The sequence below is a fragment of the Triticum aestivum genome, chromosome 1B (assembly GCF_018294505.1).
Source record: "Triticum aestivum cultivar Chinese Spring chromosome 1B, IWGSC CS RefSeq v2.1, whole genome shotgun sequence".
Classification (NCBI taxonomy): domain Eukaryota; kingdom Viridiplantae; phylum Streptophyta; class Magnoliopsida; order Poales; family Poaceae; genus Triticum; species Triticum aestivum.
This window is the reverse complement of record NC_057795.1, coordinates 676,673,208-676,744,193: the sequence shown is the minus strand read 5'-3', so window position 1 is coordinate 676,744,193 and position 70,986 is coordinate 676,673,208. Positions and strand designations below refer to the sequence as shown.

At 47.1% G+C, this 70,986-nt stretch overlaps 3 protein-coding genes across 6 annotated transcripts; 1 reads left to right on the top strand and 2 right to left on the bottom strand.

Annotated features, from left to right (window-relative positions):
• Positions 1-21,347: 21,347 nt before the first annotated feature.
• Positions 21,348-25,237, bottom strand: LOC123148238 (ATP-dependent DNA helicase DDX11). Of its 3 annotated transcripts, none has more exons than XM_044567622.1 (9): positions 25,034-25,236; positions 24,403-24,945; positions 24,235-24,317; positions 23,686-24,039; positions 22,969-23,223; positions 22,648-22,890; positions 22,343-22,564; positions 21,692-22,256; positions 21,348-21,615 (listed from the first exon to the last, which is right to left on the bottom strand). In XM_044567622.1, the coding sequence occupies exons 1-9, from the start codon at positions 25,179-25,181 to the stop codon at positions 21,410-21,412; spliced, it is 2,619 nt and encodes an 872-aa protein (XP_044423557.1). In that variant the 5' UTR covers positions 25,182-25,236; the 3' UTR covers positions 21,348-21,409. The 3 variants fall into 3 exon arrangements, with proteins under 3 accessions (XP_044423557.1, XP_044423572.1, XP_044423565.1); XM_044567637.1 differs by having other exon boundaries at positions 24,403-24,965; positions 25,034-25,093; XM_044567630.1 differs by lacking the exon at positions 22,969-23,223 and having other exon boundaries at positions 25,034-25,237.
• Positions 25,238-31,159: 5,922 nt separating this feature from the next.
• LOC123148228 (glucose-1-phosphate adenylyltransferase large subunit, chloroplastic/amyloplastic-like) lies at positions 31,160-36,182 on the top strand. The gene is made up of 16 exons (XM_044567610.1): positions 31,160-31,417; positions 32,481-32,719; positions 32,809-32,928; positions 33,437-33,607; positions 33,717-33,806; positions 33,886-33,972; positions 34,056-34,111; positions 34,213-34,306; positions 34,409-34,521; positions 34,589-34,661; positions 34,790-34,870; positions 35,007-35,093; positions 35,179-35,283; positions 35,385-35,491; positions 35,587-35,647; positions 35,747-36,182. Exons 2-16 carry the CDS (start codon positions 32,498-32,500, stop codon positions 35,846-35,848), a joined length of 1,569 nt encoding a protein of 522 aa, XP_044423545.1. The 5' UTR covers positions 31,160-31,417; positions 32,481-32,497; the 3' UTR covers positions 35,849-36,182.
• A 2,007-nt stretch (positions 36,183-38,189) lies between these two features.
• Positions 38,190-47,053, bottom strand: LOC123148215 (auxilin-like protein 1). Of its 2 annotated transcripts, XM_044567600.1 has the most exons (9): positions 46,582-47,053; positions 41,017-43,511; positions 39,767-40,923; positions 39,558-39,633; positions 39,309-39,379; positions 39,157-39,222; positions 38,983-39,072; positions 38,694-38,870; positions 38,190-38,546 (listed from the first exon to the last, which is right to left on the bottom strand). In XM_044567600.1, the coding sequence occupies exons 1-9, from the start codon at positions 46,962-46,964 to the stop codon at positions 38,511-38,513; spliced, it is 4,551 nt and encodes a 1,516-aa protein (XP_044423535.1). In that variant the 5' UTR covers positions 46,965-47,053; the 3' UTR covers positions 38,190-38,510. The 2 variants fall into 2 exon arrangements, with proteins under 2 accessions (XP_044423535.1, XP_044423527.1); XM_044567592.1 differs by having other exon boundaries at positions 39,767-43,511; positions 46,582-47,049.
• Positions 47,054-70,986: the final 23,933 nt, after the last annotated feature.

Genomic DNA, 70,986 nt, shown 5'->3' with positions numbered 1-70,986 from the left:
GACTCAATCTGATAAGATAACTTCAAAGGGGAAACTCAATTCATCACAAGAGAGTAGAGGGGGAGAAACATCATAAGATCCAACTACAATAGCAAAGCTCGGGATACATCAAGATCGTGCCATAGAGAGAACACGAGAGAGAACCCGAGAGAGAGAGAGAGAGAGATCAAACACATAGCTACTGGTACATACCCTCAGCCCTGAGGGTGGACTACTCCCTCCTCGTCATGGAGACCGCCGGGATGATGAAGATGGCCACCGGTGAGGGATCCCCCCTCCGGCAGGGTGCCGGAACGGACTCCCGAGAGGTTTTTGGTGGCTACAGAGGTTTGCGGCGGCGGAACTCTCGATCTATCTTCTCAGTGGATGTTTTTAGTGTTGGAAATATGCCCTAGAGGCAATAATAAAAGTATTATTATATTGTTCATGATAATTGTCTTGTATTCATGCTATAACTGTGTTATCCGGAAATCGTAATACACGTGTGAATACTTAGACCACACTATGTCCCTGGTAAGCCTCTAGTTGACCAGCTCGTTGTGATCAACAGATAGTCATGGTTTCCTGACTATGGACATTGGATGTCGTTGATAACGGGATCACATCATTAGGAGAATGATGTGATGGACAAGACCCAATCCTAAGCATAGCATAAAAGATCGTGTAGTTCGTTTTGCTAGAGCTTTGCAAGTGTCAAGTATCTCTTCCTTCAACCATGAGATCGTGTAACTCCCGGATACCGTAAGAGTGCCTTGGGTGTATCAAACGTCACAACGTAACTGGGTGACTATAAAGGTGCATTACAGGTATCTCCGAAAGTAGCTGTTGGGTTGACACGGATCGAGACTGGGTTTGTCACTCCGTATGACGGAGAGGTATCTCTGGGCCCACTCGGTAATGCATCATCATATTGAGCTCAATGTGACCAAGGTGTTGGACACGGGATCATGCATTACGGTACGAGTAAAGTGACTTGCCGGAAACGAGACTGAACAAGGTATTGGGATACCGACGATCGAGTCTCGGGCAAGTAACGTACCGATTGACAAAGGGAATTGCATACAGGGTTTGATCGAATCCTCGACATAGTGGTTCATCCGATGACAACATCGAGGAGCATGTGGGAGCCATCATGGGTATCCAGATCCCGCTGATGGTTATTGACTGAGAGAGTCTCGGTCATGTCTGCATGTCTCCCGAACCCGTAGGGTCTACACACTTAAGGTTCAGTTGCGCTAGGGTTATAGGGATATGTATATGCAGTAACCCGAATGTTGTTCGGAGTCCCGGATGAGATCCCGGACGTCACGAGGAGTTCCGGAATGGTCCGGAGGTAAAGATTTATATATGGGAAGTCCTGTTTCGGGCATCGGGACAAGTTTCGGGGTTATCGGTATTGTACCGGGACCACCGGAAGGGTCCCGGGGGTCCACCGGGTGGGTCCACCTGTCCCGGGGGGCCACATGGGCTGTGTGGGGGTGCGCCTTGGCCTAATGGGCCAAGGGCACCAGCCCCACATAGGCCCATGCGCCTAGGGTTCAAGGGGGCAAGAGTCCTAGGAGGGTAAGGCACCTCCTAGGTGCCTTGGGGGGAGGGAAAACCCCCCTTGGCCGCCGCACCCCCTAGGAGATTTGATCTCCTAGGGCCGGCCACCCCCCCTTGGCACCCCTATATATAGTGGGGGAGAGGAGGGACTTCATACCTGAACGCCCTGGCCTTTGGTTGCCTCCTTCTCCCTCCCCAACACCTCCTCCACCTCCATAGTGCTTAGCGAAGCTCTGCCGGAGTACTGCAGCTCCATCAACACCACGCCGTCGTGCTGCTGCTGGTGCCATCTCCCTCAACCTCTCCTCCCTTCCTTGCTGGATCAAGAAGGAGGAGACGTGGCTGTTCCGTACGTGTGTTGAACGCGGAGGTGCCGTCCGTTCGGCGCAGGTCATCGGTGATTTGGATCACGTCGAGTACGACTACATCATCACCTTGCAAGCTTCCGCACGCGATCTACAAGTGGTATGTAGATGCAAACTCTCTCCCTAGACTCGTTGCTTAGATGAACTCATAGATGGATCTTGGTGAAACCGTAGGAAAAATTTTAATTTTCTGCAACGTTCCCCAACAGTGGCATCATGAGCTAGGTCTATGCGTAGTTCTCTTTGCACGAGTAGAACACAACTTTGTTGTGGGCGTGGATTTTGTCATCTTACTTGCCTCTACTAGTCTTTTCTTGCTCAACGGTATTGTGGGATGAAGCGGCCCGGACCAACCTTACACGTACGCTTACGTGAGACCGGTTCCACCGATTGACATGCACTAGTTGCATAAGGTGGCTGGCGGGTGTCTGTCTCTCCCACCTTAGTTGGAGCGGAATCGATGAACAGGGCCCTTATGAAGGGTAAATAGAAGTTGACAAAATCACGTTGTGGTGATTCGTAGGTAAGAAAACGTTCTTGCTAGAACCCAATTGCAGCCACGTAAAAGATGCAACAACAATTAGAGGACGTCTAACTTGTTTTTGCAGCGATTGATCATGTGATGTGATATGGCCAGAGGTTGTGATGAATGATGAATTGTGATGTATGAGATCATGTTCTTTGTAATAGGATTCACGACTTGCATGTCGATGAGTATGACAACCGGCAGGAGCCATAGGAGTTGTCATTATTTTTTTGTATGACCTGCGTGTCATTGAATAACGCCATGTAAACTACTTTACTTTATTGCTAAACGTTAGTCATAGAAGTAGAAGTAGTCGTTGGCGTGACAACTTCATGAAGACACGATGATGGAGATCATGATGATGGAGATCATGGTGTCAAGCCGGTGACAAGATGATCATGGAGCCCCGAAGATGAAGATCAATGGAGCTATATGATATTGGCCATATCATGTCACAACTATATAATTGCATGTGATGTTTATTATGTATTATGCATCTTGTTTACTTAGGACGACGGTAGTAAATAAGATGATCCCTTATAAAATTTCAAGAAGTGTTCTCCCCTAACTGTGCACCGTTGCTACAGTTCGTCGTTTCTAAGCACCACGTGATGATCGGGTGTGATGGATTCTTACGTTCACATACAACGGGTGTAAGACAGTTTTACACAGCGAAAACACTTAGGGTTAACTTGACGAGCCTAGCATGTGCAGACATGGCCTCGGAACACGGAGACCGAAAGGTCGAACACGAATCGTATAGAAGATACGATCAACATGAAAATGTTCACCGACGATGACTAGTCCGTCTCACGTGATGATCGGACACGGGCTAGTCGACTCGGATCGTGTAACACTTAGATGACTAAAGGGATGTCTAATCTAAGTGGGAGTTCATAATTTGATTAGAACTTTATTATCATGAACTTAGTCTAAAACCTTTGCAAATATGTCTTGTAGATCAATGGCCAACGCTAATGTCAACATGAACTTCAACGCGTTCCTAGAGAAAACCAAGCTGAAAGATGATGGCAGCAACTATACGGACTGGGTCCGGAACCTGAGGATCATCCTCATAGCTGCCAGGAAACAATATGTCCTAGAAGGACCGCTAGGTGACGCTCCCGTCCCAGAGAACCAAGACATTATGAATGCTTGGCAGTCTCGCGCTGATGATTACTCCCTCGTTCAGTGCGGCATGCTTTACAGCTTAGAACCGGGGCTCCAAAAGCGTTTTGAGCATCACGGAGCATATGAGATGTTCGAAGAGCTGAAACTAGTTTTTCAAGCTCATGCCCGGGTCGAGAGATATGATGTCTCCGACAAGTTCTACAGTTGTAAGATGGAGGAGAACAGTTCTGTCAGTGAGCACATCCTGAAGATGTCTGGGTTGCACAACCGTATGACCCAGCTGAACATTAACCTCCCAGATGAGGCGGTCATTGACAGAATCCTCCAGTCGCTCCCACCAAGCTACAAGAGCTTTGTGATGAACTACAACATGCAGGGAATGGAAAAGACCATTCCTGAAGTGTTCTCGATGCTGAAGTCAGCAGAGGCTGAAATCAAGAAAGAACATCAAGTGTTGATGGTCAATAAGACCACTAAGTTCAAGAAGGGCAAGGGTAAGAAGAACTTCAAGAAGGGCGGCAAAGATGTTGCCGCGCCTGGTAAGCCAGTTACCGGGAAGAAGTCAAAGAATGGACCCAAGCCTGAGACTGAGTGCTTTTATTGCAAGGGGAAGGGTCACTGGAAGCGGAACTGCCCCAAATACTTAGCGGATAAGAAGGCCGGCAACACCAAAGGTATATTTGATATACATGTGATTGATGTGTACCTTACCAGTACTCGTAGTAACTCCTGGGTATTTGATACCGGTGCCGTTGCTCATATTTGTAACTCACAGCAGGAGCTGCGGAATAAACGGAGACTGGCGAAGGACGAGGTGACGATGCGCGTCGGGAATGGTTCCAGAGTCGATGTGATCGCCGTCGGCACGCTGCCTCTACATTTACCTACGGGATTAGTTTTGAACCTTAATAATTGTTATTTAGTGCCAAGTTTGAGCATGAACATTGTATCTGGATCTCGTTTAATACGAGATGGCTACTCATTTAAGTCTGAGAATAATGGTTGTTCGATTTATATGAGAGATATGTTTTATGGTCATGCTCCGATGGTCAATGGTTTATTCTTAATGAATCTCGAGCGTAATATTACACATGTTCATAGTGTAGATGCCAAAAGATGTAAAGTTGATAATGATAGTCCCACATATTTGTGGCACTGCCGCCTTGGTCACATTGGTGTCAAGCGCATGAAGAAGCTCCATGCCGATGGACTTTTAGAGTCTCTTGATTATGAATCGTTTGACACGTGCGAACCATGCCTCTTAGGCAAAATGACCAAGACTCCGTTCTCCGGAACAATGGAGCGAGCAACCAACTTGTTGGAAATCATACATACCGATGTGTGCGGTCCAATGAGCGTTGAGGCTCGCGGAGGATATCGTTATGTTCTCACCCTCACAGATGACTTGAGTAGATATGGGTATGTCTACTTAATGAAACACAAGTCTGAGACCTTTGAAAAGTTCAAGGAATTTCAGAATGAGGTGGAGAATCAACGTGACCGAAAGATAAAATTCTTACGATCAGATCGTGGAGGAGAATACTTAAGTCACGAATTTGGTACACACTTAAAGAAATGTGGAATCGTTTCACAGCTCACGCCGCCTGGAACACCTCAGCGAAACGGTGTGTCCGAACGTCGTAATCGCACTCTATTGGATATGGTGCGGTCTATGATGTCTCTTACCGATTTACCGCTATCATTTTGGGGATACGCTCTAGAGACAGCTACATTCACTTTAAATAGGGCACCGTCTAAATCCGTTGAGACGACACCGTATGAATTATGGTTTGGAAAGAAACCTAAGCTGTCGTTTCTAAAAGTTTGGGGATGCGAAGCTTATGTCAAGAAACTTCAACCTGAAAAGCTCGAACCCAAGTCGGAAAAATGCGTATTCATAGGATACCCTAAGGAAACTATAGGGTATACCTTCTACTTAAGATCCGAAGGCAAGATCTTTGTTGCCAAGAACGGATGCTTTCTGGAAAAAGAGTTTCTCTCGAAAGAAGTAAGTGGGAGGAAAGTAGAACTCGATGAAGTACTACCTCTTGAGCGGGATAGTGACGCAGCACAGGAAACCGTTCCTGTGATGCCCACACCAACTGAAGAGGAAAACCATGATAATGATCAAAGTACTTCGGATCAAGTTACTGCTGAACTTCGTAGGTCCACAAGGACACGTTCCGCACCAGAGTGGTACGGCAACCCTGTCCTGGAAATCATGTTGTTAGACAACAATGAACCTTCGAACTATGAAGAAGCAATGGCGGGCCCGGATTCCAACAAATGGCTTGAAGCCATGAAATCCGAGATAGAATCCATGTATGAAAACAAAGTATGGACTTTGACAGACTTGCCCGATGATCGGCGAGCGATAGAAAACAAATGGATCTTTAAGAAGAAGACGGACGCGGATGGTAATGTTACCATCTATAAAGCTCGACTTGTCGCTAAGGGTTATCGACAGGTTCAAGGGATTGACTACGACGAGACATTCTCTCCCGTAGCGAAGCTAAAGTCCGTCCGAATCATGTTAGCAATTGCCGCATACTATGATTATGAGATATGGCAGATGGACGTCAAAACAGCATTCCTTAACGGGCATCTTAAGGAAGAACTGTATATGATGCAGCCGGAAGGTTTTGTCGATCCTCAGAACGCTAACAAAGTATGCAAGCTCCAGCGATCCATTTATGGACTGGTGCAAGCATCTCGGAGTTGGAACATTCGCTTTGATGAGATGATCAAAGCGTTTGGGTTTATGCAGACTTATGGAGAAGCCTGCGTTTACAAGAAAGTGAGTGGGAGCTCTGTAGCATTTCTCATATTATATGTAGATGACATACTCCTGATGGGAAATAATATAGAATTTCTGGACAGCATTAAGGCCTACTTGAATAAGTGTTTTTCAATGAAGGACCTTGGAGAAGCTGCTTATATATTAGGCATCAAGATCTATAGAGATAGATCGAGACGCCTCATAGGTCTTTCACAAAGCACATACCTTGATAAGATTTTGAAGAGATTCAGAATGGATCAGTCCAAGAAGGGGTTCTTGCCTATGTTACAAGGTATGAGACTGAGCTCAGCTCAGTCACCGACCACGGCAAAAGATAAAGAAGAGATGAGTGTCATCCCCTATGCTTCAGCCATAGGATCTATTATGTATGCCATGCTGTGTACCAGACCCGATGTAAACCTTGCCGTAAGTTTGGTAGCAAGATACCAAAGTAATCCCGGCAAGGAACACTGGACAGCGGTCAAGAATATCCTGAAGTACCTGAAAAGGACAAAGGACATGTTTCTCGTTTATGGAGGAGATGAAGAGCTCGTCGTAAAGGGTTACGTCGACGCTAGCTTCGACTCAGATCTGGATGACTCTAAGTCACAAACCGGATACGTGTATATGTTGAATGGTGGAGCAGTAAGCTGGTGCAGCTGCAAGCAGAGCGTCGTGGCGGGATCTACGTGTGAAGCGGAGTACATGGCAGCCTCGGAGGCAGCACATGAAGCGATTTGGGTGAAGGAGTTCATCACCGACCTAGGAGTCATACCCAATGCGTCGGGGCCGATCAAACTCTTCTGTGACAACACTGGAGCTATTGCCCTCGCAAAGGAGCCCAGGTTTCACAAGAAGACCAGGCACATCAAGCGTCGTTTCAACTCCATCCGTGAAAATGTTCAAGATGGAGACATAGAAATTTGCAAAGTGCACACGGATCTGAATGTCGCAGATCCGCTGACTAAACCTCTCTCGCGTGCAAAACATGATCAACACCAGAACTCTATGGGTGTTCGATTCATCACAATGTAACTAGATTAGTGACTCTAGTGCAAGTGGGAGACTGTTGGAAATATGCCCTAGAGGCAATAATAAAAGTATTATTATATTGTTCATGATAATTGTCTTGTATTCATGCTATAACTGTGTTATCCGGAAATCGTAATACACGTGTGAATACTTAGACCACACTATGTCCCTGGTAAGCCTCTAGTTGACCAGCTCGTTGTGATCAACAGATAGTCATGGTTTCCTGACTATGGACATTGGATGTCGTTGATAACGGGATCACATCATTAGGAGAATGATGTGATGGACAAGACCCAATCCTAAGCATAGCATAAAAGATCGTGTAGTTCGTTTTGCTAGAGCTTTGCAAGTGTCAAGTATCTCTTCCTTCAACCATGAGATCGTGTAACTCCCGGATACCGTAAGAGTGCCTTGGGTGTATCAAACGTCACAACGTAACTGGGTGACTATAAAGGTGCATTACAGGTATCTCCGAAAGTAGCTGTTGGGTTGACACGGATCGAGACTGGGTTTTGTCACTCCGTATGACGGAGAGGTATCTCTGGGCCCACTCGGTAATGCATCATCATATTGAGCTCAATGTGACCAAGGTGTTGGACACGGGATCATGCATTACGGTACGAGTAAAGTGACTTGCCGGAAACGAGACTGAACAAGGTATTGGGATACCGACGATCGAGTCTCGGGCAAGTAACGTACCGATTGACAAAGGGAATTGCATACAGGGTTTGATCGAATCCTCGACATAGTGGTTCATCCGATGACAACATCGAGGAGCATGTGGGAGCCATCATGGGTATCCAGATCCCGCTGATGGTTATTGACTGAGAGAGTCTCGGTCATGTCTGCATGTCTCCCGAACCCGTAGGGTCTACACACTTAAGGTTCAGTTGCGCTAGGGTTATAGGGATATGTATATGCAGTAACCCGAATGTTGTTCGGAGTCCCGGATGAGATCCCGGACGTCACGAGGAGTTCCGGAATGGTCCGGAGGTAAAGATTTATATATGGGAAGTCCTGTTTCGGGCATCGGGACAAGTTTCGGGGTTATCGGTATTGTACCGGGACCACCGGAAGGGTCCCGGGGGTCCACCGGGTGGGTCCACCTGTCCCGGGGGGCCACATGGGCTGTGTGGGGGTGCGCCTTGGCCTAATGGGCCAAGGGCACCAGCCCCACATAGGCCCATGCGCCTAGGGTTCAAGGGGGCAAGAGTCCTAGGAGGGTAAGGCACCTCCTAGGTGCCTTGGGGGGAGGGAAAACCCCCCTTGGCCGCCGCACCCCCTAGGAGATTTGATCTCCTAGGGCCGGCCACCCCCCCTTGGCACCCCTATATATAGTGGGGGAGAGGAGGGACTTCATACCTGAACGCCCTGGCCTTTGGTTGCCTCCTTCTCCCTCCCCAACACCTCCTCCACCTCCATAGTGCTTAGCGAAGCTCTACCGGAGTACTGCAGCTCCATCAACACCACGCCGTCGTGCTGCTGCTGGTGCCATCTCCCTCAACCTCTCCTCCCTTCCTTGCTGGATCAAGAAGGAGGAGACGTGGCTGTTCCGTACGTGTGTTGAACGCGGAGGTGCCGTCCGTTCGGCGCAGGTCATCGGTGATTTGGATCACGTCGAGTACGACTACATCATCACCTTGCAAGCTTCCGCACGCGATCTACAAGTGGTATGTAGATGCAAACTCTCTCCCTAGACTCGTTTCTTAGATGAACTCATAGATGGATCTTGGTGAAACCGTAGGAAAAATTTTAATTTTCTGCAACGTTCCCCAACATTTAGGGTACGTGGGACTATATAGGCGAAAGAAGCCGGTCGGGGGAGCCTCGAGGGGTCCACGAGACAGGGGCGCGCCCTGTAGGGGGGCGCGCCCCCTATCTCCTGGGCTCCTCGAGGGTCTTCTGACTTGATTCCCAAGCCTCCAGGATGATATTCTTCCAAAAAATCACGATGCCGAAGGTTTCATTCCGTTTGGACTCCGTTTGATATTCCTTTTCCTCAAAATACTGAAACAGGCAATAAAACAGCAATATGGGTTGGGCCTCCGGTTAATAGGTTAGTCCCAGAAGTAATATAAAAGTGTATAATAAATCCCAATATCATTCAAAATAGGTAATATAATAGCATGGAACAATCAAAAATTATAGATACGTTGGAGACGTATCAAGCATTCCCAAGCTTAATTCTTGCTCGTCCTCGAGTAGGTAAATGATTAAAACAGAATTTTTGATGTGGAATGCTAGTTGGCATAATTTCAATGTAATTCCTCTTAATTGTGGTATGAATATTCAGATCTGAAAGATTCAAGACAAAAGTTCATATTGACATAAAAATAATAATACTTCAAGCATACTAACAAAGCAATCATGTCTTCTCAAAATAACATGGCCAAAGCAAAATCATATAGTCTGGCTATGCTCTATCTTCACCACACAAAGTATTTAAATCATGCACAACCCCGATGACAAGCCAAGCAATTGTTTCATACTTTTGACAGTCTCAAACTTTTTCAATCTTCACGCAATACATGAGCGTGAGCCATGGATATAGCACTATGGGTGGAATAGAAGGGTGGTTGTGGAGAAGACAAAAAGGGAGAAGATAGTCTCACATCAACTAGGCGTATCAGCGGGCTATGGAGATGCCCATCAATAGATGTCAATGTGAGTGAGTAGGGATTGCCATGCAACGGATGCACTAGAGCTATAAGTATATGAAAGCTCAACAAAAGAAACTAAGTGGGTGTGCATCCAACTTGCTTGCTCACGAAGACCTAGGGCATTTTGAGGAAGCCCATCATTGGAATATACAAGCCAAGTTCTATAATGTAAAATTCCCACTACTATATAAAAGTGACAACATAGGAGACTCTCTATCATGAAGATCACGATGCTACTTTGAAGCACAAGTGTGGTAAAAGGATAGTAGCATTGCCCCTTCTCTTTTTTTCTCTCTTTTTTTTGTTTTTTTTATTATTTATTTAGGCCTTTTCTCTTTTTTTATGGCCTCTTTTTTTCCTTCTTCTTTTTTGTTATTTTATTTTTCGTCCGGAGTCTCATCCCGACTTGTGGGGGAATCATAGTCTCCATCATCCTTTCCTCACTTCGGACAATGCTCTAAAAATGATGATCATCACACTTTTATTTTCTTACAACTCAACAATTACAACTCGAAACTAGAACAAGATATGACTCTATATGAATGCCTCCGGCGGTGTACCGGGATGTGCAATAATTCATGAGTGACATGTATGAAAGAATTATGAACGGTGGCTTTGCCACAAATACGATGCCAACTACATGATCATGCTAAGCAATATGACAATGATGGAGCGTGTCATAATAAACGGAACGGTGGAAAGTTGCATGGCAATATATCTCGGAATGGCTATGGAAATGCCATGATAGGTAGGTATGGTGGCTGTTTTGAGGAAGATATATGGTGGGTGTATGATACCGGCGAAAAGTGAGCGGTATTAGAGAGGCTAGCAATAGTGGAAGGTGAGAGTGCGTATAATCCATGGACTCAACATTAGTCATAAAGAACTCATATACTTATTGCAAAAATCTACAAGTTATCAAAGCAAAGTATTACGTGCATGCTCCTAGGGGGATAGATTGGTAGGAAAAGACCATCGCTCGTCCCCGACCGCCACTCATAAGGAAGACAATCAATAAATAAATCATGCTCCGACTTCATCACATAACGGTTCACCATACGTGCATGCTATGTGAATCACAAACTTCAACACAAGTATCTCTCAAATTCACAACTACTCAACTAGCATGACTCTAATATCACTACTTCCATATCTCAAAACAATCATCAAGCATCAAACTTCTCTTAGTATTCAACACACTCATAAGAAAGTTTTTACTATTTTTGAATACCTAGCATATTAAGATTATTTAAGCAAATTACCATGCTATTTAAGACTCTCAAAATAATATAAGTGAATCATGAGAGTTCATCTATTTCTTCAAAATAAAACCACCACCGTGCTCTAAAAGATATAAGTGAAGCACTAGAGCAAATGACAAACTACTCTGAAAGATATAAGTGAAGATTAGTCGAATAATTATGCAACTATGTGAAGACTCTCCCATTTAATAATTTCAGATATTGATATTTTATTCAAAAAGCAAGCAAAGCTAAATAAAACTACATTGCAAGGATAGCACAACTCATGTGAAGAAGCAAAAAACTTAGGCTCAACCGATACTAACCGATAGTTGTTGAAGAAGAAAGGTGGGATGCCTACCGGGGCATCCCCAAGCTTAGATGCTTGAGACTTCTTGAAATAATATCTTGGGGTGCCTTGGGCATCCCCAAGCTTGAACTTTTGTGTCTCCTTAATTCCTCTCATATCATGGTTTCTCTTTTTATCAAAAGCTTCATACACAACAAACTCAATAAGAACTCGTGAGATAGGTTAGTATAAACCAATCCAAACCTTATCATTTTCTATTGTAACAAATAACTAACATTATTATTCAACATTGCATACTAAATGCCTCTTCATATTTAATACTCCTGTCCTTAAATAGAATCATTAAACAAGCAAACATATGCAAACAACACAAACATAACAGCAATCTGCCAAAACAGTACAGTCTGTAAAGAATGCAAGATTCATCATACTTCCCTAACTCCAAAAATTATGAGCTAAAATTCCCACTGTAATAAATTTATCATAGCTCAATATGAAAAAAGATTCAACATTATACCACTCTCTGACTTTTCTAGGGAATTTTTGCAACAGCGGTAAACTTTCTGTTTTCAAACAGCAACATGTATACTAGCAAAATAAGCATGGCAAAGGCTATCCTTGACTTTTTTATTGAAACTAAAGATGCAAAACATTAATATAATTAACAGCAAGCAAATACTAACAAAAGAAAATGACGCTCCAAGCAAAACACATATCATGTGGTGAATAAAAATATAGCTCCAAGTAAAGTTACCAATGAACGAAGACGAAAGAGGGGATGCCTTCCAGGGCATCCCCAAGCTTGGTCTTTTGGCTACTCTTGAATATTACCTTGGGGTGCCTTGGGAATCTCCAAGCTTTGGCTCTTGCCACTCCTTATTCCATAGTCCATCGAATCTTTACCCAAAACTTGAAAACTCCACAACACAAAACTCAACAGAAAACTCCTAAGCTCCGTTAGCGAAAGAAAACAAAACACCACTTCAAGGTACTGTAATGAACTCATTCTTTATTTATATTGGTGTTAAACCTACTGTACTCCAACTTCTCTATGGTTTATAAACTATTTTACTAGCCATAGAGTCATCAAAATAAGCAAACAACACACGAAAAACAGAATCTGTCAAAAACAGAACAGTCTGTAGTAATCTGGATCAAATGTATACTTCTGGAACCCCAAAAATTATGCAATTTGTCTAGTAATCATCTGCAAAAATAATAAACTAAATATCACTCTCCTGTAAAAAGTTGAAGCTAATTTCGTGAGCGCTAAAGTTTCTGTTTTTTACAGCATGATCATAAAGACTTCAACCAAGTCTTCCCAAAGGTTCCACTTGGCACAAACACTAATTAAAACATAAAACCACATCTAAACAGAATCTAGATGGATTATTTATTACTAAACAGTACCAAAAAGCAAGAAACTAAAATAAAATTGGGTTGCCTTCCAACAAGCGCTAACGTTTAACGCCCCTAGCTAGGCATTATGATTTCAATGATGCTCACATAAAAGATAAGAATTGAAACATAAAGAGAGCATCATGAAGAATATGACTAGAACATTTAAGTCTAACCCACTTCCAATGCATAGGGATTTTGTGAGCAAACAACTTATGGGAACAATAATCAACAAGCATAGGAAGACAAAACAAGGAAGCAACTTTTCGGTGGACGCGGGCTTGTGTGGACTTAATCTTGGCCGCAGGTGGATTCCTGGAGATGAGCAAACCTCAAGTCGATGTCCCCCCATGCTCTATCGCTAGTGATAGGTGGTAGGGGCCTTAGGCGTATTGGTTTGGAACAACTGTTTTGTGCTTTTGAGGTTGGACCAGCGAACAGCGCGATGTGGTACTGGTGCAGCTCGTTTGGTGCATTTGCAAGATCACAGCCGGTGCTCCTTTGATTTACTACAACATAGAGTCATTGACAATCCACAGCCGGTGCTCTTTGATTTGATTTGGTCCATCTCACGCTAATATGCTGTTAATAAAGGATTATCTATACAAAACTGAAGCATGACAGTGACGGGGGTCACGTGGAAGGGCGAAATACTGTCCACATGGGCGACTCTCTTTTTGCTGCATGCGCATGCTCGACTGTACCTGGTACATCAACACAGAGCTAGATTCTGTCGCTACAACGCCCTCGCTGACAACCAGAATACGTAGGCGGGAATGGTCTACGGGGGGACAGCTCCCGCAAATACTGTGATGAAGCTGGCCATTGTGTAAAACAGACGGACTGGATAAAGTCCTCATAGTGCTCGTCCACCGTTCGGCATTTTCGGACAAAACAAGCATAACTTCAAAAATTTAAGCACATAGAGAGGAAACTTGATATTATTGCAATTCCTACAAGCATATGTTCCTCCCTCATAATAATTTTCAGTAGCATCATGAATGAATTCAACAATATAACCAGCACCTAAAGCATTCTTTTCATGATCTACAAGCATAGAAAATTTACTACTCTCCACATAAGCAAAATTCTTCTCATTCGGAATAGTGGGAGTATCATAAGAGACTTGAACACTAAAAATTGTTTCCACATTAAAAGAGTAATGTTCATAAAAAGGGTAATCATAATCATGACAAGATTTGTAAATATAATCATCACTACTTTTTATAGCATAATTTTCATCACAATAATCATCATAAGTAGCAACTTCGTTCTCATCATAATCGATTGAAACCTCTCCCAAGATAGTGGAATCACTAAATAAAGTTGACACTCTTACAAATCCACTTTCATATTCATCACAATAAAATTCAACATCCTCCAAAATAGTGGGATCACTACTTCCTAAAGTTGACACTCTTCCAAACCCACTTTCATCAATATAATCATCATAAGTAGGAGGCATGCTATCATCATAACAACTTTGCATATCAAAACTTGGGATGCTAAAAATATCATCTTCAATAAACATAGCATCCACAAGCTTGGGACAAACATTAATTTTAGCAAATATATTCTCAAATATTTCATCCTCATCAAACATAGCTTCCCCAAGCTTGGGACCTTCCATATCATAAGCATAATCACTATCATCATTAAAAATATGGATAGCACCAATAGTATAGCAATTATCATCATCACAAGTAGTAGTAGGAGCAACATCATTTGGGAGGGATACCTTTTTACCTTTGTTGCTCCTTCTTTTCTTTTTCTTCTTCACATTATGTGTAGGTTCAACCTTCCTCTTTGAGCTCCTTATTGATGAGATTAGTTGAATAGAAAGCTCCTCCTCATTACCTGATTCATCATAAGAAATAATAGGAGGAGATTGGGAAGTCTCTTCCCTTTCATTAGTATTCTCATCATCTTCTATTTTCTTCTTTTCTTTAAGTAATTGGCAATATAAGGATTTTCAATGCAATTCTCCGCACAAAACATATAAATACTTTCTAGATCAATATCAAGAAAATGCTTAAGATTAAATTTTGGAATAGGCTTAGTTAAACGTTTCAACTCTTGACAACCCAAAAGCAATCTAGGTTCATTGTATGAGAAAGGGAGATCAAATCATCACAATTTTTGGACACGATCCGATCATGAAACAATTTGCATTGAAGATGTAAATGATCTTGTTTATTGCAAAATTCACAACGGGAAAGATATCTTAAATTCTCCGCACTCTTATCTATCCTTTCTTGCAACTTCTTAGTTTCTAAATACTTATGCCTCTTGCAATATATATCTTCTCTATTTGCTGTGTTCATGCAAACATGCACTCCACAAAAGTTGACATGCTTATAAGAGATATTTTCATCATGACTAGAGCAATCATCATTAGTACTATGGATATTCAAAGAGTTTATACTAACAACATTGCAATAATGCTCATCATTCAAAGATTTAGTACCAAGCATTTTAAAGAATTCTTCTTCTAGCACTTGAGCACAATTTTCCTTTCCATCATACTCACGAAAGATATTAAAAAGCCGAAGCGTATGAGACAAACTTAACTCCATTTTTTTGTAGTTTTCTTTTATAAACTAAACTAGTGATAAAACAAGAAACAAAAATATTCGATTGCAAGATCTAAAGATATACCTTCAAGCACTAACCTCCCCAGCAACGGCGCCAGAAAAGAGCTTGATGTCTACTACACAGCCTTCTTCTTGTAGACGTTGTTGGGCCTGCAAGTGCACAGGTTTGTAGGACAATAGCAAATTTCCCTCAAGTGGATGACCTAAGGTTTATCAATCCGTAGGAGGCGTAGGATGAAGATGGCCTCTCTCAAACAACCCTGCAACCAAATAACAAAGAGTCTCTTGTGTCCCCAACACACCCAATACAATGGTAAATTGTATAGGTGCACTAGTTCGGCGAAGAGATGGTGATACAGGTGCAATATGGATGGTAGATATAGGTATTTGTAATCTGAAATTATAAAAACAGCAAGGTAACTAATGATAAAAGTGAGCGTAAACGGTATTGCAATGATAGGAAACAAGGCCTAGGGTTCATACTTTCACTAGTGCAAGTTCTCTCAACAATAATAACATAGATAGATCATATAACAATCCCTCAACATGCAACAAAGAGTCACTCCAAAGCCACTAATAGCGGAGAACAAACGTAGAGATTATGGTAGGGTACGAAACCACCTCAAAGTTATTCTTTCGGATCAATCTATTCAAGAGTTTGTACTAGAATAACACCTTAAGACACAAATCAACCAAAATCCTAATGTCACCTAGATACTCCATTGTCACCTCAAGTATCCGTGGGCATGATTATACGATATGCATCACACAATCTCAGATTCATCCAACCAACACAAAGTACTTCAAAGAGTGCCCCAAAGTTTCTACCGGAGAGTCAAGAACATGTGCCAACCCCTATGCATAGGTTCATGGGCGGAACCCGCAAGTTGGTCATCAAAACATACATCAAGAGGCACATGATATCCCATTGTCACCACAGATAAACACGGCAAGACATACATCAAGTGTTCTCATAAAAGACTCAATTCGATAAGATAACTTCAAAGGGGAAACTCAATTCATCACAAGAGAGTAGAGGGGGAGAAACATCATAAGATCCAACTACAATAGCAAAGCTTGGGATACATCAAGATCGTGCCATAGAGAGAACACGAGAGAGAGAGAGAGATCAAACACATAGCTACTGGTACATACCCTCAGCCCCGAGGGTGGACTACTCCCTCCTCATCATGGAGAGCGCCGGGATGATGAAGATGGCCACCGGTGAGGGATCCCCCCTCCGGCAGGGTGCCGGAACGGACTCCCGAGAGGTTTTTGGTGGCTACAGAGGTTTGCGGCGGCGGAACTCTCGATCTATCCGTGGATGTTTTTAGGGTACGTGGGACTATATAGGCGAAAGAAGTCGGCCGGGGGAGCCTCGAGGGGTCCACGAGACAGGGGGCGCGCCCTGTAGGGGGGGGGCGCCCCCTATCTCCTGGGTTCCTCGAGGGTCTTCTGACTTGATTCCCAAGCCTCCAGGATGATATTCTTCCAAATAATCACGATGCCGAAGGTTTCATTCCATTTGGATTCCGTTTGATATTCCTTTTCCTCGAAATACTGAAACAGGCAATAAAACAGCAATATGGGCTGGGCCTCTTGTTAATAGGTTAGTCCCAAAAGTAATATAAAAGTGTATAATAAAGCCCAATATCATTCAAAACAGGTAATATAATAGCATGGAACAATCAAAAATTATAGATACGTTGGAGACGTATCAGTAGGTTCATGAAATTAATTGAAAATACATGTATTTCCTTTATCCTTAATTGGCACTGCATTTTCATGGTTCACTGCTTTAGCACATGTTTATAATTTGTTGTTATGTTTTTATCCTTGTGTTGTCAGTCATGGTGTTCCATTGTACTATGCTTTTCAGTTGTGTAGTTGTGTTAATTTCAATTAGGGAACCATGCCCACTATTGAAAATATTCCAATATATGGGGACACTGTTGAAATTTAGGAAACAAGTAACTGCAACAATATCCATTTTTGGTTAGTTATCCTTGTGTTGTGCCTGTTAATTATCTACATCTGTTGTGTTCCGTTGTACATTGAAAGTTAATTGTACAATTATCTAAGTCATGTAGGAAATTATATGGACTATTGAAAATGTTCCCATTTTAGTGACAGGGCAGAAATGTAAACAAGTAGCTACAATGAGAACAAAAAGACGACATGATGGTAGCTTAATGTTGCACAAATGGGGCATGCTGGTAGATGATCTTATATATTAATATAGTTTCATTACAAATCATATCTTGATGCTCTTCCTATTAGAGTTGGATGCGCGACTTGCTATTCTCTTGGATGCACTTCGTACTGTTTATTTAGATAAAAGTCGTTAGCCTGACTTTACATTAATAAAGCCACCAAGCGTCACACAGAGATTCCACAACCAAACAAGAGCTAACCAAGAAGGGTACTAGATAACAGTACGACAGCCACAACTGGGAACAGAAGAACATGGCATGCAGGCCAACAAATAACCAGGCTAAGAAAACGATAAGTAGAAGGACACTAGAACCCATCTATGGATGTTGAGCTTGATCTGTACTCAAAATGGAGTTCGTTGTTGCCCTAACTGAGAGATCATAAGCTCCACTGCATCCTTGTCGCCCTCCTTAGTCAATGATTTCCACTTCGGAAAGAGAATGGAGAATTTGAAAATACAGTCGACGGCCTTGTTAGGGAATTGTTGCTCGACGGTAAATTTGTTCCTGGTGGTCCACAAGGCCAAACACATGGCAGAAAAACCAAACCAAAAGAGCCTCTTGAGTTGTCCCGCCAAGGAGCTTTCCAAGGGTCTTCGCTCCACAAAACTAGATGGGGCCCAAGACGCAACCAACCACTATCTGAAACAACTCCAGAATAACTGAGAAAGAGGATGCTGAAATATAATGTGACCAGAGTTCTCAACCAAACCACATAAAGCACAAAATTCAGAACCAAAGCCATTCTGTGTTCAGATTTGGTCAGCTGCAGGCAAACGCCCCGCATGACCTACCACATGCAAATTTTAACCTTAAGGGGAATGCGTGCCTTCCAAACTCCGTTAAACCTCGAGACAACTGGTCCACTCATCAACTTGCAATATAGAGACTTAACCGAAAAACGACCAGAAGAAGAATGGGGCCACGTCACCATGTTCACAGACTCCAAGAGCGTAAGATAGCAGCAAGGCGGTGCTAATCATCAACTCTATAGGAGACAACATCCTAAGGAAACTAAAAACCCAGTTCCTAGCAGACCTTCATGATGGAGATCTCAGGGGAAGAAACATATGTGGAAGAAGAGGGGAAAGCCAAGGAAAGGGGGTTCGTCTCCGGCCCACCAATCCAACCAAAAACAAACCGAGGCGCCATTCCCAACAGATTATTACTTAACAAGGGATCCAAAATTATCACGAACACTGACCAGCTAGCCCCAAAACTAGGATCCCCCAATCGTCGGGCGCTCGCTCGTATAGATCAGCTGGAGACGACTAATACAGGAGAACGGACGTACGAGCATAAACCTTTGTACGCGACCCGACCCTGTCGCAACTTGGCTACCGGATCCGTGTGCAATCAAGTTTCCTCACATGTATTTTGACAGATGTACGTCACATTCTTTTCTTTCTCCACTTTTCCAATCTTATCTATACTTGAGAGGGAAATATCTTTTGGCTCTCAGGTGTATATACATTTGATATGGATTTTTTTATAATTACAAAAATGTCAAAAGAATTCAGAAGCTTTTATTATAATAAACTTGACCTTCTTTTGTACTTTTATAAAAAGTTTCATGAAGAAAAAACTAGTGTTTATTTTTTTTTCCACCAACAATACCATGAAAGTTGTTTCTTGTCCAAACTTTTTATACGAGTACAACAGAAGGTCATGTTTATTTCAAAACTTTTGACTTTTTCTATAATTACTATGTTTTTCATATAGGGTATATATATCACCTAGAGCCAAACATGCTTATGGAGTTTCCGCACTCAGGTGCATATGCACTTGGGTGAACAGCAAAATCTAGGACAACAACAACAACAACAACAACAACAACAACAACAACAACAACAACAACAACAAAGCCTTTAGTCCCAAACAAGTTGGGGTAGGCTAGAGGTGAAACCCATAATATCTCGCAACCAACTCATGGCTCTGGCACATGGATAGCAAGCTTCCACGCACCCCTGTCCATAGCTAGCTCTTTGTCGATACTCCAATCCTTCAGGTCTCTCTTAACGGACTCCTCCCATGTCAAATTCGGTCGACCCCGCCCTCTCTTGACATTCTCCGCACGCTTTAGCCGTCCGCTATGCACTGGAGCTTCTGGAGGCCTGCGCTGAATATGCCCAAACCATCTCAAACGATGTTGGGCAAGCTTCTCCTCAATTGGTGCTACCTCAACTCTATCTCGTATATCATCATTCCGGACTCGATCCTTCCTAAAAAAAGGAAAAATAATTAAAGAAGACTGATTATTATTTTTTGTAAAAACGTTGTTGAATGTTTTACCAAGTTGCAAAATTTGTGATGAGAAAAAAAATCATGAAGTCTGAACAAAAATATATTTAAAGAATGTTCCAAAAAGGGCAATTTTTCTAAAGCATTTTGGAACATCGGTTTTTTTTGTGCTCATCTCTCCACGAATGTTTTTTCAACATAGAACTTTGCGTGTTGGTAAAACATTCAATAATGTTTGTCACAAGAAAATCAGATTTTTTTAAAAAAAAAATCCCTATTTAAAAAAAATAGTGTACATTTTGGAGCAGAACAACACTTCCAACTTTTCTGCCCCTATTGTACTCACTAGAGTACAACAGTGTAAACTGATGTGCTCTCAAAGTGCAATTTCTTGCAAGCTATATCTTACAGTTTTTCTCCTTGAAAACTATCTTATTGTTTTAGTTGACTTGCAAATTCTTATCAAATGTGGCAAAGAAATGACAACAGAGGTGTTTTGTCAGAGAACGTTCTCTGAACACATCAGCCACTCCCACTATCTCGACAACAAAAGGATTCAATCATATGGTATACATTTTTTTTTATAAAGGACGCTTTTATTATCTCAAAATGTAGCATCAAGCGGATACAAAGCATGATGAGCAACACCCGGCCTCTGCATAGCGAAGATGCATATGCATACATGGTAAGCTATACTGCCAAAATACGAATAACTTATTTTTTGAATGATTTGAAGGTTGCTCAGCACACATGCCGTACAAATAAGTTTTTAAGAAAAGGGTACATTGCACCTCCTAAAAAAATACCAACAAATCTAAATATTTCAACAACTCGCTGCAACAAGAAAATCTGGGGAAAATGAAGGCCATGTAGCCTTGAGAAAAAAAACATGGACCAGGTGATGCAGCAAAGCGCGTCAAACGCTTCTAGTATATGATTAAATGAGATCGATGACGGTGCTAGGCAGCAGATTATCATGTTTCCTTTAAATTTATTGAATATAAGAACTGGGGTGTGATGCTCCTCGGATCTGGGTGTGGGAAAATAAGTAAATAACAAGGGTGCACATACCTTCGGTAACTGATACTCCCTCCGTCCGGAAATACTTGTCATCAAAATGAATAAAAGGGGATGTATCTAGATGTATTCTAGTTCTAGATGCATCCCTTTTTATTCATTTTGATGACAAGTATTTTCGGACGGAGGGAGTATCAGCCACCGATAACATGGGATTTCAAGTGCTAACTCAACCTTTGAACGGTTGGTCATCGCATTGCGCTCATATCAGCCAAACAAAAATGCACCACGGATATGCAAACCTATGTGTACATGGATTGGCTTCATTAATTGTAGCAATATTACGTCTGTAACATTTCAATGTATTTGTTTGTTGATTTTGAAAAACTGAAGCAACAATCTATGAACTTCCCCGTAGTTTTGACCGCAAGTCAGCCGTGTCTTGATCCACTGGGGTAGCTTTTCAACGGGGCAAGAGAAACCCCTGCTTGATGAGGTGTGCGAGTAACGCGAGTCAACCAACAGCATTGCAGCATAGTCATTTACATGCCTGATTGCTCTGCCTGCAAGCAAATTTGTTCATCGTTTATCAACTAGAGCCAGAAAAATCATAAATGTTAAGATTGCACAGCAGCTTACCGATACACTGATTCACGGCTTTCATGCATGAGTTTTCATAGTACTCTTGACCACTTTTACCACTCTTCCTTAGAATACCAAAACCAGGCTCAACCTTGCATTCATCGTCCCTGCTCGAGGACTCGTCATCTCCAGCAACAGATGAGGTAGAAGAATAGTTTCCAATGTGTTTTATTGTCTCCATCAGTTCCACATCATCTGGGCTTGGATAAGGCAATCCAACCATCACAACACAACGACCCATACCATCGCTGAAGTTTATGCCTTCAGAGATCTTCCCACCAACAACAGCCATTAAAAGTGCCCCGTTGACACTAGTGTCTCCTGAACCTTTGCTGCAGCAGGATTGAATTGCCTCCTTGTATTTGTTGAGTATCATCTCGACATCCACACTGCTTCTTGGCTCTCTGAACACGTGCTTCTTCTTAGAAATCTTTGAAATTGTGCCTGAAGCCATCCATGCATCATAAACTTGCTTTTCATAATCATAGGAAGAGAAAAACACTACTATTCCCTCTGGTACTATTGTTGCTATATTGCAAAGAAAACGTCCAAGCTCTTCGATCTGCAAAGATAGGCAGATAAGAATAGGCACAAAAATAACGTGCAAACATTAGAGAGTAAAGGAGAAATGACTCGAGGTATACATACCATGGTAGGAGAGCTCCTTGAGCTGTGGCTGAAATCAAATTTCTTGCCTGAGGGCCCACATGGAACAGCTATAGGAAGAATACTCTCAGGGGGGACAATGTGGTTGCACGAGAAGAATTTTATATCACTAGGCAATAAGCCTGGAAACAAGCGCAGCCTTGTTTCTTCAATAGGCTGGAGGGTTCCACCGGCCATAATAACAGCATGTGCGTCATCTGTGACCTGCAAGAGGAAAGATTTATAAATACTCATGTGAAATAGGACAACTCTTGTCTCCAAGCAACATATGGAGCAAGGTACATCACCTCAGAAAATGTTTTCTCTGCGCAAAGCATCACAAATTTGATATATGCATCTTCAGAGTGTCCACCAGGCTTGTGCCGTGCAACTATGATTCTTCCATCATCATTGCAGTACAGTAGAGAGCGTAAAAAGTCAGCCAAAGCCTGAAAGCTTGTTATACTGCTTCCTTCACCATGTTGCTGCCCATGATTCAAATCACCCACACCAGTTTCGGTGAAAAATAATTTGTTGGCATAGCCACTAACCTGCATATCAGCAGTCAATCGATATAGGTTCTAGACACAACAAGACTGAATGGAAATGTAGTGGAAGAAATATTTCACCTTGTGGATTATATTGCTTTCCTTCAGATACTGACAAAGTTTTACTATGTTTATGTTATCGATATCAAGGGAGAACAAGAACTTATTTATAGTCACAGAGGTCACAGCAGAGGAACAATCTTCATTACTTATCAAACATCGTAGGAATGACCGTGTTAGAACTGTCAAGGTCTGGATGTAACGTCGATTTCCAGCTCCCAGAACATTCTGAAAACTATTGAGATATGCCTCCAGGTGGGAAAGAACTGCCCTCAACTAACGAAAATGAGAATCAGAAAATTAAGTTAGTTTCCACAACTGGAAGCAAACAGTCAGTTCATTTGCTAACTATATGTTGCTTAGTAAAGCGAAATTTAAAAATTCACCGATAAATATCATTTTTATTTACTATCCTGTTGTCTGCCACAACACAACTTAGCAAAGTCAAGCTCTATACCAGAAAATTCTCTTTGGTTATGTATCCTTATATGGTAAACCTACTTACAGCACCTCTATATTCGGATCTTGGAAAACATTATCGAAAGTGCAGAGAGAACAAAATTATGAAGATAGAGTACAACTGTACAGTCAGACTAATTCTGCATAGTGTGCGGAATGAGATGCGTCACAATCCTGAGGCAGTCAGACTAATTCCAACAGATGTTAGGGATCTAGAATTCAGAACAAAAACATCGTCATGATACTGTCAGGGGCAGGTCAATTATGAGGAAGACTAACCTGAGAAGATGTGACCTTTGAGTTGTACATGCTAGTAAGGGAGTCTGCTAAGTTGTGAGCCTCATCTATGATGACAACACTGTTCTTCAGATTAAGGCCAAGTGATTCTCTAGCAGACTTCAGCAACAAAGACTGGTAAGGAAGTACTACAAGGTCAGCTGAGCGGACCATGTCACGTGCACCGTAGTACGGACATGTTCCAATCTTCCTTCCAATTTGTGCCAAATCCTCGATATCCAATGCACCATGGTCAGACACTTCACTCCTGAACTGTTTCTGCAGACTTCTGTTTCTTAACATCGGGCACCCACAGGAGGTCTTTGTTCGGTGCCCTTTTTTGTTATCACCCTCGACCTGAACATTTACAGCCGCAAAAATTACTAGTTATTAACAACAAAAGTTATAAATGGGCAGCATACTAATGGTATTTAACAACCCAGCACATACAAATATCTAACAGAAAGAGCCCAATTTGGGTGCAGAAGTCCAAGATAATATCTAACAGAACAGCTGAGAATTGCAAATCAACTTGACGAAATTGAACCATGCCTTGATTTTGCTGCTCTTCTTGTTCTTTTGCAGCTCCAAGCACCTCTCGTTGATCCGGTTTGCGCTCCCCAGCTTCTGAACATCTGCAATCAAACGCACCACAGATCAACTAAACACAATCCCAGCCCCAAAACTAGAAGAACAAAGATAACCACATCACCCACTCACCCTTGTTAATACACAAGCTCTTTCTGGACCCCAAGCACACCGTCCTGAGCTTCCCGGAGAAATCCGTCCTCTTGAGCTCCCGGACAAACTGCGAGAGCTGCGAGTGCGTGCGGCTGGTGAAATACACCTTGGGGGTCGCCTCCTCTTCTTCCTCTTCGTCCTCGCTCTCACTACTACTGCTACCACCACCACCACGATGTGCCCGCTTCCCGGCGGCATGCGGCCTTGTGCCCTCCTCGCCATCGCTCTCGTACTCGTCAACCAAGAACTCCTCCTCGCCGTCGTTCTCCCCGGTCCCCTCGGATTTCTCCGAACCCCCCACCTTCTTCGTCCCCTGCCTCCTCCAGGGGTGAGTCTCCGACTTCTTACCGGCGCCCTTCTTAGGCGGCAGCGGTGTGAAATCCCGCATCCAGTCGGGCTCGTCGTCGTCTTCGCCGCCGGCAGCAGCGGGGACGGAGCCATTGGCCCGTTCGGGGGCGGCGTCGCGGCGGTCGAGGAGCCACTGGAGCGCGCTGCAGATGATGCTGAGGGTCTTCCCGGTGCCTGCGGCAACGCGGGGGAGGCTGAGTCGTCAGTGGTGGCTTGTGAGAACCGGAGGATGAGGGGGGGAAGGCGGCAGAGCAGAGCTTACCGGTGGGGCTTTCGAGGAGGGCGAGGGCGCGGGGCCCGGAGGAGAGCGCGCTGTAGAGGAAGGACATGAACTCCGACTGGATCGGGTACGGCGCGAAAGGGAACGCCGGGAAGTCCTGCCGCGGCGGCGGCGGCGGCGGCGGCGGCATTTTGGCGAGCGCGCGCTTGTGCGGTGGGTTTGGTGGGGGTTTCCCGCGGGATTGAAGACAACCAGAATACCCAATTTCGTTCTGGTGCTGTGGGCTGTGGGCTACTGGGCTGAAGAGCAGGCTGTGGGCCGAATATAGCCTTTTTTTTTTGCAGACGCCAAATATAGCCTTGTACGGATGCTAAACTGAATACATTTACGTAGAGCAACTAATTAACGAGCGCTCCTTCGGGAGCCTCACAACGATCAGCGCCAATTGGCGCGCTCACAGCCATTCGCCACGTGTCACGCTCTGGGCGCTCCTTCTGAATTTTGTTTTTTTTTTAATTTTTACGCACACGTTTTCGGCTTTTTAAACGGTTTTTTTCTGGGGTTTTTTGACGTTTTGGTTTTCTATCGGTCTTCCCTAGCTTTTCGACCAAATTTTTTTTTTTTGAAAAAAGTAATTCTTTTGCGCAAAAAAATGCAATTTTTTTTCGCGAGAGTCACGGTTTTGTTTTTGTGAGAGGCACGGTTGTGCTTTCGCGAGAGGCACGGCCGTGCCTTTTGGAAAAAAAAAACATGTTTTCTATTTTTTTCTTTCGCGAGAGGCACGGTTTTGCTTCCGCGAGAGGCATGGTTGTGCTTTCACAAGAGGCACGGGCGTGCCTCATTCGGAAAGGAAAAAAATACGTCTTTTGTTTTTTTTCTTTCGCGAGAGGCACGGGCGTGCCTCTTTCGAAAAGGGAAAAAACGTGTTTTCTGTTTTTTTTTCGCGAGAGGCACGGTTTTGCTTCCGCAAGAGGCACGGTTGTGCTTTCGCGAGAGGCACGGGCGTGCCTCTTTCGGAAAGGAAAAAAAACGCGTTTTCTGTTTTTTTTTCTTCCGCGAGAGGCACGGTTTTGCTTCCGCGAGAGGCACGGTTGTGATTTCGTCAGAGGCACGGGCGTGCCTCTTTCGGAAATAGAAAAAACCCGTGTTTCCGGTTCGGTTTTTTCGTCGGTTTTTTCCGTCCGGTTTTTTCGTGAAAAAAAGTTCGTGAAAACCTATCAACATGGGATCTAGTTTTGAAGATCTCGACGCGAGGAATCCAATGACGAAAGTGGTTCGAGATTTGGACGCACGGTTTAAGAGATAAAACGTTTTGAATAAACGAATCTACGAAAAAGGGGAAAACTCTCAGGTTGCGACAAGTGGCGCACATGCAGCGCGCCACTTGTCGCAACCTGGGGATTTGGAGTGATCTCCGCAAGGAGTACTCCTTAATTAGTGATTTCGTACGTATACTCATTGTTTTACGGTAGATTTTGGTATTCACCTGAATATCGGTGACCCAGTTAGCCTCATGTTTGGTTTGCCCCCACACTTTTGGCAACATTTTTTTGATGCAATCTATGCCCCTCATGTTATGACTTGGAAAAGGGTGGCAAGATTGCCTCTATTGTAGTAGGGCATCTCCAAAGTTGTCCCCTAAAACGGACATACTATTCGTCCGTAGACGAGTCTGTGGACAGTGATAGGGGAGCCGGTCATCCAAACCTATCCATCAAACAGTTAGTCGCATTGCAAATGAAATTTAATCAAAATAGAAAATTTTCATGCAAAGCAAACGATTTTCATTCAAATCGGACCAAAGTCATGTCATTTTCGACATATTTCATCAAACAAAAACCGGACATGACATTTTTTAAACATACAAAAACCTAGTCGAGATCTCCGTCGACTGTGGAGGGATCCGTGTCCCACGTTCTATCTTCCCCATGCCCGGTAAGCTCAACGGCCACCAGGAAGTGAAGTTGCGGGGCACCGGCAGACGTGCCCAGATGGGAGACGAGCGAACCACGCGGGCGGACAGAATGACGCGGAGACATTCCCATCCATCATCGCCTGCGCTGCCTCCGCATCCTCCTCCACAGCGATCACGTTGCAGCCAGTGTGAGTGCTACGTGCGGCCTTGTAGAGCGCCCGCTGGTGGTCGACGAAGTTTGGGTCCTCCAAGACCATGGCGGCCACAGCCTCCTCGCTAGCTGGTGATGCACAAGGAGGGCGCGAGGTTGTAGCATTAGTCCTCCTGCACCAGTCAAAACAACAATACTCGGCGGCACCTCTGCCATGATGGTGCTAAAGTGCGTATGCGCCTACTCCATGATGAAGCCGGCATGGATCGGTGCGTGCGCGGACACCGGCTCATCGTCGGGTCGTTGTCACTCACCTCCGGCGAGCTCGCAGGCAAGCCGACCTATATCCGTCGCACATAGGGGTGAGTGTATGCGCGTATGTACGAGCGCTTGTGTGTGTAGTGTGTGTTAAAAAAAGTCCGAGACCGACGTGCACGGTCGTTTTGAGAATCCGTGTCTTACGCAGCCTCGAGCGTGCTGCCGTTCTCCCATCCCGCTGTGGAACTCCATGCGGCGCGGCACGGTTCAGACGGCGACGTTGGCGCCGCGGTACAGCCGCACAGGCGCGACGGGAGAGGGACTCCCGGCGCGGGCTGCGTGCCATGTTGCTGGTTTCACCGTCAGCCAGACAGCATGTTCCGTCGCGCCTGCGCGCCCCTAACAAGGGCGAACAGTCACTTTCAGAATCAGAAGAGAACGCCGCGTGTGCGGTGAGTCAGGACGTGTGGATGACTGGATACACGGATGGCTGCCGTACGGACGCGACCTGGCGCCTGGTGAGCATCACATCACAGCATGTGATTCTGGGCTGGCACGCGCCGGCTAGGACCTCCGTAGCTAGCGCCGGAGTCTTCACTGACCGCCGCGGGCAGCCAACAGCAACGAGACGGTCCAAAGTACGGCCGTAATTCTGTATTAAGTAGTACTACCTCCGTCCGAAAATACTTGTCTTTGGAATGGTTGTATCTAGACTTATTTTAGTTATAGATACATTCATTTTATCCATTTTGAGGACAAGTATTTCCGGACGGAGGGAGTACTTGGTTATTAGTCACAGTACCAGCGTGCTCGTACTTGTATTCTTCGGACATTCGTTGAGTTAGTTTTCAGATGAGGCGTGGACAATGAATAAATCCTTCGATGTCATTCTCTCCCACGACATGCACCTCGTGAGGACGCCCGATCAGTATGTGGGTGATGAAGTTTCCCTACAAGTATTTCCCTTTTTGCGATGGTCCTTACAAGTATTTTTGGTACATGTACGGCACATTCTCTTCTTTCTCTCCTTTTCTTCCGACGCTATCTGTACTCTCGAGTGCTGATAATGAAAATGGGCAATTAGTTAGTCCCCTTTTTATGATTTTTTTTTCGAAAAGGGGGACTTCCCGGCCTCTGTATCAGAACGATGCATACGGACACTTAAATAAATAAAATAGGTTCAACAATGTCATAGAGTCTTGAAACAAAATAAAGGCGAGCTCACATAGAGCCTCGACGCCAAAACTAGAAAAGGCCATAAAGCCACAACCGGCTGGCAAAATAAAGATAGGAAAACTAATAGTCTATTTTATTACATGACCGCCATCCAAACCGGTTGAAGATATCTCGCGTTACCATCTCACACCGGACAGATCCAGTAACCAAACGCTCCCTGGCCTCCGTCGGAGCGAGTAAGGACCACATACGGATCAGTGTCGTATCACGGAATACAACCTGCAAAAAATGAATAGTAGTTAATCTGTTAAAAGCCAAATCATTTCTGCAGTTCCAAATTGCCCATAACAACGCACAAACTCCTGCACGAATATGTCTAGCTGTATCGGACTCTATCCCATCCAGCCACGTTCCAAATAACGACCCGACCGAACTCAGAGGAGTAATGTTAAAGGCAATTTACACGGTGCGCCACAGAATTCTCGCCCACGGACACTCAAAGAAGAGATGCTTAATGGTCTCGTCCTGATCACAGAAACTACACCTAGTAGATCCTGTCCAATTACGCTTAACCAAGTTGTCCTTTGTTAAAATAACCTGTTTATGGACAAACTACATAAACACTTTAATTTTCAAAGGAACTTTTACTTTCCAAATATGTTTGGAACTAGGAATGACAGTCGAGTTAATAACATCGATGTACATCGACTTAACAGTAAATTGTTCAGACCTAGTAAGTTTCCAACACAGCTGATCGGGCTGCTGAGCTAGCTGGACTTCCATCAGTCTACGCACCAGATGAAGCCAAGCTTTCCATCTATCACCAACAAGCACCCTCCGAAACTGAATATTAAGGGGAATGGACTGCATAATCATTGCAATTAGCGCGTCACGTCGCCTGACAATACGATACAGGGTTGGGTACTATAGAGGAGGTGGCACTCGCGATCATGAGCGTCGACAAGAACAACATGTCACCGGAGAGGAAGATTTGGTTCACGAACCGACAGAAGCAGATGTTCGCCCGCGACGACGTGAACTAGGTGAGACCTCGGCCGTGGACTATGGCCGTTCATTTTGAAGGCTGGCATGGAGCGTCGACTGCTGGCTTTGTTGCTGGCACCAAAAACTTGTTCATTTTGAAGGCCTTCTCATGTGCTGGCCGTTGGCTTTATTGCTGGCGTCAAAAAAACACGTCCATTTTAAAGGTTGGCTGGTGTGCTGGTCGCTGACGTTGTTACTGGCGTGGAACTGAAGGGAGACCATATGTAGGCCGCTCGCTTGGTTGTCGGCCGGCATGAGCCGCGGCCGCTGCCATTTAACTACATCTTTTGTTGTTTTTCGGATTTGTATGCGCGCGGATCAGATACGGCCGCACGCACGTTGGGTGCACACCCGACGCATCCACAAATCCGACGAACACAGCCTCATTGCCATCGAAACCGACGAAGCCGATGAAACGAACATCGAATTTGGCAACGAGTTGGAGCTGCCGATACTTTGTCGATTTCGTAATATAAGAACGTTTTTGACGCTAGGCAGGAGTACTCGTGTTCGAGGCCTCAGACACACGCGGCAGTGCGTCACCGGGGGGGGGACACCCCCTGCGCATGCGGCCGGAATGAATGGATCCGTCAACACGAGGTCCCTCGCGTCGGGACAAGCGCTTGGATCCCCCGCAACCGGCCGCGCGCCACGACGCCCCGCGCGTGGCGTCGCGAGAGATCGCTCGCTCGCTCGCTCGATCTTTTCTTTTTTTTTTTGTTGAAGAGATCGCTCGCTCGCTCGCTCTTCTTCAGCGCACGTACTCTACGAGGCCCACAGCCCAGTCCGTGGGCCCGGGCGTGGCGTGTCGGGCAGGCGGAGGCCCACAGCACAGCACAGCACAGTAGTACTACTGCCACGCCCACGCCGCACTGTAGCACAGCACAGCACAGCTAGATGTACTACCGCTCAAAGAAAAAAAAAACTAGGTGTACTAGCACAGCGGTCGGGAGCTCGCCGAGCGATTTCCGCCGTTGGTTCCCCCGGTGATGTGTCGGGGCGGCAGCGCACGGGGGAAGGGACAAACAGACAATGGCCGTGTAGCCGTGTCCAGGTGAGACGAACCGAACGTGCTTTGTTGCCGCCGGCCGGTTGGGAAAGGGGATCGATCAATTCCGGGGGCCAGAGCCAGCGGCACGCTGCGCGTCCGTCCGTGCGTGCGAGACGAGCCAGGCCAGGCCAGGCTTTATAACCGACGGCAAAAAGGAAGAGCGAGCTGGGAAGCCGACGGCGGCGGCGGCGAGCCGTGGCCAGTTGTCCTTGTCGGATCCGGTCGTGCGCCAACGGAGAGCATTCCACGGCAGGCTGGCTGCGGGCGTCGAGACCTGATGGCAACAAAAGCCGCGACGGACACCGGAGGCGCCGGCGGTAGCGTGGCGGGCGGAAAGGCGGGCCGGAGGCGTGCGGCGAGGGCCAAGCCAAGGGACGGTGCGGGGGGCGGTACCGTCCTGCGCTTGCCCCGCGCACGCACATGGCCGCGGGCATGGGGAATGGTGGGGGGTGGGGATAGCGCCAAGAGGGAAAGAGAGTAACGTAGCGACTCCAGTCCGGGCCATGCCGCCCTCACGCTACGCCCCGTGCTCCCTCCCTCTGCTGTCCGGGCTGCTCCACACCGTCCGTTCTTTCTCTTGCAGTGCAGTGGGAGGGACGCCAACGCCTCCGCCCGCTTTATATGCCCCGCCCTCCACATCACCACAGCCCCCGAACTCAACGGCTCCACCGTCTCTCCTCTCCTCTCTCTGCCCTCACCACCACCACATCGACTAGCGGGGCCACCCCCGGCCTCTGCCTCCCTGCATTTGATTCATCCGTCGCTTGCCCGGTCGCCCGTCGATCCGTTAACCCGCCGTCCGTCCGCCCGTCCCCGGCAGCCGCGCCGCAGGTAACAACACATTTCCCTCCCTCCTTCCCCCCCTTGTGGATTAATTTGCGTTCCGGTGATGCGTAATGGCGTTGAAAGGTGGCGGGCGGGCGCTGCCTGTTCCTCCCGTCCGGACCGGACTCCGCCGCGCATTAATGCCGCCCCATTCCGGCGCGGGCGGGGCACGGGAGCGACAGGGGATCAGACGGGTGGGCGGTTCCTCGACGGCACCGGCCCGTGGGGTGAGCGAGTGGCACCGCGCGCCGGCCAGCGGCGTCGTTGGGCATAGCCGTGGGCCAGCCGCCGGGGAGGATGAAGGAGGGCGGATCTTGTTGCCGACTTAATTTTAGGATCACGGCCCCTCCGTTTCTGGATTGGAGGGGCCGGGCATGTTTGATTTATTTCTCTTATCTGAATTAACTGACGGCGACCACGAGTAGGAGGAGGATCACGGCCCCTTCCCCGATTGTTGTATTTGGTTTGCCTTCCCGACGACAAAAATGTGAGTCCTCCTTGGATCCTGCGCGCCCTGCTCAATTTTCTTCAAGTATTTCGGCGTTCTCACTTCTGACCAGCTCGGTCTCATCATCACTCCTCCTTAAAATACAGTCCACATCTTTTCCCGTGTCAAGAAGCTTCCGTTTCATTAACGAAACTCTGCACTGCACTGCACCGCACTTGTGCAGTGAAAGTCTTCTTTTCCACTTGCAAAGTTCATCGGGATATTCTGCCTCGCTTCCTTTCCCTGCGAGTTCAGAAGGGGAAACAGCAAAGGAAGAACGCCAGCCACAAGATCAGAGGGTCATCTCCTGATTCACGTGACCCTGCCCCGAAAAGTCACAAAGTACTCCACACCTTTCCCACTCTTCCACTAGTCCTTTTCCCCATGATCATTGTTCCGAAATACTACTACTGAGCTTTACAGAGGGCCGTGACCCGTGACCGTGAGAGAGGGGGAAAAAGTCCGTGCTCTTTTTGCCCCATGTATAAATTCATCAGTGATTTGGGCCAAGTCATGTGCAGTTAACGGATTTCTCAAGGTTCCATGGTTGCTGATGCTTCTCAACTTCTCGTCTTGTTGCAGTTGCAGGTGGACTGCGAATGTCATCGATGCAGTTCAGCAGCGTGCTGCCCCTGGAGGGCAAGGCGTGCGTCTCCCCCGTCAGGAGAGAGGGCTCCGCCTGCGAGCGCCTCAAGGTCGGCGACAGCAGCAGCATCAGGCACGACAGGGCCTCCAGGAGGATGTGCAATGGCGGCAGGGGCCCCGCCGCCACCGGCGCGCAGTGCGTGCTCACCTCCGACGCCAGCCCGGCAGACACCCTTGTAAGTTTGATGATCGAGTTGCAATGAGACACTCTGTTATGTTAGCATCTCTGATGTTTTCATGCAAAAAAAAATAAAAATACCTGCAGGTTCTCCGGACGTCCTTCCGGAGGAATTACGCCGATCCGAACGAGGTGGCGGCCGTCATACTCGGCGGTGGCACCGGGACTCAGCTCTTCCCACTCACAAGCACAAGGGCCACACCTGCTGTAAGATGACACATTCATCATCCAGTTCTATGTTTTTAACTGTCTTGCTCTTTTTCTATTACAGGTTGATAGTTTAACACTAGCACATCTCAGTTGCAGAAATGAATTTTAGAAAATCTGTGTTACTTACAGATATGTTGTACCGTAGATTTCGATAAAGGGTGCTTTATTACTTAAAGGAAGTTCTACCGTAGATGATTCCCAGTTTTAGATAGATAGGAATGAGGAAGCTTTATTTAAATTTCACTTGTCATCTATCTGCACATGGCAATTGATTTGGATAGGACCAGTTGAAGTACAGCTCATTCAGTAGCAAGTTTTCTGCATTGTGCTGTGTTCAAATCATTATTAGCAGCAGTGGTTTCTGTAGCCGGACCCGATGATGCCCCCCACTTTAACCGACATGATGTCAACCTCAAGGCTATCAGTGGCCATCCATGTAGCCCGTCCAGTCATCTTCGGATCGCCAGCCTGAATCTTGTTCCTTTCCCTTTGTTGCATTGCTCAGGTTCCTATTGGAGGATGTTACAGGCTCATCGACATTCCCATGAGCAACTGCTTCAACAGTGGCATCAACAAGATATTCGTCATGACCCAGTTCAACTCGGCCTCGCTTAATCGCCACATTCACCGCACCTACCTCGGCGGGGGAATCAATTTCACTGATGGATCCGTTGAGGTAATTGATCTCAGCTTATTAATTTATACTTGATTTTTTCATCTTGACGTCTTGGGCTTTTAGCTGACTACAGCACACATTGACTGATACACCTTTTTGCAACAAATAGGTATTGGCCGCGACGCAAATGCCCGGGGAGGCTGCTGGATGGTTCCGCGGAACAGCGGACGCCGTCAGAAAATTTATCTGGGTGCTTGAGGTGAGAAGAGTACTATCTGGATACTTGTACATCTGCATGTGTTAAAGTAATGCTACTTGTGTTATGTGTACCTCTCCAGGACTATTATAAGAATAAATCCATAGAGCACATTTTGATCTTGTCGGGCGATCAGCTTTATCGCATGGATTACATGGAGCTTGTGCAGGTTTGTGATGTTCTCTTTAACCAGCTCCAGTGTATGTTCTGTTTTGAACTGGCTGACCAAGCTGTGGCATACATCCTTTACAGAAACATGTGGATGACAATGCTGACATTACTTTATCATGTGCCCCTGTTGGAGAGAGGTATTAACTATTGTTCTACATCCCAGATCCTTATTTATGAGTGTATCTTCCTTTTGTTGAAGTTGCACTGCATCCTGATTTGCTTTTCTTTGTTTTGGAAGCCGGGCATCTGAGTACGGGCTAGTGAAGTTCGACAGTTCAGGCCGTGTGGTCCAGTTTTCTGAGAAGCCAAAGGGTGACGATCTGGAAGCGATGGTTAGCACTCGTCTCAGCTCACTGTGTCAGATATATGCCTAAAGATATGACTGTCTTAAATAAGTTGCAGTATCTGAAATTTAAGCCATCGATCATGTGCAGAAAGTGGACACCAGTTTTCTCAATTTCGCCATAGACGATCCTGCTAAATATCCATACATTGCTTCTATGGGAGTCTATGTCTTCAAAAGAGATGTTCTGCTCAACCTTCTAAAGTAAGAACCTGCTCTTGTGGTGACGCCGTCGTCCTGTCGGTCTGAATTCTAATATCCGCATTCTCAGGTCAAGATATGCAGAACTACATGACTTTGGGTCTGAGATCCTCCCGAGAGCTCTGCATGACCACAATGTACAGGTAAACTAACAGTGTGAGCTTCATTCGTTGTTTCTGTTGGGGAGGTAGCTCTGCGTGAAATGCAGTCTGTAAAACTATTTCCTATGTGTTGCACGAAGTGGCCGTTCATTTGACACTGTTTTTGTCAGGCTTATGTCTTCACTGACTACTGGGAGGACATTGGAACAATCAGATCCTTCTTCGATGCAAACATGGCCCTCTGCGAGCAGGTGCCATTATCTTTTTGGGTGCTTCCCAAATTTGACTTCAGTAGTGCTAATATGATAATCGATAAATGATAAAGTTATATTAAGACTCTTCACTTAATACATTTTTCAGTATTTTCACACATTTTGTTCATTGCAGCCCCCAAAGTTCGAGTTTTATGATCCCAAAACTCCCTTCTTCACCTCGCCTCGATACCTGCCACCAACAAAGTCAGACAAGTGCAGGGTACGTGTTAGAATCAACCTGCCATTCAGACTATTCCATACAAGCATTAGCTGTAAGCATCTGATATGGATTCTTCTGTGTGCAGATCAAAGAAGCGATCATTTCGCACGGCTGCTTCTTGCGTGAATGCAAAATCGAGCACTCCATCATCGGCGTTCGCTCACGCCTAAACTCCGGAAGCGAGCTCAAGGTATGCCTTTTCGCACCGAATAATGGCATGTGGTGCATGTCAACTGTAAAATCATCCTGTGTCTGAACGCTGTCGCTCTTCCAAATGGTGGTGGTTTGCAGAATGCGATGATGATGGGCGCGGACTCGTACGAGACCGAAGACGAGATCTCGAGGCTGATGTCGGAGGGCAAGGTCCCCATCGGCGTCGGGGAGAACACAAAGATCAGGTGAGAGAGACTGATCTGTACCTCAGGAACGACACGTACCGTTCGGCGCAAGTGCCACATTATCTCTTAACACGTTTTGCGTGGATACGTTGCAGCAACTGCATCATCGACATGAACGCGAGGATAGGAAGGGACGTGGTCATCTCAAACAAGGAGGTAAGACACCCTCCTTCAGAGTTTTAAACCTGGTCCCAAAGTTCTGAAGAAAACAACACTTGTGTCTGAAACCACGCCGCTTTGTGCCATTTCTGTCAGGGAGTGCAAGAAGCCGACAGGCCGGAGGAGGGGTACTACATCAGGTCCGGGATCGTGGTGATCCAGAAGAACGCGACCATCAAGGACGGCACCGTCGTGTAGAGCGCCGCCGGGCCGGCGCGACGGGGTTCCGCGACAACCTCTGCGCTGCGCTGATCGTTGTCGTCGGCTTCTCGGGGCCGGGACTGGAGGAGTGACCCGGGGACGGGGGCCGTTTGAAGCTTTGAATGGCTGAGACTGAAAGTGGAGGCGCGCGCAGGCAGCATCAGTAGTAAGTAGTAAGTAGTAAGTAGCAGTGGAACAAAGTAATAGTCGTTCGTTTTGCCCCTGTAATAAATAAGAAGAGGCTGTGTGTTGAGGTAAAGAAGTGGCCGCGAGCAAACAAACTCCCGGGGGATGTTCGTGTAAATAAAACTCTATCGGGCGACTTGCGAAATTTCGGGGGTTTTCCGTCGCCTTTGTCGACCGACATTGCGAAAAGCTTTCGCGTGGTGGTTGCTTTATCTATGAAGCGGAGCGAAAGCCTATTTCGTGACGCCGCCACTTTGCTAGCGCTATCGGGCGGCTCCCGGAGTAATCGGCGTCAGCTCCGATTGCCGGCGCGGTTGCGACCGAGGGTGGAAATGACCGGATACAGTTAGGAACTTTGAATTTTAGAACTGCGAAGCCTCGGTAGCAAGAGCGCTGGTGGTGAAGTCCCGATGCAGATCTCGCCGGGCACCCTCGGCTGGCGGACTGTTGTCCCTCCTCATCGCGCCATCTGAAGGAGAGGAGGAGCCTCGCCGCACTGGTTTGGGTTGAGGCTGAGGGGAAGGATGCAGCACAAGTCTTGATGGCCGTCTGTTCGGCCACTCTTGGAAGCTTCCATCGGCGGTGGCAAGGAAAGAAGAGAAGCTTGGTGGGGGTTTGGGGTATGGGGTTCTTATACGGGTCAAATAGCCAAACGGCTCAAACCGACTAACACAAAAGCAGGCCCATACGGCACTGGACTGTACTAACAAGCCAATCACATACATACACGTGGGGTCACGAACAACCATCGCAGGCGCGGTGCCCCCAGGAGGCTTGATTTCGTGGGAGCTTAGTAACTAGAGGGATGCTGGCTGTCTTGAATAACTTTTCGTGAGGCCATACTCTGCACGTAATGCTATCAAGGCAATGTATCAGGCAGCTGCTACCTTCAAGTTTTTTGTTCCTCTGGATGGAATTAGATTAATTGTGCAGGTACCAGCTTCAACCTCCTCTGTTGCATAAGGGTAATTAAGAATGAGATTTTTCTTGGAAGAAATGAAGAATGAGATGAGCTGCAGACTCTGCTGTAATTGTGAGGCACATCCCCTTGTTAAGCAGTGATCTCCAGTCCAGATTTGTCAACCATAGGAAATTTTTCGCCTTGCATTGCCTTCGATTCTAACCATAGAGTGAGATGAACGCGACGATGATGGGCGCGAAATTGTACGAGACCGAGGACGAGATCTCGAGGCTGCTTGTCGGAGGGCAAGGTCCCCAACGGCGTCGGGAGAACACCAAGATCAGGTGAGGGCGACTGACCTGAATCTTCAAACAGCACGCAACTGCATCATCGGCATGAAGGCGAAGATAGGAAGGGACGTGATCATCGCCAACAGAGAGGTAATATGTGACACAGATAACATCTTCAGGGTAAAAGCGCTCCTCCCCTGTCATCACAATAGCTCTGAAAACTGCTCTGTGCCATTTCTGTGAGGGCGTGCAGTAAGCCGGCGGGCCGGAGGAAGGGTACTACATCAGGTCCCGGGTCGTGTAGAGCGCCCCAACCCGGCGGGGCGGCGCGACAACCTCTGCTGCGCTGCGCCGGCCTTTGTCTTCACGAGCGTCGTCGGGACTGAAGAACCCGACGGATTGGGACTGAATGAAAGAGAAGGCGCGGCAGAGGCAGGCAGCATTAGTAGTAGTAGCAGTGGAATATTAGTTGTGGCCGTGTTGAGGTAAAGAAGTGGCAATGTTCGTGTAAATAAAACTCTATCTAGTCTTGTGAAATTTCGGGGGATCTCTATCTTCCTGCCGTCCTCCCTCCGTAAAGAAATATAGCGCTTAGAACACTAAACTAGTGATCTAAACGCTCTTACATTTCTTTACAGAGGAAGTAGTTTGGATTGCCTACAACATGTGTCAGTGAGCATCATAGGTCGAAATGGCCGGCATTCCGAAGAAGTTGAAGCGCAGAGAGAGAGGGAGGGATGGGGGTGGGGGACTCTTGGGGCGTCCTCCCTCCTGCGCCCTACTTCTTTCCTCCTGATGGCCTCATGGCCGTCGGCAAGTAGGGAGGTCACCAAAGCCTCGCATTCGGACCATGTTCGCTATAGGTTATTATAGGGGTTCTTCCCCTTCGCCTACATCGACGTCGCCACCTACCAACACAGGCGACCAAACTTTCATCACAAACTCAACCAGAGGCAACAACTAGGTAATCTTTCAGACTTTTTAACCTTCAACTCCACCACCACAATCAAGGTGCCTATTAGACGATGCCCTGCTACTAGACTAGACTGCTACCCAGGTAGGTCTGGACTGCAACATCACAGTTCATTTCCAGAACAACGGAGCTCTCTCTCTCTTTCAACCGCGACCGCCTCAGGGTCTTCTATCCATCATCTAGAATGCCGCCTAGACCGAGCTGCCTATTTACAGCAATATCCAATGGAAAGAACCAACAATATGGCTATGCATCTACCAAAATGAATCCGGCTTCTGTCCGTCCATCCGTCCGTCAATCACTCCCATCCTAGCGCTCCTCCGAGGTGAACTTGTTCCAAGCATCCTGCGACACGATACAAGGTCCTATCAGTTAAGAGCGACGTTCGAATGCTTTGCACGAAACTGATGGAATTTCAGAAAAGATGGAATCGAGGGACAGAAAGTCAGACTGGAGCACCAAATGGCTGTTCCAAGTAGCTAGAGCACAGACCTTTAGAAGATCGAAGACTTTCTCGCAGATGTACTTCTGCCTGATCGTCGCGCCCCTTTGCTGCACCTTGTCTGGATGGACGCACAGAGTCGCCTTCCTGTAGGCTTTCTTCACCGCGGCGGCTGTGATGAGGTCGGTAAGCGGCACCGATTGCCAGCCACTGTCAGCTCCAAGGATCTGCCAGGGGGGAAAGGAAGAAGCACAATGATATTTTTTCTTTGCACCTGATCATACGTATCTGAATAATTGATCTACAGATGCGTGATGCTCGAAACAAACGGCAGCTTACGTATTGCAGAGTGGACAACAAGGCTCTCAGGTTTCCTTCCTTTCCATTCGACCACCTCTTGACCTCCGGGTCCAGGAAATCGGCCAACCTCTGAAACATCAAGAACAAATGCCGGGCCATGAATAAAAAATGTGGATGCGGTGAGAGGATTGTTCTTCTGACCGAATGTCTTACATTTTTCTCTGCCTGTTCTCTTTGAGCCATCAGGTCACGCATGTTCTTCTCCGCAAGTGCTTTTGACTGCAAATTCACAATGCATGTCAGCACAAAAACTACTGCAAAAAGGATACAGAAGTAGAACTAGAGAAAGAAGAAAGCATATATACCACACGCTCAGTTGTGCGTTGATGCCTCTCTATTCTTGCCTTATGCCTTAAAGCCGACTCGGAATCAACCACTACAGCCAACAAATACCATAGATCAACAAATTAGAAGAGGAAGTAGAATTGTTCTTGACTCACCAATTCATATATGGAAAACATTCTTTTAGTCTTGAGGAACATAAATTGCATTTTGCTTAGTGGAAAAAACAATTTTGCGTGCGCTACAACAAAATATGTGGAAATAACAAGTACCTTTGCTACTAGAATCTGTATTTCTCATGAAACCACTGGAAGTTGCCCTCTGAAACTGATTGTCTTGTCGAATATCCTGCTCATCCAGAACCAGGGTTTGAATCTAGTCAGTATTTTAAAGAAAACAAACAATAGTAATAATGACATGGTAATATTTGAAGCTCCTTCACTATATCAGATGAAATACCATACCAACAAACACCACTTACCTTGGAAGAGGACCTGATTTGTTCTCTGCGCTCTCTTGCCTCCGCAGCAGCCTTCTCCGCCTTGGCCTTCTTAATCGCCCTCTCCCGAGCTTCTGCAGTTGCTCGCTCGACTGCAGCCCTTTCTGCTTTTATCCGAGCTTCGGCATTTGCCCTCTCTTCTTTTAGCTTGGCCTCTGCAGAAGCCCTTTGCCGTGCTGCCGCAATCCTTTCCAACGCCATTTTTTCTGCCTTTTCACGAGCTTCATTAAAAGACCTCTCGTGAGCTTCTCTTATAGCTCTTTCAACAGCCTGGGCTTCCCTTGTAGCTCTTTCAACAGCAAGCTTATCCTTTTCCCTTTCCTTCTCCCTCTCCCTTTCCTCCTCTTCCAATTTTTTCCTTTCACTGACTTCGGCATTTTCTCTTTCTTTCTCCAATATCTTTTGCCTTTCTTTTGCTTCTTCCAGTCTTCGAGAAGTCTCTTTGTCCTTCTTCTCTCTTTCCTTTTCTGTTATACTCCCCCTCTCTTTGGTTCTCTGAGCCCCAGGCGTCTCTTTTCTCGACACCTCAGCGGAAACTGGGGATGGCCTTTCTGCAGGTTTTGGTACATTGTCACTCTTCTCTAAATGGGAATGTTTTGGTACGCTGTCAGTCTTCTCTAAATGAGAATGTTGATGCTTTGGTTCTGCCTTTGATATCCTTTCTCTAGAGTCCTTCCCTTCCATTTTATTTACCCTGCTTTTCTCTTCTTCAGATGTTGTACATCTTTCTGTGGGTAATTCTCTTTCTGCTTCCTTGCACACCTCTTTGGTCTTGTCAACAGCAGGAACATTTTCATAAGATGTCTGAGAAGTAGCACTGTCACTCTTCTCCAGATGAGAATGTTGATGCTTCGGTTCTGCCTTTGATATCCTTTCTCTGGAGTCTTTCCCTTCCATTCTATTTACCCTACCATTCTCTTCAAATGTTGTAGCCAATTCTCTTTCTGCTTCTTTGCACGCCTCCTTGGTCTTGTCAGCACCTGGAACATTTGCATTAGATGTCTGAGAAGCAGCAGATTCCACATTTTGAGGTAATTGCTGCAAGACAGTACTCATTTCTGGACAGGAAGTCGGCTCGTCCTTTGTATTTACTGTTAATCTGGTGGGAGCATCATTAGCAGATTTGATGGTAACTTCATCTCCAGAACTCGCTGCACTGCCCATTTCATCAACTGTTGTATTTACTGTTAATCTGGTGGGAGCATCATTAGCAGATTTGATGGTAACTTCATCTCCAGAACTCGCTGCACTGCCCATTTCATCAACTGTTATATTACCCTGTGCATCCACAACACTTTCTCCTTTGTTGGTATCAGATGCAGATGTTGTTGGCTCCTCCAGGTTAGCATGGGTTGATTCTTCTTCAGCATCTGTCTTCACACTGTTTTCTGAGGAAGAGTTTTCTGCTTCTTTCCTTTCACAATCGGACTCAAGTCTATCAGTATCATGAGCTGACTCTGCTTCAACATCTGTCTCCTCACTGTTTTCTGAGTGGGGTTTTTCTGCTTCTTTCCCTTTACCATCAGACTCAAGTCTATCAGTCCCTTCTTCTGTTCTATTTTTCACTTCGACAGGCCCTAATGAACCCTGGATTTCTTGATCAAGGTCCCCTTTAATGAACTTGCTGGCTATCTCAAATACGTTCAGCATGGTTGATACTACCGGATTATTGGTTTGCTGAGTAATGTCACTCTCTTCAGGACACTCAACATCCTCATCTGGAATTGACTCTTCAGAACGTGCGTGTGGACGAAGTTCCACCTCACCTTCAACTTTCTCTACTTCGGAGATTAGCGATTCACGGGGTACTTCAATTGTCTTCTCATTTTCATTATGTAGGTAAGATTCACCGACAAAACTAAACTTTTCCCTGCCATAAGTTTCAGCTTCAAGCTCAGATTTACTCTGTACCCTTGGAGAAGCTTGAGTTACACAAGATCCTTCAAGTTCCTCTAAAATCAATGATTTAATTTGACTTGCTTGGGAATTACCAACATTAGCAACTTCTGGAGGTTCTTCTGATGTTTTACTACTCCCTGAAATGCATTGTATCTCATCATCATATCTTACCTCTAGTCCTCCTTCGCTGTTTTTTGGCTCCTCTGATGTTCCTGTTACTGAACCTTCACTCATACTACTGTTACCTAGATCAGTAGCATAGTTAGCAGAAGAGGAAGCCGATAATGAATTAGGAACATCCTTGATGAAGTCTACTTCGGGAGTGATCTCACTCATACAAGGAAGCTCAAAACTCGCATCATCATGACTTCCTTTAGAATTTTCAACAATCAGAAGCCCCTCCAACTGAGTGTTATCAACACCTTTATGTGCCATATTGTCTGTAGAAGTTTCCAGAATTGTAGACACCCTATCTTCCCCTTTCTCCATTGGAGCTGTACTGAGTTCTTTTTGATTTTCCTCTTTCACTCCCAAATCACTGGCATCACTAACATCCCACAGTTTTTCGTATTTTTCAAGGTCAGAGCCTTGTGTGGTAACTTTAGTTTTAGCCTTTTGGCCCTCGCTGGGTTCAGTGACAGGCTTTGATCTCTCCCAGTTATCTTCCTTCCCTCTGACTGTACCAGTCTGGCATTTCTGATAATCTCCAGTGAGCTCAAAATATTCATCACCTGATCTCCAGTTACCTAATTTCTCTATATTACTGGAGGTTTGACAGGGCATAGTGTGAGTCCGCATCATCTGCTGAGGCTTCTTCAATGGCAGTGCCATCTTTCCACTATCATCGTGGTGATTTGATCCGAATGCACTAACTTGTTGGTGCTTGTCAAACACAAAATTCTCAGAGTTGTTTTGTTCATTTGCTGGCTTTTTCACTGACAGGTTTTCTTCAAATGCGTATACTTCTACAGGAGCCTTGATTTCTACAGATCTTGTGCTTCTATGATGACTTGGCTTCTTCCGAATTTTAAAACTGTCACCTTTTCTCTCCATCAGTTCCTTTGCAGCTCTTAGCCTAGCCTCAGCATATTCCATTGCCTCCTTCATAGCGGCTGCAGCAGAACTGGGATTGGCCTCGGTATTTGACAAAGCAGCATCAGCTCTTTTTTCGGCCCGAGCAAGCTTGGTACTTGCAGGGGCGTGAACAGAAGTTGGAGTGCCACTGTGATTTGCAAAATGGAAGTCTCCTTTTGCTGCACTTTCTTTCTTGTTGAGCACTTTAGGTTGCTGTCCCAAAGGTGGTAACGGTACTTTTGGCTGTGTTTGCACAGTAGGAGTAGATGCCCTCATAAATGCATAATCTGCAAAAGGTTTTCCGTTACTGGATGTTGCATGACTATCAGATTTCTGGTTACTTTCATTTGCAGAAACATTTTCGGAAAGAGGTGGACGTTCTGGTATGTGCTGCTTTTGATCGAAAGTGAAGTCACTCTCAGGACTTCTCAAATTGGCAGTTACAGAGGTTGACGGAGACTTCTTTCCTCTGTCTCCATTAGCCATTATACCATTATCCCTTTTTGAAACATGATTAGTTGTCGGGGCAGGTGAAAAATTGGAAGAACCAACCACATAATCGACTGAGGGGTTAACTGTGCAGGTAGTCATCTCAACTAGATCATCCGGTTTCGCTTGGGTAGTCTTGTAATATGACATGACGAATTCCCGACTATCCGGAAGTGAGGGGATTGGAGAAGACTCATGCTCTTTAAAGTGTTGATGAAGTGTAGATTGCTCAGCATCCAGCCTAGATTCATTGTTTATCGATGATCTGTTAAAAATGAAATCAGTGATGGTTAATTTGGCAATAAATATGACTTGTGTACTTTATTCAGTCAAGTCCCAGAGTAAACAAGATCAATAAAATTATGGTACACCATTTATTTTTTAGCAAAGGTACATTTAGCAATGTAGAAGGACAGGACATTTATCGCATACCACAAATGAAAGAAAGAAGCTCTAAAAATAACTGAAACTTGGCACAAGGAGAAAACAAAAAAATTGGTTATACACTGAGGAACTATCTACTTTTACATAACATAGTTTGGCACCACTAGGCATCCTTATAAGGAATGTCTAAGCAATTCTGAACACAAGCCCATGCGAGAACTGATATATGCTTGTTTGAAAAGGTGTTGTCTAATTTCGTAGAAACATATATCAACATGTATGCTAAATTGTATATTAAGATGCCACCTCAGGCATATAGACAGTCCATAGTAACACAATTGGTATAACCACTAAATCATGCAGTTTCAATATTCAGATGATATGATTCACCATAAATTTATGTTCGAATAACAAGGAACTGCAGATTATTTTCTCCTAGATAGATGCACCTCACAACAACAAACATGCATAGGTTGATTACAGACAGTAGATATCACAGATATATATATATATATATATATATATATATATATATATATAACTAGTACAGCATAGTAATGTGACTCACTAGCTTCATCGGCATCATATACAGATCAACATTACAGAACATAGTTCACAGATTTCAGTACGTAGAGCTCATCAAGATAACCAACTACTTTAACCGACTACATTAATGTTACACAGTAGTGCTTCCCTGTCCTACCCCAACTTAATCAACCCCTGTTGTTTCTTATCATGTGATCTGTTTCTGCTAGTTGAGATGTTAGAGGTGGCCCGCCGCCTTTACATAGTCCTCTCACTCCCGAATAATACATACTTTTTAGGCCAATTGTCAAATGCAGAGGGAAATCAACGTGATCTCCATCTCCTATCTCATAGGGTAGTCGTTCTGCTTGTCGTGTTCCAACCAGCAGTGGACTAGCAATGAAGCTCGTAATGCTCGTTGCAACACCAACTTCTTTTGCCTACCTTGCGGAGCAAGAACGTGGCACACTCATCAATAGCACTTCTTGCAGTGTGAAACATCAACCCCGCGTTCCACTTGTGATGTACTGGGGTTTTTGGCGGTGCATATGACACTGACCTGGCTGATTTCAGCTATATTGCTGAGCTCAAGTAGCTCGGCTCCTTCCACAATAAGTGGTAGGAGACTTCTGCCCACAGGCTGCAAACGCAGCCCTTTGGCAAAATAATACAAGGTGAATGCCATTTTTTTGGCGCTAAACAGTATGGTGGGACTCACTGTTATGACCTCCGCCAAAAAAAATGCGACATGTACTGGGAAACAGCAGTCATAAAGATAAGTCCAGTGAGCAAATAAAGAAACACCTATTACTAGTCTAATACGACAAATAAGGATATTGTCTATTACCCTATCAGTGGGGGTTTTGGCGGTGCATGACACTGAGCTGGCTGATTTCAGCTATATAGCTGTGCTCAAGTAGCTCCTATAGGGAGCAATAACATAAGGGGAATGCCGTTTCTTGGCGCTAAACGGCAGGGTGGGACCCACTCGTATGACCTCAGCCAAAAAAACACGACGTGTACTGGGAAAAAAACTATCGTAAAGAGAAGTGATTTGAGCAAATAAAGAAACGCCTATTGCCGGTCTGCGGCGACAAATGAAGACATGCCTATTAGCGGTCTAAAACGACAAATAAAGGCAAGCAGGCAAGCCTAGCCTATTACCAGTACGCCATCTACAACCGACAATTGAAGCACATCGAACCTTGCAGTATGGACATAATTACATGCACGCCCCACGTTCCTCGTCTGCTGGCCATGCAAGCTTTCATCATCTCTGAGACTACATGGTTGTCCAACGTTCCTCGTCTGCTGGCCACGCAAGCTTTCATCATCTCTGACAGTACGTGGTTGTGGAACTCAATGACTAAGCGGCAAGCTGACACCAACTACACTTGTTCCACAACTACCCCGGCAGGCTGGCACCAACCTAAAGCATACACTTGTTCGACAACTACGCCGGCAGGCTGACACCAATCTGAAGCACGCACTTGTTCCACAACAAAGTGGCGCCCAGACACCGACTTGAAGCACACACTCGTTCCACGACTACACGTCAGGCTGGAATAAATCTGAAGCATACGCTTGTTGAATGGCTACACCAATTATCAAGCTTGCTCCCTAAGAACCCTTCCAATTCTACCAAAGTCACCCTCAATAAGCACACAACATTTCCCTTTGAGCTCACCAAACTCTTGTTCACAATTCAGCCATTTTATCCATATGTGACAGAAATAACACTAGTAAATCCCCAAGACCGCACAAGGACCTCGATTAGGAAAGCATTACCTAACATGGCCAGGACTTGATGATATCCAACCAACACACACACACAGGCAGGCATCTTAATTCCACCATAATGTATGCGCACCAAAACGTACTGCCATGAATACCCTAGACAATCAAGCCAGTCTGTAATTGCCACCATGTCTGAAACAGCTCACCATTTCAGGGCCAATGTGGAAAACCAGGCAGCAGCAAGCAAAGTCGCCACTCACCACTTTCTTTCTCAGAGGGAGAGATTCCATGGTAGCCTTTAGGAATCAAGGAATTCCACAATACTTTGGGGAATTGTTGATGCTCCATGAGTGGCATCTCCAGCCTCTAAAGCCCGGAATAATGAGCAAAGCTAACAGCACAGTGCAGCCTAAAAAAATGGCCGCCTTTACGATTAGAAAGGGGCGAGCGGAGGAAAAGGGAAAAAGGAGCCGGGAAATCCTCGCACCGTGAGACTGGAAAGAGGATGCAATCGGAAATCGGAGCAGTCTACATCGTCCAATCCCGCGGCCGGTGCGAGGATATTTCAGGCGGCGGCGGCGGGAGGCGCGGCTCGTCGAGATGACTTTGGAGCACAGGGGAAAGGGAAAAGAAGGACTGCGGAGGAGAGGGGGGAGGGGGGGCACGAGCGGACGAGCGAGCGAGCGTACCTGTAGGAGCTCCCGCCGCTGGACGAGGCGATCTCCTCCTCGTGCAGCTGCTCCGGCGGCGGCGCCGGAGCGGGCGCGTCGCCGAAGAGGTCCTCGTAGGGCGCGGCGAAGTCGGCGAAGCCGAAGCGGCCGAAGATCTCGCGGTAGTCGCCCGCGGCGGCGGCGGCGGCGGGGGCGGGGGCGGCGGCGGCGGGCGGCAGGTCGAGGTAGGGGATGGAGCAGGCGGCGGCGGCGCCCCCGAACACCTCGGCGTAGTCGAGCGGCGGGGCGGCCCCGAACGGCGCGGCGGCGAAGCGCGGCGGCCCGCCGAAGACGTCCCCGTAGGAGGAGGCCGCCGGCGCCGCCTTCCGGTGGTGCCGCCGCTCCCTCCGCGGCCCGTCCATGGGCGCCGTTCGCCCGCGCGCTAGGAGGGTAGCAACCCCCTGCCTTCTCTCTCTCTCTCTCTCGCCGGAGGCCGGTGGGTGGTGCGGTGGGGGGAGGCCGGAGGGGGACGGAGCGGAGCGGAGCAAAGGTAGGGGTTTGGGTTTGGGGCGGGGCGAGGGAGGCGACAGGACAGAGGGGGTGGGGGAGTGGGGAGAGGGGGGGGGGCGCTTTTTCTCGTTTCGTCGGGCACCGGAGCGCGGCGTTGACGGGGTCGCTGTCGCGCGGGCCCGGCGGACCCTGGTTCGGTGGGCCCGGGGAGAGGGGGAGTATTAAATGGGTGGAGCGGGCGGAAGCGCGTCGGGTCGGGTCTGGTCTTGTCGCTTCCTGCCTGCCCGTGCCGGTGCCGGCCAGCCGCCTCCCGGTTTCCCACCGGCACGCGCCCCCGGTCCGCGGCGGCGCCGGCAGCGGCGGATGCTCCCTCCCTGGCAGTGATTCGGCGGCCGTTCGATCAAAAGTTGCTTGTCGCTTGCACGAATCTTGATGCCACGCTCCTGGTCGATCGTGGCCTCCTCCATTTTACAACTGTGTAGCACTTGCTCTCTTTTTTTAGTGCTTGTAATTCATTGCAGCAAGTTTTTACTCTGCCAGGCAGCAAAACGTCAGGGAAAGCCACGGGATAACTTTATGCGGGACAAAAACAAAAAAACTGATGGCATTGTAGCCACACCCACATGGTGCCAAATGCTGGTATATCAGTATGATAGCATACTCCAACGAGAGGATAGCCCCTCGAAATAAGAAGACTATCTTTGTTTCAGTTTGCTTCTTCAAAACACTTTTTTCTTAAAGGAGGATAGACCCCTGGCCTCTGCATCTGGACGATTCACAGAGGCCATACGAAGTAATACATCAGTCAGTCTGAAGCAACCATTAGGCAACATCTGTTGTCTGTTGCTACTCCTATCCCATTTTACGAAAGTGTGCCGAATATCCGGGCCTAATACCAAACATACGTCGCATCAAACTCTAACATCTAAAACGGGATGCCCCAGCCCATCCACACACCGGGACTGGGTCTCATACCGGACTGACGCACTCTCTGAGGCTGTCGCCGCCATCTACCACCGGCCCATCTCCAGAGCAGAAACTGACTTATCGACCTTGTCTAGCCTGTCGTCGACGCCACCACGACGCCACACAACTCCACCATCCTGCACGTATTCGTCCACACGCGCCCGTCGCCGAACCTCCGCAGCACCATGACAGCGGGATCCGCCGTCGGCCTTGCGGTGGATGAGACACCGCTCTTCCGCTTGTCCCGTCCAACTAGCATTTGCTCCAAAACGTGCCCTCATGAGGGACAACGGCATCAAAGGCACCATCATCGTCCGATCCGGTAGATCCAGATATAGGGTTTACCCTGGAGCATCACAAGTGGAGTGCCACGACTTGCAACAACGATGCCTAGAGAAGGGAACGACGTCATAGATGCCGCCATCGTCCGCCATGACCGAAGTCGCGCGATTTTCACCGGAAGTCGCGTCCCCCCAACCTCGCAGTTGGCTGTAACCGAACGGAGCCTCGCCGTGGAGACAAGGGCCGTCATCGGCATGCCGGCAGGGAGCCTCCAGCCGCCCCTCACCGGTCCTCCTCGCGCCACTGGCCGGCCAAGGCCGCACCGAGACGGATCTAGACAGGACGCCAGATCCGCAGCCATCGGAGCCACCCATGCGCCCGCGGCCGCCACACCGCCGGCCGTGTAGGTTTCCATCACCGCCGCGCAGCAGGGGCACCACCCTGACTGTCGCCCCCGGCCTCCCCACGCGAGATGTCGCCTCCGCCTCACAGGATCTGCCGCATCGTCCACCCGCCCTGGATCTGCGCCACCACCACCGCGACCCTTACCGACGGCACCGGCGGCTGGGGATGGAGGAGCGGGGAGGGGCTGGCGGTGGAGGATCGGGGGCCCCTGGCGCCGCCCGAGGGGAGCCGACGCGAGGGGAAGGGGAGGGGAGCATGGAGTTTTTAATCGGCCTTCGAAAACACATGTAGGAGAAACAACGTGGATCCAACATATAATCCTGTCCAACAGAGAAAGGAAACCATGTGTTGTTAATAGTGAGTCGTTCGATGTTTTTGTTATACATAAATCAACTTCCATAAAACATGTTTTTGTTATACATAAATCAACTTCCATAAAACATGTTGTTGACTTGGACATGGAAGAACTTCTATAAGTGGTTGGAAGGAAGGCATGTTTGTGGTCAACCATGGTATTCAATTGTATTGTATGGCATCTCGAGTACCAATCGCCCTTCCGCTGAGTTTTGTTAGACACTTTTGTTTTGTTTTTTTGGGGGGTCAAACTTTGATGATGAATCTGATTAGCAAAATATAGGCCATACGTTACAAATATATGAAATATAGCTCTCGTATTCAAAATGAGTTCCTATGGTATTCGTAATGGCGTGATTTGTTTTATATAGCAATTGAGTTTATTCTATAGAGTAATTATTTGCAAGTCCCATTTTCTTCCGCGACTATGTACAGTGCATGTCACTGAATATTTTCCATATGTGCCCGTCAGGGAAAGCCTCAGGATAACTTTATGTGGGACAAAAACAAAAAAACTGATGGCATTGCGGTTGCGGCCACATGGTGCCAAATGCTGGTATATCAGTATGACAGCATACTCCAACGAGGGATAGCCCTTGGGAATAAGAAAGCTACGTATCTTTGTTTCATTTTGCTTTTGCAAAACATACAGGAGTAACAACGTGGATCCAAAATATAGTATAATCCTTTCCAACAGAAAAAAGGAGACATTGTGGTGTTTTTTAACACAATACAGATGCAAGCACTCAGATATACGCGCATGCATGAAGGCACACATGTACATCCTACCCCTGTGAGCACCTCCGAGAGACCAAGCCGGCATACCATCTTGAGATTTTACGAAGCACCGTAGGCACCTAGTAGTCGGCGGAAACGTCTCCTCCTACTGAACGCACATAACTGAAAATCCTAAAATAAATCCAGGATAAATGCGAGCACCAGGACTTGAACCCTGGTGGGGCCGGGGATATCATTGTCCACCTAGTCATCCAACCACAGGTTGGTTCGCGACAATGTGGTGTTAATATTGAATTGTGTGATTTTTTTGTTATCCATAAATCAACTTCTATAAAACATGTTGTTGACTTGGGCATGGATGAACTTCTATAAGTGGTTGGAAGGAAGGCATGTTTGTGGTCAACCTTAGTATTCAGTTGTGTTATATGGCATCTCGAGTATCAATCACTCAACCACACTTTTGTTTTGTTTTCTAGGGTCAATCTTTGATGATGAATCTGGTTAGCAAAATATAAGCCATACGTTACAAATATATGAAATATCGCTCTCGTGTTCAAAATAAGTTTTTATGGTATTCGTAATGGCGTGATTTTTTTTACATAAAGATGGTGTTTTCTTAGGGAAGGCCATCATGGCTATATAGCAATTAAGTTTATACTTGTTCAATATAGAGTAACGATTTCCAAGTCCCATTTTCTTCCGCGACTATGTACAGTGCATGTGACTGAATATTTTCCATATGTGCCCATCACTAGGATGCAACTGTACAAAAAACATAAAATGTGCCATTTCAACAAATATAGAACTGAAAGAGCTTTAAAAAGTAAAGAAATAGTTAAGAATATAGAGAGTGACTAGAACACCATCGAACAAACTCTGACCGAAACTTCACAAAATTTTAGGGGTTGCACATCATCTCAATCCACTCGAATGATTTCCAGTGTGGTGAGACTTAGCAGATGATAAGTCTAGACTTCGCATATGAAAAGGCATTGTTTGGTCCCTCGACCATTTCACTCCTCCAATCTAAACAAAACACAAACTCGACAAAGGAATTACACGCCACACTGCAACCAAAACAAACTTGACCAATAGAGACTCCTAAGGAATCCATTATTGTGGTCTCTATTCCGTATGGCCTCAAACTTTTTTTCTCAAGAAACCCAATACGTTTGCATTCTATCTCTCTTCATCGGACCTTTAAGGGCCTCTTTGATGCAAAGGATTTGTATAGTCGTTTTGAACGATTATAATCCTTGGAATTATTTCCTAGGATTTTTCCCAATGATTCATTCTACTAGATTTTATGAAAGATTCAAATTTTTTTGTGCTCAATCAAACATCAGTGCAGTCCTATAGTATTGAATATGGCATGTGCATTTCTTATGTGTGTTTTTTTTTCTGTTTCCACGTTGTGGAAATCCTGTGAATCAAAAAGGCCCTAAAATTCATGTGCTTAACCAATTATTTTACCAAATCTAAATAGAAACAAGCCGCGTCCTAAATCTGTAACCGAAGTATAATATATGCAACCATGCTAAGAGAAAAATATAATCTATGAAGAGATACCATAGCTCAATTTAATCATGACAAGATAGTAACACCAATTAGTGTTTTTTATAGTATAACAATGATACATAAGCCATGCATGCTATTGTTTTATGATAACACATGGAACAAAAGCCGTGTCGAACTCTAATCATGGCAACACGTTGCTACCTATTACCCGCCCAGCAACGGCTAATCTATGTGACCCCTGTTTAAAGAAATCATCTCCCGCCACTGCTTCGACTCCCATTGCAACTCTGCGAGCGTTGCCTGCCTACGGTTCTTATACATTCTAGATTATTTTCTAATTGCTAACATGATCATGTATATATAATCAAGTATGTCGGAGGCGGACTCCAGATTCGGAGCAAATATTGTTTTGACACACCGTGTATATATGATACAAATGATGATTACAAGATACATGTACTCAACCATTAACAATTATTGAATAAATACAACATTTTGAAGTGCCGGGGACGGGGGGCTGCACACTTGCGGATATTATGTTCTGCAAATCACATTTTGGTAATTTATTTTGATATGACTAGGTTCTGCAAATCACACTTGAGCCCTTATTTAGTTATGACTAGGTTGCCCTAACCATCGCCCCCGCCCCGGCTGCCGACAAACATGTCATGAACTATTTGTGTGATGAACTATGTAATAATTTGATGTTGTGGACTGATAAATTTGATGTATGTTTGTAGTATTTGTATTTTATTTATTTTGGAATCATTTGAATGAGTTTGATTTGAATATGTTCAATATGTATGCAACACTTTAGATCCTTATTATAGGGTTGTTGTCGGAGAAAAAATCTAGGTGATGTAAAATGCACTTTTTGGTGCACAATAATAACCTTGTCATGCCCTATTATAGGGATGTTGTTGGAGACACTCTTACCAAGCAACCAAGTAGCAAAACATCAGAGAAAAACACACCTAACTTTACTAAGGTCAAAAACAAAAATTTGATGGCAATGCGGTCACATAGTGCCGAACCCTGGTATCACCATGGCATCATACCCCCACGAGCAGCCCTTTGAAATAAGAAAACCATTTTTCCCTCCCGGAAGAAATGTAGGAGTAACAACGAGGGTCCAATATACAGTCCTTTCCAACTGAGAAAGTGAAACTATCTTGTTAATAATGAATTGGTTGATATATTCTTAATCCATAAATCAACTTGTAGAAGATGTTGTTGCCCTAAACATGGATGAACCCTCTGAATTGGCAGGCAAGTGATTGGAAGGAAGGCATGTCTATGGTCAACAATAGTACTCAACTGTATGGCATCTGGAGTATCAACTACTCCTCCATTGAGTTTTGTAAGACACCTTTGTTTTGTTTTTTAGGTCAAACTTTGACGATGAATCTGATTAGCAACATATAAGTTATACATTACAAACATATGGAATAGCGGTTTCGTACTCAAAGTAAATTTCTACGGTATTCTTAATGGCATGATTTTTTGCCACCGTCAAGTCCCACCAACTTGTCTGACCTGTGCAAAAGTCAATAACATTTAGGGAGTCTGATTCAACCTCCACTCTTTGAAAGCCCATTAGATTAGCAAAATTCAAAACGTTTCTCATAAATCTAAAGCTTCATAGTCATCACATTTACAACAATAGGGATATATTTGCACTGAGCTGCCATAAAGTTAGCTTTTTCATCTCTGATTACAGCCGTTGTAGCTCCTACTCCTTCCTCTTCAAAGAAAGATGTATCCACGTTTACTTTAACAAATTTTGATTCTCGCTTCTCCCATTTATGTTCACTAGCCGTCGTCTGCTTCATGGATGCCTTTCTAGAAATTACGTGCAATTGCTAAAGTCGATAAGGATAATCTCAATGGAGGGGGAATATATTCATCATGTGTAACTTGTCTTCTCAACCACCATAGATACCAACAACCCACAGCTAGAACCTATTTAAAGCATAAGCTGGGCATGATCTCAAGAGAACTGTCTGGGAGGGTAAATAGGTGCTAGAAAATAAATGTAACAGATAGATCTACATTGGAGCCGAGGATACTATTCCCTGCATACCAATACACTGCCAAAGATCACTTGCATGAATGTATTGAAAAAGCAGGTGCCGAACATCTTCTGCACATTGGTGGTAGATAGGGCATATGCTCCATATGCTCCAATACGCCTATTAGAGTATCTACAGTCGGACTTGGCAAATTCAGCCCCTCAAACGCCCGTGGACGCGCCTGGACGCGTCTGTGGGCACTGACCGGGCACCCCTCAAATGTTGCGCCGCACATCCACATACAATAAATTTCGATCCTCAAATCCACGCAAACCATGCACGTCTATCATACGATACAGACTGTCTGAATGCCAAAGTTGGAAACAAAGCAAAGCAAATCATAGTTCAGTTCCTGCTCCAGGCGGAATGCGTCCTGCTCCAGGCGGAATGCATCCCGCTCGTCCTGCTCCGCATGCATCCGGGCTGCCTGCTCCGCCTGCATCCAGGCCAGTTCCTCCGAATGCATCCGAGCCCCAGCTGCCCTCGCTGACTCGTACTTCCTACGGCCGGCATATGCGTGGGCGGAAAGCTCTCCGGAATGGCCCAGTCGGCGCTCGGATCATCCCGTGTTCCAAAGGGGGCGGACAACGTCATCCGCATAGGCGCTCGAAGGGAAGGGGTGTGGGGATCCGGGCGCGACGAAGGAGACAGCTGGTCCACTATGTCCGAACCTCCCTGCGACACCGCCGCCGCCTCCCTCTCTTGCTGTCGGCGTCGCCGCAACTTGCGGTCGACGTTCTTCGCCTTACAAGTCGCTGCCAACGACATATCGCCTCCCACAGACGAGGCAGACTGCGTCTCCATCGCAACGGTGTGGCTCGGGCTGGATGACATCTCCGGCGATGGTTCGGGACCGGAGGTGAGGATTGGGAGCAAGGGTGGAGGCCAGCGAGGGTCCGAGCGCCGGAATGGTTGGAGGGCGGCGGGAGGAGGAGGAAGAGTTTGTTGAATTTGGTGCAATTTGGAATGGAGGCGGGTTGTCGGGTCCGACGTGGCAGGCGTGCCCGAGCGCCCTCATATCCGCCCCATATTTAGGCTAGATATTGGGGGTGCCAGTCAACCTGAACGTTTAAGAGCCGTTTGAGAGGCCTGTCTAGGTCAAAAAATCATGGCCGACAGTGACCGGGCGTTTGAGACGAATTTAAGGGGTTCGGTTGCAGATGCTCTTAGCAGGTACGGATTTCAGCGGGACGATTCCATGTTGCAAATGCCAACAACAAATCTGAACTTTACGTGGCATCTGCCAAAGACCGTACTATTTGTTGGTTTAATTAGGAGTAATTGATGTTCAAAAGTTCGATCCTTAAGTAACACGATCAAGATTCAAGGGTGATCTGCGAGGCAAATGCAAAACCGCCGTTGCATAACACAAAGCGCGCGAATGACATGAGCGTGGTGCTACCCACCAACAACTGGTAGAGACCGGACGAGACTCACATCATTCATGTGATCTTCTTCATCATCTGCCTATCGTTACGCCTAATCAAAGGACGGCCCTTAATTCCAGGACCAACCCAAAAGCAGTTAAGCAAAGGCTTCATGAGCGCTTATTACTACTAACCCCGTAACCGGTCACCTCGCCGGCCGGCCGGCCGGTACGGCGTTGCCGTCGATCGGAGATGGACAGACACCGTACGTACACGGCCGCGACTAATGCCCTCGCTATCTCGCACATGGTCCTTGGCGATGGAGGCCACGTGCTACGGTGCAAGCTAGCCGTCGCTGGAAAGACCGTGTGCCCGGTCGATCGAATGTGGCTTGCACGGCAAACCTTGTGCGAACGACGCGACCGAGTGACTGGCTGACATCACTGTTAGAGATATATTTGGGTTACATGTATTTGGTAGTTTAGGATTCCTACCTTATCTCTAGGAGAGGTGTCTTTCCCTACAAGTCTTGTACTCAATATATACTCGCCCTTGAGGCTCAATAATACATCCATCATATTCCGCAACAATTCCTCTCTCTCCTTTCTAACATGTTATCAGCCTAATCACAATCCAAACCCTAGCCGCCGCCGCTTTCGCACCCACGCGCCGCCCCCGGGGCGGTCGGCCTCCATGACCGCGGCTGGGGGCCGCGCTGCCCGTACCTAGGGTTCGTCCGCCGGTCGTGTCGACCGGCTGCCCAAGAGAGTCTTTTTCCCGATCCTTTGATCCGGATTTTCTCTCTCTCGCCGGTCACTTTGATCGGCGTCTATTTTTTGGTTTTCCGGTCTATGTGATCCGGTTTGCGTCGCCCGCCGCCGCCGTCGACCCCCGCGCCTCTACTCCGACATCGGCGTCGATTTCACCGGCTGCTTCGTCATCAACCGCGCGGCAAGGCTGGACGCGCCGCCCAAGGGACGCCTTCGTGCGTTGCTGCCGGCCGCTCGTCCGCGCGGTCTCCATCGCCGGTCTGTCTTCGTCGTCATCGCCCGGAACATCACCGACAACGTCGCCATCGACTCCGATCTGCGCGTCGTCCCCGCCATGGCGCATACAGCGGCGCCATCGGTCTGATCAACCGATCACGCGCATGTCTTCGCCAAGCACGTCCCCGAGCACACGCCTACCGCCGATCGAGCCACAGGTTGCCATCGCGTCGTCCCTACGGACCGCTGCGTTGCCGCCCGAGGTCTTCCCGTCGGCTGCCCCGACTCATGCGCCGCTACCGCCGACGCCCCTACGGGCGGTCGCGTCGCGGAACGTGGTCCACGCTGCCGCCCCGAGATCCTCCCACCGGCTACCCCTATGGCCGCCACCACCTTCGTGTCACCCCTTAGGGTTATCACGTCGCGACACGCGGTCCACGCCGCCTCCCGTCGGGCCATCGCCCTCGGCTAGTGGTTCTCCGCGCGGCTGCCCCGACCTGCGAGCCTCCGCTACACCGCCTCTTCGGGCTGTAAAGCTGCGGCATGCGGTCACCGCCGCCGCCCGAGGCCGTCCCCGCGGTTGCACCGACCTGCGAGCCGCCGCTACACCACCTCTTCGAGCTGTAGCACTGTGGAACGCGGTCCCCGCCGCCGCCGCCCCGAGGTCTTTCCGCCGTCACCCCGGCCCGCCTGCCGCCGCTGCGTCGCCTCTTCGGGCCGTAGCGCCGCGGCCCGCGGTCCACGCCGCCGTCACCGCGCCTCGACCTCCCGTGGTATGCGCCGCGCCGTCTCCCTTGGCGCGGGAACACCACTGTCCGCGCCGGTCTTCGTCACGCTGTCAGGGTTCTTCGCCTACTTCGAGCACCGCCGCCGCACTCCTAACCTAGCCGCCGCCGCCGCCGTCAGGCCGCCGCCGCCACTCTTCTTTGGCCGCCGCCGCCGCTACCTTCGTAGCCGCCGCCGCCGCCGCCCGTCCACCCCCTTCGTCTTCATCCAAGCACCAGCCCGTCGCCAGCGTCGTCGTCATCTACCCCGACCACTTCGTCTACTCCGACCACCGTTGGTGACATCGGCCCTGCGCCGATAGACGCCGTAATTGTCGTCGAGTTCTTCTCTGCTGGCCCCTCCGACTTCTCCGACATGGCGTACAACTCGTGCAGGTCCCTCGTCTACGCATGCCCGGCGCTGGCAACACCGATGCGTGCCTTCATCCACGACATGTCCCCGGGCCTGGCAAGCCTGGTCGGCGCTTCGTCAACTTCGCCTTCGTCCGTCTACGCATGCCCGGTGCTGGCAAGACCGGTGCGTGCCTTCGTCCACGATGTGTCCCCGGGCTTGGCAAACCCGTCGCGACGCATCGTCAACAACATTTTCTTCCCGGCGCACCACTACTTCGACACCCTTGCGCCCATGCTAACTCGGCGCCCCCTTGCGCCTGCGGCTCCACGGCGACTTCCTCGACACTGGCCACCTCGACATCGACATCGACCACGGCATTCTTCGCACGGCTACCTCGACCATGGCTACACCATCCTACGCTCTCGGCTACATCGACATCGGCACAAAGGGCTATCATCCACTTGAGCAACTCGTCGGCTTCTTCTACAGTCAATGCGTCCGCGACGCGACACCGTCCACAATGCTCCCGCTAGGACTGCGGGGGGATGTCAGTCCGTCGGCTGCTATTCTCTCCAGTCTGACCGTCCGCGGCGCTCATGTTGTTCGCAACGCTACCGCTACGACTGCGGGGGGATGTTAGAGATATATTTGGGTTACATGTATTTGGTAGTTTAGGATTCCTACCTTATCTCTAGGAGAGGCGTCTTGCCCTCCAAGTCTTGTACTCAATATATACTCGCCCTCGAGGCTCAATAATACATCCATCATATTCCGCAACAATTCCTCTCTCTCCCTTCTAACAATCACGCACAAAAAAAAAGAGGCGCGCACTCGCCCGCCCGTGCGTATGCGTGCGCCGGTACATATGTCTGGTCGCAAACCTATCTATGGTTGGATGGTTAAGACGACAGTGGTATTCCGTCACATCAAAGTTTAAGTCCTTGACTCGACATTGATGCTTGCATTATTACTGGATTTATTTCACTCTTCGACGACGTTCGTTCAATGCAAGGAGATGTTCCGGTCGACTGCGAGGCACCTACGTTGACTTCGTAAAATCTGAAGATGCTATGCCAGTTCAGTCTTTCGAAGATGTTCATAGAAGCAGGATATTCATGCATGTGTTTATAGAAATGAGTGTATGCTCATGTACGTGAACAATTTCGATTGTATTGGGTTTTAAAAAGCAAAGTGCATATGTGTGGTGTGCGTTCGAGAAAAGCAGCCGCTGTTGGTGCTGCGGGAGTGGCCGGCCATGCGTCTGCATGCATGTCGACCGCCAACGGCAACGGGGGGAAAGCATCGGGGGCATGCATGCACTGCACCAACGCAACGCAACATGTCGGGTGGATCTACCACAGCTTTTTTAAGCACGATTCCGGGAAATCTCGTAAAATATTGCTGTGCCTGGCACCGTCAGTGTGATGGTACACACGTATAGTACAGTTGACATTCTACATACATACAGTTTGACATTCTACATGCGTACAGTTGACATTCTCTCGAGGACGTCGGTTGCAAGTGACTATGAGTACGTACGTGCACGGCAGTATCATTTAGGATGTTCGGTTCACGATGAGCAGAAGTAAAACTTAGTATCATAGAGAGCGCTTAGTTTCTTTTTGTGTGTGTGGAAAAATACAAGACCGCTAGTTCGCTACTGGACATTTTCTCTGTCTAAGTTTGTCAGGCCTCTTCCAATTTCGAGTCTAAATTCAAGTACAAATTTGAACAAAAAATATAGATTATATGACATATAATAATATCGCTGAGTCTAAATTTCAAATGATGTAACTTTTATGGCATATAATAGTATTTATACTTACATTTTGGATCATTTTTTTTTTAGGGGCGACTAGTAAACCCGAGCAGAGAAAGTATAGTTGTTCATAAAATCTTATCTGATTCGTTAGCGGTTGCAAGGAGTGCTCCTTTTAGTCAAGCCATCCATAATGCCAATCTGATTGGTTATCTATAGTCAACTATCAGAATATCCTTGTCGCATCACACAAAGCACATGACGGTGCTACCCACTAAGGGCAACTCTAACCAATCCCTAACCGATCCTCAATACGCCATAGTGGAGGATAAATAATTATCCTCACCCGTCGCCACCGCCAGCCGCGGCGGCAGGATTCCTAAACGCCCCAGGCCACCTTCGTACACTGTAGCTGCAGTGTCACACTGTAGCTACACTGGTGCTATAGGCAACGAAGGAACCAGCCTCCACGCCCCAGGCAGCCGCCCGGGCTGCCTGGGGCCTGTCTCCGCCACTGGCCACCGCCTTTATTTTTACTCCTCCACTCCGCGGTCGAGTAAGAAAAAGCCACTTCTACTACTCTTCCTCTCCGCCTCCTCTGCATCTTCTCCTCCCCCGTCCCGCCGTCGCCGACTCCCTCCTCCGTTCCTCGCCCCCTCCTTCCAATGGCCGGATCCCATCGTCGGTGATCCCCGCCGCCGATCCGCACCCCACGCCCGCGGTTCTTCTTCAAGCGGCGCATCCTTGAGCCGCCGCTGCCCCACCGATGAGGCCATAGCTCGGGAGGACCAGGAGGCGAGGGAGGACGCTGATGAGGAGAACATGGCGGACCTCGAGCTCGTGGAGGCGGAGCGGACGATCGACGGCGAGGAGCAAGGTGGCAGCGACGATGGTGCGAAGGAGTCCGACGCCGAGGAGTGGCGGCACATCTTCCCCGACTCCGGCAACGACGGCGGCACCGGCCCAGACCCAATGGGCGGTGGCATGTCGAGGCAAGATTGGCTCGACCAGTACCATGGCAAGGATGTTGATGATGAGTAGTCTATTTTAGGGTTTGGTGTAGTTTTAGTTTGAATTTATGTTTGAACTTCGGTTGTCAAGACAATGTGTTCAACTAAGTTGAACTTATGTTTAAATTTATCCAAATTTTGGTTGAAACTATGCTGAACTAATGCATATTTGATTTTTACTCTGTTATATACAGGGGATCGGTCCAGCCAAATATTAGTGAAGTAAAAATACCCCACTAAGGATTTACTCCGTCGGGTCCTTCGTTATATATAGGGGACCGGTTAGAGTTGCCCTAACCATGTTATCTTTCGAGGAAAGAAGGAAAGAAGTCGCGAAAAGATAGAGCTAGGAAACTAACCGTGTAACCAGATGGAACTCGCATCATTCACGATCCTTGAGAAAAATGGCGTCTTTTTTTTTTCCTATGTGTACTTTTTTTTACAGTGATCTTCTCCTTTATTCATTTATAAGGATTGTAGCATCACTTACAAATAAGAGAAATAATCTAGTGCGTAATAATCTTGATTCTTGAGGATCGTTTGCCGAACGGTACACCAAAATGCACCAAGCAACCACACCCAACCAAACCAAACCAGAGTTGCATGCGTGCGTGCGTGCTTAATATTGAACTCGGTCTCGTACGGTGCGGCCGTGGGAGGAGATCTGGGACAGTCGGACAGACACACACGTACGACCGCGATGAATACCGTGGCTGGCTTGCACGGCAGACCTCGCGCGAAGCTGACACGCTGACTGACTTACTGACGGCGAGCGAGTGAATGAGCACTCAGGCACGAACAAAAAAGGTCAAGTCGCACTTGTGTATACGTATATATGCGTGTGCCAGTGCGTATGTCTGCCGCAGATAAAGCGGAGACGGGCAATGGCTGTTCATCGTGCAAACCCACGAATATCCCTTTCTTTCTTGCCTGCCCTCGCGGAGCGCTTATTTTGCCGTCACCCTTCGGCGGCTCTCCTCTGCCGACGACCTTAATCGTAGATGATGAGAGGGGTTGTCGTCGAATAGTTTTCAGCAAAACTAGCTTAATTTTTAGGTTGTTCATCGTCTTGCCTTCTGCGACGATGATGGTGACGCTCAACAAAGTTTCTTCAAATACTACTCTGACAAGGCAATCGGTGTCAAGCAAGGATGGTGTGGCGGCGGCATCCTCGTGGTGGACTTGTGTCCTCGGGCTACGTCATTGCGACAACGTTTGCTTCAACGCCGGCGCGGAGCTTGGGAGGTAGTCAGAAGCGAATGCAGATTGTGGTCTGCATCGGCGGCATCTGGAAGATGGTGGATCGTTGGTGGGTTCGTGGTACGTGGATGTCAGATATGGCTTTCTCCTCCGATGTCTTAGTCGTGTGGGGTTGCTAGATCTGAAGTTTGATGGCGTGTCTAGGATGTTGCATCGGTCTGATTCTTTCAGCAGTAATGGCGTCATCGTTGGCGAGCCACCTTGAAGATCCGCAAAGTTGCATATTAAGAGCATCTCCAGCCGCGCCCCCGGAACGGCCTCCCGAGGCACTTTATTCGCGCAGGCGCCAAAAAAATGGCCCAATCGCGCCCCCAGGAGCCTGATTTTCGCTAGCCTGGGCCGAAATCTGTGCTGGTGGACCCAGGCCGAACCCGGCACGCTGGGGGGCACCGGGGGCGCCGGGGCAAGTGGTTTTGGCGCGAAACAGACGCAGGCCCGCCGAGTCAGCGAGACGGGCGCTTCGTCGCCCTCATCGCCTCGGTTCCCGCGGGAATCAGTGCCAAGGCTACCGCCGCCGGTTAGCCTTGCCATTGATTCCTCACGGGCGGCGCGGCGACGCCTCCCATCCCGCCACGCGTACACACGAGCCCGCCTATTTAAGCCGCCGGCCTCCCTCGCCTCTGGCCACACCAGCCTAGACGCCGACCCTCCCTGTACGCCGCCGCCGAGCCCTTCCCCCTTCCCTCTCTCCCTCTCCCGATGGCCGCATGTTTCCCCGGCGACTTTGCGGCGGCCAATGGCTTTGGCTGCCGCTCGCTCCATGAACAGGAGTCTTGGCTCCTGTTCGAGGCCAACATCCCGGCGCCGCCGGACATGCGCGCCAGGTCGACGGGGTGGAGGCTGAGCAACGGGGGAGTGCTCGTTCCCTTGTTGCCCGACGCCGCGGCGCGCCCCCACTACTTCGCCGCCGAGGTCGAGCTCGTGCGCGCCTCCCTCACCGACGAGCAGCTCGCCCTCCCCCAGTACGACGCCAACAACCACGCGGCGTGGGCGGACAACTTCGCGCGCCGTCAGGAGCAGCGGCTGGCGTCCACCAACGGGGCGCCGGTGGTGGGCGGCACGAAGAACAGCGAGGGGAGCCACGTGTGGTGGGGCGTCCCCGGCCGCACGCTCGAGGGTGTGTTGGCGCATCTCGAGGGCGGCAACAACCCGCCATTGGCATACCCCCCGGCGGCCCCGGCCCACCGCCGACGCGCCGGGCAATGGCTGCCTAGGAGGTTCGTCACTCCCTCGTCTTCCTCCTCGCACTCCTCGCCGCGATCTTCTTCCCATTCCTCTGGCTCTCCGGCACTGCTCGGCATCAAGGCCGAGCCCGCGGCGGAGACGCCGCTTGGCCGGCGCGCCTCCTCGTCGGCTCCTCCACGCTTCATCAAGCCAAAGACGGAGCCAGGACTCGCGCCGGTGAAAACGGAGCCGGGGCTCCCCGCCGTGAAGACGGAGCCCGGCGACGCTGAGCTCGACGACGACGTGGCCCTGAAATGGGCGCGCAAGGACTTCGTGAGGATGGAGCGGGAGCGCCAGATCGCCGCCCTGTGGCGATTCGAGTAGCGCCGCCGGGGCCGCGAAGAAGGAGGAGTCGTCGTCCTCGACGAGAGCGACGAGGACGACGCGCCGCCGCCGTCGCCACCAGTCCGCCACGGCGACGCCGAGCAGGGGCGGCCGCATCAAGGAGGAGAAGGCCGCCGCCGGCGATGACGGCGACTACTCCGCTTTCAGCGATTTCTTTTTCTAGTTTATGTTTGTAACGCGTCGCGAAACAATATATGCCAAAGTTTGCCAAAATTTAGACGTGTTTTAACCGAACTTCGCCGCACTTGTTTAATTTTTTTTTAAAATCAAACGCGTCTGGGGGCGGGCCTAGGGCCGACGAATGGGGGCCAACTCGCTCCCAGGCCGTTTTTTGCGCCGGCTCTCCCCCAGGCGGCGATTTTAGGCGCCCCCTGCGGGGCCAACGGCTGGAGATGCTCTAACGATGGAGTCATGTTAAGCTCGGGTGTGGAGGTGATCCGCTATTTCTTTCTTTGGTGGCTGCTATGATGGTGTCAGAGCCAGGTGACGGGTGTTGGTGTCAAGCTCATAGATGTCTTCGGTTTTGTTCGTGGTTTAACATCTTGGCTGGTGTTTCTTTACGCAAAGTCAGTGTTCTACTATTTTCAGTTTTATCAGGTCAATACGTACGTGGCTTGTAAAATGTTTCTTATAATATACTACACGTATTATATACCATGAAAAAAGAAATAAGTGTTCATCGTACGGGACGGCCGGGCATGCACGTATGTCGATACTCGTTCGTCAAACGGCTACGGCTCGTTCCTGGAGGCCTTTGCCTGCGCCTCTGGACGCCACCGTTGGCAGCGGCCTCACTGCTCCGCTGCGTCTCTATCGTCTTTTCGAACGAAACCGACTGACCCAAAATTTAATTTCAGGCAACTTACTTCAAGCAAAACTGGCACTTTTAACTGAACAACGCTGGATCAGACGGAAGGAGCACCGGTGATTACCGCCACTAGTTTGGCGCGATGACAAAAGCAAGAGCACGAGAGAACCGGAGCAGGCAGTGGGCGATCTCATTGGCCGGCCATGCCATCTGGTTGTTTTGTCTGTCCTGTTTCCCCCGGCACACATCATTGCCTGCCCCTTTCCCTTTCCACATCTCCGGCGGGTGTGCCTCCTCAATCATCACCGCTAAGCTAGCCCCGGCTCCTCCCAACACCACAAACTCAGCTAGCAGACTCCTGTAGTAGATGCACGTCGTGTCTCGTGTGTGCTCTAGCTACCACCCGTGTCTCTCTCTGATCTGAATCTCTCTGTGCGTGTTGGTTAGTTAGTTAAACAGCTGCTGTGGTGTGGTGTGATGTGTATGCCCACCCAGGACTATGTAGCTAGCCAGCCCGTCCTCTCCAATTTATCAATGATGCATGTCCAAACAAAACAAACTATTTCACGATCATGCATGCATTGCATACATAGATAGCCCCACGACGTTGACGTCTCACAAGACACAAGTACTAATTCTTTTGTGCTTCCATAATACTCCCTCCGGCCCAAAATAAGTGAACTCGACTTTGTATTAAAGCTAGTACAAAATTGAGTCATTTATTTTGAGACGGATGTAGTAATATTTTAGCATCCATGTGGGCAAAATGACCTGTGTCAATCGGCGGCTCTGGGTGGTGATCCCTCAGTCCGGAATTACTTGTCCCAGACATGGATAAAAGTAGTTATATCTGAACTGAAATGCATGCAGATACATTCATTTTTCGTACATGTATTTCCAGTCAAAGGGAGTATTATTTTCCATGCATGCACATGCATGTATGGTAGTAGTAGTATATTGTTGTGTATGGTAGGCTGGTTGGTTGGATGGAGATTAGTATCCGCATGAGCCGGGGCCGGCCACTCGGTCGATCGGGTGGCACCTACTCGTCTCGCCCTTAATTCTTCTCTTCCGGAATCATTCATTTTTGTATCTAATCAACGAATGTGGACGACGACGTGCCTACGCCTACTTTGTGCGTGGCCATACTATACATACACAGACATTCTTGGATTGGATGCGTGCATGATTGATACGTACTGTAGATTCATTGGACCAACCATTTTCATCTTGGAATGGAGCTAAGCAAGCCAGATCGATATCTAATCTAGCTACTTCCATGCTCGTCTTGTCATGTTTATGTTCAGTGTCTCCACCTGTGAGCTATATCAATATTTATATATGTAGCCCGAAATTTTTTGTCTGAAATGCCATGCGAATGAAACGTCAGCGCCTAGCTACCTTCCCCTAAGCACGTCCAGTTCAGGCTATCCACCCATCTACCGACAAACACAAATGGATGGAACGCGACACTCACCTAACTATATGTGTACTAATATATAGGTAATTAGTACTTCATCCGTTTTTATTTACTCTGCATTTAGAGTTGACTGAAGGCAAACTTCATGAAATTTGACCAAGTTATAGAAAACAATCTAATTATTTATCATAATAAATTTATATGATGTGAAAGTACATTCAATAATAAATCTAATGATATTGATTTGTTATATTATATGTTAATATTTTTGTTTATAAATTTTGTCAGAGTTTACAAAGCTTGACTTTGACCAAAACTAATATGCGGACTAAATAAAAACGGAGTAGTACATGACACAGTTAATTAACTATGGTGCTTTTCCCCCGCAAAAAAAAACTATGGTGCTTTTCAACACATGCTATAGTACTGCACGCAGCAACAACACACACACACACTCTCTCTCTCTAGCCTATAATCAGTTGTAAAAAAAGTGAGACTATATATGAGCAGGATTGAACATTTTTCAGGTTATTTAATTAATAATTTGCACGGTGAAAGAAACACCTGGCAAATCCTTCTCATTTTGCTGGCAATGTCGATACATACAACCAGCTGGAGGTCTAATAAAGCAGTGTATATATGCAAACAAAAAAGTGTCTTGATCTCCTATCAGTTATGTTCTACACCAATTTGATCACAAAGTTTAGGATTCCTGACGCACGCACCCAGGCCACAATATATAAATCTCTCTGCTTTACGAAAATCTATGCCTTAGATACAAAGAGTGCAGAAAGAGAACACACAACCGGGGTAAAATGAAATTCTAGAAGTACCGGTTTCAACCGGGTAGTATGATGCCGTCCATTTCTCATTCTCATATTGCTGGAAATGTCCATACATTCAACAGCTGGTGGTGAAATAAAGCATTGTATATATATCCAAAGAAGAAAGCGGCTTGATCTCCTATCAGTTCTGTTCTCCACCAATTTGATCAAAAAGTTTAGGAAACCTGACGCGTGCAGCCTGGCCACGATATATAAATCTCTTGGCTTTACGGAAATCTATGCCTTAGATACAAAGAATGAAGAAGGAGAGCACACAACTAGGAGATAAAGGGTTTCACAATCGCATAAAAGAAAGAAAAAACTAGAAGATAAAAGGGATCATCTCCGATCACGAATCTGGAAGGAAAGGTATCTCCCTCCTTTAATTCGACCTTAATTTTGTTCTTAAACAAAGATAACGCCTTGGCTTTGGCTTTTACTTTACTTAGTACTTAGGTTCACAAAAGAAACGATATACAATTGCTAAATGGTGATTGCTGTTCCTTCCATGCCGAATCCGGAGTAGCGGTTAGCTAGATGTCATGGCATATTTGGAGTGCCGTGTTACAAGAATGTGAAAAGAAGCCTAAGAACAATAAAAGCGCACAAATTAGACGTTGTGGCATTTTGGGTCTTACTAAATTAACTACACCACGGGAAAAATGCGTGGATTTCACGAAGCATCAAGTCTTTGCTATAACTATCATAACAGAAAGAAAAATGTAGTTTAGGGCATCTCCAAAGCTGATCTGCAAATGTCTTTGGTATATGTTCGTTTTTATGTCCGGACATGGTGCGCGGACAAGATTTCGGAGGAGCCATCCAATGCTAATCACAAATTAATCATGTTGGGAAAAAAGAAAGTAAGTGGGGAGCATGCATGTGGTAGAATATTTGTGGTTTGGTGTCCACTTACGAGGAGAGAGAGGAGAGGGGGGTCTACCCTATTTTTTTCGAAAGGTAGATGAACCCTGTTAATCCACAGACAGATGGGTGGAAGGAGGCATGTCTTGTGGTCAATTATATTATTCAATTATATAGCATCTCGAATATCAACTACTCCTCCAATGAGGTTTGCAAGGCACCCTTGTTTTTGGGGTCAAATTTTGACGATGAATTTGATTAGCGAACAAGTATACCATTGGATTTGTATTTGAAAGAGATTTCTCACCATATAATTTTTGTGACATATAGTAGTTCACATTTTGTTAGTTAACTTCATGGCGAAAATTTGGTCCAAAATATGAGGGGGCTTAATAAACAAACACAGACGGAGGGGATAACCTAAACGACTTTTTTCTCCCCACGCCCCTCTCACACAAGGCAAATAGGGGAAAGCCTTCCTTCACTGACCTCTACGGGTGAGCCCATGTATTTGCCTCCCGCCTGCTGTCACTCCATTGGCCGGTGGCGGGGAGGGAATCTTGGTGTCTCGCTTGAAATAGTAGATAGGTTAGGGTTTTAGTCCTCACAAAGGCGACGCTTCATCACCGATTTAGTCTTCAGGGCTCCGACGTTCCTCGAGTTTGTCCGTCAGGACGGATTCGATGGAGCTCTGTTGCATATCCCTATTGGCTCCTCGGAGCAGTGAGATTAGGGTTTCTTGTTGTGTCTACGCGACCTCGAGACTTGGTTTCAGATTCTTCAGGTCAATTCAAAGGTTCAACGACGATGACCGCGGCTTCGACGCACTGATCCTCAGGGGCACGTGTATGAAGACTTCTCGGCTGTCATCAACTAGGTTAAACCGGCTCCGACTCCTGTATCAGAGCGGCGACAACGGTCGTTCAATGGTGCAGGGACCTCGATATAATTTTTATTATGTATGGATGCTCCGGTGAACCTTTATAATAGATATGATTTTCCACGAAAAAAATTAGACGGAGGAAGTATACGTTAGTGTATGCTAGTACAAAATAGATGAAATGCCGGTATTGTAATCAAAATAATGACCTATGGTATTCTTAATGGCATAACTTTTGTTACATATAATAAGTGGGGTTTATTGGTCGGACTAATGGTCAAAAGTTTGATTGAGAACACAAGGATAACCTGGAGCTGGAAGCCCGCGAGGCAACTACAAAACCGCCGTAGCTTAACACAAAGCGCATGAGCGTGCTATGCTAGTGCTACCCACCAACAACCCTATGACCGGACGAGATTCACATCATTCATGTGTTGCTGTCCATCATTTCCCGAACGTTGTGGCTAATCAAAGGACACCCCTCAACCCCAGCACCAACCTAAAAGCAGTTAAGCAAAGCTTGATGCACGCTTGTTATTGACCAGTCACGTCGCCGGCCGGCCGGTACGGCGTTGCCATCGCCGGTCGATCGGAGACGGGCACCGTACGTCCGTCCACGACTATGCCCTCGTTTCGTTATCTCGCACATGGGCCATTACGACCACGCACACGCAGTAACGACGAGACGCACCGTGTGCACACGGTGCGAGTTAGCCGTCGCCGGAGAAGACCGATCGGTCATCGCGTGCACGGCAACCCTCGTGCGAAGCGACCGGGTGACTGACTGACAGCACGCACAAACAAAAGAGGTCGCACGCCCGTACGTCTGCGTGCGCCAGTACATATGTCTGGTCTGCGTTAGATAGAGAAAAGCAGGGCTGCTGGTGCTGCGGGAGTGGCCGGTCATGCATGCATGTCTAGCGCCAACGGCAACGGAGGGAAAGCGCCGTGAGCATGCGCCCACGCAATGCTACATGTCAGATGGATCTGCCACACCTTTTTTTTAAACAAACATCGCTTCTTTTTACAGTATATACTAGCATATATGCCCGTGTGTTGCAACCGAAAAAATTGATGCTTTGTACAAGCATAAAATGTCCCACATCACCGGATTCACTGTTAAGAACATGCAAATTAAACCATGGCCAAAACCACCTCTAGGATGGGTGGCCTTATCAGTGGATGGAGCTTTTGTCAAGGAGTCCGGGCGGGCAGGTTCAGGTATGATACTAAGAGATTCAGAAGGCACAGTCATCTTCTCTACCCATCGCTATTTATTTCATTGCAAGGATGCCCTTGAGTCTGAGATCAGTGCTGTCCTGGAAGGAGTCTCATTCAGTGTGCAACAATCGGATCTTCCTATACTGATTCAATCTGATAGTTCTGTCATGGTGGCGGCGCTGACGGATGATTCTCTCCACAGATCTGCATATGGACATCTCATGATAGAAATCAAGATGCTTTTGGAATCGCGTGGTTTTATTCCGCAGAAGATTGATTGTCATCAAAATAGGGTTGCTCATAGTCTAGCTAATATTGGTCGTTCTGAAGGTAGCACCGCCTGTTGGTTGTGCCGTGTTCCAGACAGTATCACGCATCTTGTTTTAGCGGATTGTAACTCTATTTTCGAGGAACAATACTTTTTTTACGTCACAAAAAAAAGAACATGCTGCAACACGGCATCCTTCTACAAAATGAACATGAAAAAAATACAATGCAATTTAGCCCTGTTCATATTTTCTTTGCTGGGCATAGTCTCCCACTGATTTCATTCAAGTATAACCCTTCCTTTAATTAACATTACGTACTCACCTATTTTAGTCGGGAATCAAATCTTTTCTTTTCTAATTTAGCAGCCCCAACACATTGAAGCCTACATGTCCTTCCTTTAATTAGCCTCATCTATTTGAATATTCTATATATTAAGACTGCAATCTTTTTTTTAACTGTTCCACCGGTTTACGCATAATCCTTTCTTTAATTAGCCACATCCGTTTAAATATTATATTTAAGCCCACGGTCCTTCCTTTAATTAATTAGCTCGCCCTAACACATGAGGACCGCCACTCGTATATTTAGAGCGAGTAGGGATTAGTAAATGTGAATGGCGCATAGGTCGTTGGCTGTTACATTGAAGATCCAGACAAGAGGTCATGTGTTCAGTTCCAACAATGTTGATTTATTTTGACCCAATTCTTTTTCGCGGTCTCTCTATGAAAGTCCATAAAAGGCCCATCAACATACAAGTACCTGGCCCAGATTGCTTAGCATGTATACGAGCCAGCAGTACGAAACTTTAGCATGCACTCAAACCAAACTCAAACCAAACGAAAAGGACTAAACCAAACCAAGAATACCTATTCCCTTTAATAGTAGGTATAGATATAGATATAGATATATATTATAAACACAATTCGGAGAAATCTCATAAAGTATTGCTGTGGCCGGCACCGTCAGTGCCATAGTACGTGTAGTTGGCATTCTACATGCGTATACTCCCTTCCCTCAACTACATGTATTTCGGTACAGAAGTAGTAGTTCACATTCTCTCCAGAACGTCGGTTGCATGTGCGAGTGCGTACGTGCACGACAGCATCATTTAGGACGTTCGGACCATGATGAACACAAGCAGCCTATCACAGAAGAGCGTTTTGTTTATTTTATTGTCGTGGAAAATAGAAGGCGCTACTTGATACTACTTTCTCCATCAGAGTTTATTAGTCCTATTTGAATTTTGAGTCTAAATTTAACTAAGAAGGTGAATAACGGAACATGGATTATATGCCACAGAATTATATAATTAAATTTATATGCAAAAGAACTTTCAAATGATGCAATTTTCAAGCCGCAAAACTCCTAATTCGTTAGTTAAATTTTAGATCAAAGTTAGCCTCGTGTGGAGCCGTGTCTCTAGCAGACCTCCCAGGATTTGGCCGGTTTAGGCTTCCGGTGTATTCAGCTAGTGTTCGTGATCTTAGTTTCTACATGCTCCTATCGGCGTCTTCTTCTTCGGAAATAGCCACCATGGACGTCTCCTGGTCTGCATCGACGGCTTCCCACGGCGGGCTGCTTTTACAAGCTCCTGCGTTTTAAAAAGTTTGCTCTGCAAAGGCGGAAGCCCAGAGACGACATCAAGCTATGTGCACGACCCGTCGCCGGTGAATGCAGAAGGAAGATGACTTCGGCACCCTCAACATTTTGAAGATAATTTTCGTTTTTTAGTACAAACTTGTTTGTAAGAACCTGTGAATCTTAATATATAGCTCCGGGCTTTCATTTTTTTTATACAGTAGCGGTTTGGATGGAATTAGGCCGGCTTCCTGTTGGTCAACCAGTGTATCTTATCTGAATCGTTGGTCAACCCATCCATAATACTGCCAATCTGATTGATTATCTATAGTCAACTATCAGCCCCTCAAAAAGGAAAAGAAACTATCAGGATACAATTGTTGCATCACAGAAAGCATGCGAGAGGGTGCATGCTACCCACTAAACATGCCATGTTTCGAACAAAGAAGGAAGAATAAACAAGGAAGCTTACGGGAAGAAACTCGCATCATGATCCATGCATGCAGTCTCTCTTTTTTCACTCTAAAAGAAATGTAGCCTCTCTATCTTTTTTCCTCGGGTATTTTGTAATCATCATGTACTAGTTGGTGATAATTTTCAGGGTCATTTGCCGAACTGTACACCAAAACCTTGTGCAAAAAAACAAATACAAAAAAACTTGGGC

What these genes read in the sequence shown, in the direction of transcription:
- LOC123148238 (XM_044567622.1), bottom strand. Translation starts at nt 25,181, where the DNA reads ATGCCGCCGCCGCCGCCGCCGCCGCCGCGGCAGGACTTCCCGGCGTTC. An exon ending in CAAAGGTCACATCTTCTCAG is followed by an intron (nt 23,224 to 23,685) that starts GTTAGTCTTCCT and finishes CATTTTCGTTAG; the next exon opens with TTGAGGGCAGTTCTTTCCCA. An exon ending in AGCCGTGAATCAGTGTATCG is followed by an intron (nt 21,616 to 21,691) that starts GTAAGCTGCTGT and finishes ATTTGCTTGCAG; the next exon opens with GCAGAGCAATCAGGCATGTA.
- LOC123148228 (XM_044567610.1), top strand. Translation starts at nt 32,498, where the DNA reads ATGTCATCGATGCAGTTCAGCAGCGTGCTGCCCCTGGAGGGCAAGGCG. An exon ending in ATTACATGGAGCTTGTGCAG is followed by an intron (nt 33,973 to 34,055) that starts GTTTGTGATGTT and finishes CATCCTTTACAG; the next exon opens with AAACATGTGGATGACAATGC. An exon ending in GGGGAGAACACAAAGATCAG is followed by an intron (nt 35,492 to 35,586) that starts GTGAGAGAGACT and finishes GATACGTTGCAG; the next exon opens with CAACTGCATCATCGACATGA.
- LOC123148215 (XM_044567592.1), bottom strand. Translation starts at nt 46,964, where the DNA reads ATGGACGGGCCGCGGAGGGAGCGGCGGCACCACCGGAAGGCGGCGCCG. An exon ending in AGCGGCGGGAGCTCCTACAG is followed by an intron (nt 43,512 to 46,581) that starts GTACGCTCGCTC and finishes CATTTTTAACAG; the next exon opens with ATCATCGATAAACAATGAAT. An exon ending in AAGTCTTCGATCTTCTAAAG is followed by an intron (nt 38,547 to 38,693) that starts GTCTGTGCTCTA and finishes ATCGTGTCGCAG; the next exon opens with GATGCTTGGAACAAGTTCAC.